General features: G+C 40.0%; 1 protein-coding gene across 3 annotated transcripts; it reads right to left on the reverse strand.

Moving 5' to 3' along the window:
• Window positions 1–19,235: 19,235 nt before the first annotated feature.
• LOC147435475 (protein TIFY 10A-like) lies at window positions 19,236–55,684 on the reverse strand. Of its 3 annotated transcripts, XM_086488537.1 has the most exons (10): window positions 55,562–55,609; window positions 55,331–55,418; window positions 55,003–55,026; window positions 54,887–54,955; window positions 32,648–32,732; window positions 32,454–32,550; window positions 32,003–32,051; window positions 31,767–31,859; window positions 31,635–31,692; window positions 19,236–19,959 (listed from the first exon to the last, which is right to left on the reverse strand). In XM_086488537.1, exons 1-10 carry the CDS (start codon window positions 55,592–55,594, stop codon window positions 19,695–19,697), a joined length of 861 nt encoding a protein of 286 aa, XP_086344663.1. In that variant the 5' UTR covers window positions 55,595–55,609; the 3' UTR covers window positions 19,236–19,694. The 3 variants fall into 3 exon arrangements, with proteins under 3 accessions (XP_086344663.1, XP_086344662.1, XP_086344661.1); XM_086488536.1 differs by lacking the exon at window positions 55,331–55,418 and having other exon boundaries at window positions 54,887–55,026; window positions 55,562–55,684; XM_086488535.1 differs by lacking the exon at window positions 55,562–55,609 and having other exon boundaries at window positions 54,887–55,032; window positions 55,331–55,523.
• Window positions 55,685–72,089: the final 16,405 nt, after the last annotated feature.

Below are 72,089 nucleotides of genomic sequence, written 5' to 3' on the forward strand. Positions count from 1 at the left end.
CAAGCATCTCTCAAAATTACTGTAGCTTCTTTTCTCCAAGGGCCTTTGTGAAGATAGCTCCAACCTACTCATCTATCCTCACATGCATGAGGTCTATGTCATCAGCCAAGACCCTCTCCCTAATGAAGTGATAGTGCACCTCAATGTACTTTGTCCTCGCATGGAACACTAGGTTTCATGCCAATTATATGTTGCTCAGGTTGTCAGAATAAATGATAATCAATATTTGTAAATGTATCCCCAGATCTCCAAGTAGCATCTACAACCATGCTACCTCACATGTTGCCACTACAAAACCCTTGTACTATGCCTCTATACTCAATAAAGTAACTGTGGGATATTTTTCGATGGTCTAGCAACACTCGCAAGTGAAAACATAAACCCATCGGTAGATCGCCGATCACAAACGCTACCATCCCAATCTGTATTTATGTAACCATAGAGCAGCAACTCTGTGCTAGCCTCATAGAAGAATGCATAATCTAAGATAGCACTCACATAGTGCAATCTGTGTGACACTGCATCCACATGTGGCTTCATGGGAAGCTACATAAATTGACTCTCCAAGCCAACTACAAAACTCAAATCTGGTCATGAGATGGTCAAGGAGATCAAGCTACCCACAATCTTCTGATTCATCGTAACATCCTCAAGCACTTGACCCTCATTATCCCTCAACCTCAAATTTTGTCTAAGGGAATAACAATAGGCTTACAATCAGTCATATCATATTTGGATAGCATATCCAAAGCATATTGCCTCTGTGACAACCACATGCCCTCTTTTGTGCATACAATTTCAATGCCCAAAAAATATGTAGCTCCCCCAAATCCTTCATGTCAAAATCCTACTTCAATAATTCCTTTACATGCTCTACTTTAGCCTCATTATCATCTCCAACAATAAAATCATCCACATAAATGCAAATGATGACAATATCAATGTCGTTCTCCCACATATAATGAGTGATCCGCATCAACCATATGAAAACCAATGGATACCAAGCATGTTGTAATTCTTTCATGACATGATCTTAATGCTTTCTTTAGTCCATAAGAATATTTCTTAATTTTACATCCATAACCAAGATGACTCACATCCCTCATCCTTCTTGGGAAATTTTCCAGGATGAGTTGGCTAGCACTTGCATTGTCAAAATTTGACCATGGTAAGAGGGTCTCTTGATTATTTGATGAAGTGCCTTTGCCAAATACTTTAAACGCTCCAATCTTCTAGCTATCTTTGTATCGTTGCATGCTGAAAAGTGTCACTAATGTAAAGTTACCATTGTAACTTGTACCATTGCCCCCTTCCAGCTCTAGTGCCCATCCACGAGCACTAATGAAAAGTGTTTGTGGTTTTCTTGAAGATGGTGGGGTAGATACCAAGAGAAGCACATAAATATGTAGAAGTAAAAGCACATTCATTATCAAAATCAATTCACAAGTGGTCGCAAATAATGTCACTTATGTAAGAGATCTGGATAAGGAAGCAATAAGAATAGTAACATATGGCCTATACTTTAAGTGAATTGTTCATCAAGCCACACAGTGGTTCTATTGACACAATGTGAAAAACTAACAATAATTGCTTGAAAATTACATTGAGCAATCTGAGGTCGTAATACAGTATTCAAAAGTCCGTGTTGAAATGATGAAAATGGGTTCTCCATGAATCGGGAAGGGTTCATAGTAATCAAGTGTGAAAAAGCTTTTTATAACCAATACCAATACTTGCCACCTTTTTGCACTCAAAATTAATTCTACCTTTAGACTAAAATTATGTTGAGCTTTGTTGGTTGTTTGTTGAAGATTGCTTGATTTATATCTCCCTCTGGCTTATGTCTCTAGGCCAATAGATTTAGTCATGGATGGGTATAGTGGTTGACATGGCCCTAGATGAGCCGGATAACCATTCATTAAAGATCCATAAGAAAACTCTGAGGTATGGCTTGGTAGGAACAATACACATTTTGGTTTGCTCTCAAGTATGCTCTTGAAGGTGTGATATTTCCAAGTCTTTCCACATGTACCATTCTTCCAGGTTGAGGTGGAAACCCTAGTGGTGGGTGATTAGGCATGATTTAAGAATCACTTTAAGCTTGCTTGTGATGGATCCCACCCTAATTGTTATTCATTTATCACTCAATCTTTGTGATAACTTCTTGGATTACTACTTTTTTCCACTCTAAGTTGTAGGAGTGCTTTGTTACTTTATGGGGATTTTCTTGAATCTAAAGGACTTGTAATGGTCCCTTGTGCCCTATCAAATAAATTTTGGGTGTTGAAGCAGATGAAGGAAAAAAATTGTTGAAATAAATACCAATTTATGTCAGAAAAGGGCCTAAAGATAGAGACTTCAGACCACCAAAGTTTTGATACTTTTCTTATCCTAGTACGGTCCAATAAGTATCTAAATGATGTGGTGACTTTCCTAGATTGTGAGGAGTCTACAGATAACACTTAGTAGGAAGATCTACAAGAAGTCCAAAAACTACAAGTTTTGGAGTTTCAACTAAGTGTCCCTACAAGCTAATCACACTCCGGATTATGTATACATTAATTTGAATCCAAATTTAAACACTCAAAATAGGGTCAAAATGTCTCTTGTTCTTGATAGTTCCATAAATTGAAGAATAGCTTACAATTCTAATGTCCAATTGAGCTCAAATTCAACAATCACTATTTGACTTCAAGGCACACTGTATGTGGAGCCCCTAAAATTCCCGATTCTTGGGCTCTCTACAATTGCAAAATCTAATCTCACCAATTTGAGTTCCCTGAATCTCCTTGCCCATTTGTGGTGGTTTTCACTCCATTTGAACACCTTTTTTTGTATCTATCTCCAACTTTTAGGGAGGCAAGGAGTCTTGAAGGTATGGTTCCATTTGGACTTGAAATTCTAGCTTAAGCTTCAATTTCCATTGTCAAAAGTTTCACTTTGACCTTAACATGAAGTCTTTTTTAGTGATTCAAATGATCCAAAATTTCACCCAAAAAGTCTATGGTGATTTTTGCATACAAGATGTAAAGTCAAATCACCCCACTATGTTGAGCACCAAAAGTTGCAATTTTTGGGTTCTTCTATTACAATGGATCGGTGTATTCTTTGAGGTTAGCGAGGCCACAAATCACCAACATTTCCATTCTCAAAACAATGATTAGTAAAAACAGTTAAAGTCTAAAAAAATTGACCGAGAAGCCTCTTCTTAGGTGTTTTGAGTGAGTTTGAGCTGAAAATGAGATGAAACTTAACAAACTACTCTACATATACCCTATAGCTCCAAGATCGCAATTCCTTGAGCTCTTCACCCTAAACCCTTTTATGGTGAAGCCATAACTTCCAAGAATTTTGTACTCAAAAATTCTCCAACCACCTCTAGATGATGTATGTATACAGAATATGGCTTCAGATAATGCATTATGTAAAGCCAAAAATGGCACTTTTTGAGGCAGCGCAAAAATCTACGGGTATGAGTCCCAAATGGAGCACAATGAAAGGATAATGTTAATGGATATACAGTCAATCCTTACTTTGATGTAAAAATGAGCAAATGTGCATCAATTCTATGTGATTTCAGGATCCCAATGGTCCACAATGTTGCAAATGGTGTCTATATACATGGAGGGATGGCCATTTTGAAGTTCTAGCCAACTCAAGGATATAGATGCTTGAATCTATGAATCAACATGTTCACATGAGATTTGGAACAAGGTTTCAGTTGAAAAGATCTTTGTTATTGAATCAAGTAAAACCCAGGTGAGTTATGTTGAGTATTTGGTTAGTACATGTCCATCCATGACTTTTTCTCGCATGTGCGACAGAGCACCTGTGAATCTCATGACCATCTCTCTTGCCTGTCTATGAAAATTTTGATCATTTTAATCATTATTGTGTGCATGATTTTTCAAGATAAAGATCCACCAAATGCAATTTAAACCTTGAATGATGGATCCATTGGCCTTACACATGGGGTAACAACACCATGCTTTTGGGGACGCAAAAAGTATCCTTCATGCAATTCAAATCAAGGGGGTTTGGTTCAAGGTTTTGTGTAAGGTTTCCACCTTTCTAGCTCTGCAGGGAAATGAACTCAAAGCTTTATGAGAAAACATTGCACGTACAACAGTTAAAACATTATCTCGAAAGTAGTTAAAATTGGTATTTTAAAAATCTTAAGCACAACATACTTATAGCTAGGAACTCTCAGAATTGAATTCGCTCAAAAAATGACACCGCTATCCTCTCTAAAAGATTCACTGTCACTTTATGTTGTAAAAATAATTGAATGGTTTTTAGTAATCATTAAAGCTAAAGTCTTTACCTTAACCTCCTAGATATTTATTAGATATTTACCAAATATTTACAAAAAATCATAAGATTCATCCAAAAATGGTAAATTTGACCAACCAAAATGGGCGGGTTCTTGGAGAGGCCATCACTGACCTGCCAGGGACACATTTAGTAGTAGGTAGCACTATTTGGATGATGAGGGCTACTTGAGCTACAAGTAACTGCCATTTTCAGCCTGTGAGTGCCAAAAAAAGCTATAAATAGGATCCTTGGCTTTTCATTTTCGCTCAGACTCGAAACCCTGGCCCTGGCCAGAAATCTCTCTTGCAAGACAGATACTTCACAAAAATCACTAAAAGAGAGAAATTTGAGTGATTAAGCGAGGTAATTATGCTAATCTCAGTTAATTAGCAATCTATATCTAATTTTTTTAATTAATCTATTAATTAAAGAAGATTAGATTATTCTCTACTATTCAATAATCTATTAATTATCTATTGATTACTTAATCTTAATGAAGATTAATAATCTACTGAATTACTAATCCTAATTAGGACTAGTTTGATTAATTTTGACCTTAATTAATGGGAAAACTATTAATTAAGCTTAATTAACTCTAAGATAATTATCAAAGGCTTAATTATACTATTAGCAAGCTAAGAAATTATATCATAATTTTTTTATTAATGTTTGAAATTCATTAGACAAAAATTACATGTTTTTAATTATAAAATCAATGGAAAATTTAGTAAAACAACTTAACAAAATCACGACATAATTATGATAATTAGTAAACATCGTTAATAAGTCATGAAAATTATCTCACTAACAAAAAATCAATCTAGCTATTTAATTCAGTTGAAATTGATAAATTTTAGCTATTAATTAAAGATGGAAATTAGCACATCAACTTAGATAGCTATAAGATAATTATCAAAGTTAGTAAATATCATTAGTAAGCTCTACTAATTATATCCTTAACAAAAAATTAATCTAACTATTTAATTAAGTCAAAAGTGACTAAATTTAGCTATAAATTAATAAGGAAAATTAGCTAATCAAGTAAGATAATTATAAGATAAATATCAAAGTTATTAAACATCATTAATAAGTCAACACAAATAATTTTTAGTTTTAAATTAAAGAGAAATTAGCTAATCAGGTTAGATAATTATAGGATAATTATCAAAGTTAATAAATGGCATATAAAAGGCTGTGATAATTAGCTTATGATCAAAAATTAATCTAACTATTTAATTAAGCTAAAATTGACTAATTTTAATTGTAAATAAATGGGGGAAATTAGTTAATCAAGTAATTATAAAATAATCATCAGAGTTGGTATACATCATTAGTAAGAAGTGATAATTAACCTATGACTAAAAAGCTAATCTAGCTACTTAATTAAGCCAAAAGAGTCTAATTTTTGTTGTAAATTAAAGGGGAAAACTAGGTAATCAAGAGAGATAATTATAAGATAATTATCAAAGTTAGTAAATATCATTTGTAAGCCATAATAACTAGCCTATGACCAGAAACTAAATCTAGATATTTATTAAGCAAAAACAAAATAATTTTAGCTTTAAATTAAAGAGAGAATCAACTAATCAAGTTAGATAATTATAAGATAATTATCAAAATTATTAAAAATTATTAGTAAGTCGTGATAATTAGCTTGTGACCAAAAAGGTAGCTTAGCTAATTAAAATGAAAATTTAGATACCTAACTTGAAAAATTACAACAAAATTATCAAAGTTAGAAAATATTATCATCTAGTCGTGATAGTTATATCATAATTAGCTAATTATCTTAAGTAATTATAATAGATCAAAACCTCTATTTTAAGCTAAAAGTTAATTAGAATAAATAGAAATTATTGTTAAAAGCTTCTAGGAAAACTACTAGAAGTATAATCCATTGATAAGAAGCTAAGGAAATTCAATCTTTAGGATATAATGAATCTAATAAATATCAAGCCAAAAATCAATAATTTTCAAACATATTAAAGATGAGAAAATTAGAAAAAAAGATACATAAATTCATAAGAAAATTAAGGAAGCTTAAAAAACCCTTAAGGAAGCTAAGATAACATTATCTTACCTATATAACCAAATAAGAAATTACTAAGTCAAGAAATTACCATCTAGGACTACAAATTTAACCTTAGTTGGGATAAATAGACAAATTAGATCAAATTCAAAGGTAAATTCAAGTTTTGGATAATTTACCTAATAATAGACGTCCTTTTTTATAAAGATAGAAGTCATGGCACCGAAAAGGACATGAGCCAACCCTGAATCTGATCATGAGGGCAGTATTCCCAAGAGGGCTAGAGTGTCGTACGACGACGAGGCCGAGCCTAGTAGTAGTAGTAAGCCTACTAATGAAAGCATTCAGGCCTCAGCACTGCAGAAAATACTTGACCAATCCCAGGTGGGTCTTCGTTATAATTTAAGTTTTGAATAATTCAAGTTCTTCTTTAAGTAATAACATTGCATACGTAAAAAAGCGGGTAAGGAATTAGGAAAGGTAAATTGGCTTTAAAATGGAAGACATCTTCTAAGAAACCAACATGCATTTGTTTGTAAATTAGGAATGAATTGTTTGGGTTAAGACCGGTTGAATTAGGTAAGATATGATCAATCATCCTCTCAAGACAGCTTGTCTCAAGACACCTCCAACCCCTTGGTATATTTTTTATGACAAATAATGGCTTTCCAGCCACGGATAAGTCAGTTACCCCCATAAACAATGATTTTCTACTCTGTGTCATGTCTTGATGTTTCTACATAAGTTAGGATATCATTTTTTATCCTAGGGGAGCCGCCTGGTTGTATGGGCAACTTGTTTGGCGTATGGACGCCTCGAACTTTGGGTGATGGGTTTCCACCCTGGATTATGAATAAAGAATGGGTGTCAATTTTCACCCCTAGGTGGTCTTGAGACAAGAAGAGTACTGGTCATGGTTATTATGGTCAGTGTTTTTGATTGAAAATACTGTGTCTTAAGTTTAAAGATATTTGTTTGCTAAAAGAATGCTTTTTAATGCTATCTTTAATACTTGATTGAAGGAACCACTGTGACGGAAAGTTAAAAGAATCCATTATTTTAAATGTTAAAATAATGTATAGTAATTAGAAAACAAAAGAATCATGTGTGCGTGCGGGTGGTAAGTTGAGATTAAGGTTGTCAATCATGCACGGGTGGACCTGATTAGTTAGGTAACTATTCATCCCCGTGCACTAAAAACATTAGCAGGTTTCTTCATTGGAAGAGGAGTTCACAAGCGGCTGTGCCCTCACTCATGTGGGGGAAAAAAACTGTTGGATGAGAATACCTTAGCCCAACTACGGAAGTTATAGGGCTGAAAGAGTTTTGGACTCAGTAGGATTTTTGTCCCGTTTTTGCTTGCGAGATAGGACTACGTCTTTTTCTAGGGCTAAAGTACCAAGACATTGCCAATGGTAAAGGTCTATTCCCTAGATTTTTCTTGTTTAGAGACTGATTTTTAATAGGCCTAGAGACCCGTCAAGGACCACATCTCGACATTGGTGTCAGAGGGTTGGGGACCTCTCACTTGGAACTAGAGCATGTGTTGTTTTAAGGTCTTGGACCTAGGGGAAAACATTAAGGTATTAGGAAAATTGGGTTTTGACCAAAGGAATTAAAGATGTATGTTATTGAACTGAGAGAGAGAAAGAGAAAGAGAAAAAAATTGTCCCCATCTTTGCAGAAAGAATTCCATCAGGCCTTTAGAGCTAGATACCAAAGCGTGATTAGATGCTATGGACGATTATTTTAAAGCTGCAAGAACTGCTCAAGAAAAACAAACAATACTGGGTATGTTCTGTCTCAGCGGAGATGCCAGACTTTGGTGGAAGCAACACTGCAAAGATAATCCCATGAGTAGTCCGTCTTGGGAGAAAATGAAGCAGGCAATCTAAGAACGCTATCTCCCTCTTGAACATCAGGCTATTAAGATAAATGAATTATTTGGTCTATGTCAAATAGGTCTTTCACTAGAGGAGTACTACACCAAGTTTGTGAGCCAAGGAAACTTTAAACCAAGGATATCAACAACGTGGAGTAGCTACAGCAGTGAACTTGGAGCAGACCTTCCCAAACATTAGGTGCTATAGATGCAATCAAATGGGACACTATAAAAATAATTGTCCAAAAGAGAAAAACCCTTGAACTACTGCTAAATCCATTCCTCAAAATCAAGGAGACAATCAAAGAGGAGGTATAAATGGAGGACGAGGTAGAGGAAGAGGACGAGGTAGAGGAATAGCAAAAGGAGCCAGAGCTTATGCAATCATGGGAGAACCAACCTTAATGAAAGAGGAAGATGAAGGAGCCACTCGCTTGGCCACAGTTAGCAATCCTAGAACTCAGCAAGAATATGTAGTTTTGTAAACCATTATAAAATGATAATGTAAAACTTTGAGTTACTTATATATTATAATAATATACATTATTTTCTTTTCCAAATTATTTAAGGAATATAAAGCTAAACTAGCATTCAATCAGGAAATTAAGGGTAGATTTAGCAAATGAGAAAGAGGTTTTTGTCAGGAAGGTAGAATTTGAATCTTAGAAATAAGATGGTTATCTAAAAAACCAACTCACATTATTTGTGCACAAGATATCCTTCCTTGAAAAATGACATATATATGGAGGTATTAATGCACGAGACTAGTAGGAAGCCAAAAGAACCCTTGGTATGATACCTCTTCAAACCCTTTACATAATGTTGGTCAACCAGGTTAGAGCACAAAGGGGGCACCTCTAGTGCAATGGTGGAAGCTTGTGACGAACGCAGATTGCTCATAATGGCAAGAACACGCTGAGCGCGTTCAAATTGTCAAAGCTAGAATACATAATACTTGTCAAATGTTGATTGCTCTGAATGGTCAGTTAGACCGAGCACGTTCATGTTGGTATATGGATCTTTATGGAATAACCAGAGTTTTGAGAGAATTCAACGGTTTGTAAAGGATTGTAAGATGGGCTCACTGAGAGTTTCTTGGGAAAAATTGAGTAGCAAGTAATTAGTAATACTAAAGTAAGAAATTGTGGAATCTCCAACCAGACTGTATCCTTGAAACTAGAGAGAGAACTCTTAGAAATAGAGTAATCAAGAACACTTGGTAAAGTGGAAAGATTATCCCACCGAGGATGCCACTTGGGAAGATGAAACCTATCTTCTTAAAGACTTTCCCAATTTCGATTGAGATGAGGGCATCACAAATTCTTAAGTTGGGATGATTGTAAGGTTTCCATCTTTCTAGCTGTAGGAAAATAAACTCAAAGCTTGACGAGAAAACATTGAACGTACAAATAGGTAAAACATTATCTTCAAAGCAATTAAAATTGGTATTTTAAAATCTTAAGCACAGCAAACCTATAGCTAGGAACTCTCAGAACTGACTTTGGGTAAAAACTGACACCATTATCCTCTCTGAAAGATTCACTGCTAGTTTAAATTGTAAAAATAATTGGATGGTTTTTAATAATCATTAAAGCTAAAGATTTTACCTTCACCTCCTAGATATTTATTAGATATTTACCAAATATTTACAAAAAAGCAAAAAGTTCACCTAAAAATGGTAAAATTGACCAACCAAGTTGGGCAGGTGCTTGGGGAGGCCATTACTGACCTGCCATGGAGACACATAGCACTAGGTAGCACTATCTAGAGGCTGAGAAATGCTTCAGTTGTAAGCAACTATCATTTTCAGCCTGTGAGAGCATGTGAGTGCCAGAAAAAGCTAACGATAGGACCCTAGGCTTCTCGTTTTCACTCAAACTCGGAGTCCTGGTCAAAAATCACCAAGAGAGCAAAATCTAAGTGATTAAGCGAGGTAATTATGCTAATCTCAGTTAATAAGTATTTTTTTTTAGTTTTTTAATTAATATATTAATTAAAGAAGATTAGATTATTCATTATGCAGTGATTATTTCTTTATTACTTAATCTTGTTGAAGATTAATAATCTACTTAATTACTAGTCATAATTGTGATAAAAAATGATTAATTTTGGCCTTAATCAATAGAAATTATATTAATTAAGCTTAGTTAACCCTAAGATAACTATCAAAGCTTAATTATACTATTAGAAAGGTAGGAAAATTATATCATAATTTTTTATTAATTTTTGTTATTAATCAGATAAAAATTAGCTGTTTTTAGCTATAAAATCAATGCAAAACTTAGTAAAACAACTTTAAAAATCATAAGATAATTATTAAAGTTATTAAACATCAGTATTAAGCCATGATAATTATCTCATTAACAAAAATAATAATCTAGCTATTTAATTAAGCTAAAAATAGCTAATTTTAGCTATTAATTAAGATGAAAATTAGTTAATCAACTTAGATAACTATAAGATAATTATCAAAGTTAGTAAACATCATAGTAAGCCGTGATAATTATATTATTAATAGAAATTGATCTAGATATTTAATTAAGCTAAAATTAACTAACTTTAATTGTAAATTAAAGGGAGAAATTAGGCTAATCAAATTAGATAATTAGAAGATAAATATCAAAGTTATTAAAAATCCCTAATAAGTTGTGATAATTATCTTATTACCAAAAAGTTAATCTAGCTATTTAATTAAGTCAACACAAACTAATTTTAGCTATAAATTAAAGAAAGAAATTAGCTAATCAATTTAGATAATTCTAAGATAATTATCAAAGTTAGTAAATAGCATAAGTAAGCCATGATAATTAGCTTATGAGACCAGAAAGGTAGTCTAGCTATTTAATTAAGCTAAAATTGACTAATTATAGTTGTAAATAGAATGAGAGAATAGCTAATCTAGTTACATAATCATAAGATAATTATCAGAGCTATTAGAAATCACTAGTAAGTAGTGATTATAACTATAATAAATCAAATTTCAAATTTTAAGTAACTATAATAAATCAAAAATCAAATTTTAAGCTAAAAGTTAATTAAGATAAATAGAAATTAAAAAATTATTGGAATTATAATCCATTGATAGAAAGCTAAGGACTCTCAATCTTTAAGAGATAATGAATCTAATAAATTTTAAGCAAAAAATAAGCAGATTTCAAGTTTAATAAAGATGGGAAAATTAGAAAAAAGATGCATAAATTTAATTAAAAATTAGGAAGCTTAGGAAACCCTTAAAGAAGCTAGGATAAAATTATCTGACCTATATAAGCAAATAAGAAATTAGTAGTTCAAGAAAATACCATCTAGGACTACAAATTTAACCTTAGTTGGGATAAAAAGAGGAACTAGATTGAGTTAAAAGGTAAAGTCAAGTTTTTGAATGATTTACCTAATAAATAACGTCCTTTTTTATAAGGATAGAAGTCATGGCACCAAAAAAGACTAGACAAAATCCTCAATCCGATGATGAGGGCAGTATTCACGAGAGGGCTAGAGTGTCGCAAGATGACGAGGCAAGGCTTAATAGTAAGCCTACTGACGAAAGCATTCAGGCCTCAACACTGTAGCAAATGTCCGACTAGTCCCAGGTGGTTCTTTATAATTTAATTTTTGAATAATTCAAGTTCTTCTTTAAGCAATAACATTGCATACGTAAAAGAGCGGGTAAAGAATTAGGAATGGTGAAATTGGCTTAAAAATGGAAGACATTTTCTAAGAAACCAACATGCATTTGTTTGTAAATCAGGAATGAATTGTTTGGGTTAAGACTAATTGAATTAGGAAAGATATGATTGATCATCGTTAAGACAGCTTGTCTCAAGACCCCTCCGACTCCTTGGTATATCTTTTATGAAATATGATGGCTTTCCAACCACAGATAAGTCGGTTACCCCCATGAACCATGAGTTTCTACTCTGTGTCATGTCTTGATGTTTCTACATAAGTTAGGATATCATTTTTTATCCTAGGGGAGACGCTCGGTTGTATGGGAAACTTGTTTGGTGTATGGGCGCCCCGAACTTTGGGTGATGGGTTTCCACCCTGAATTATGATTGAGGAATGGGTGCCATTTTTCACCCTTAGGTGGCCTTGAGACAAGAAGAGTACTGGTCATGGTTATTATGGTCAATGTTTTTGATTGATAGTACCAAGTCTTAAGTTTAAAGATTTTTGTTTGCTAAAAGAATGCTTTTTAATGCTCTCTTTAATACTTGATTCAAGGAATCACTGTGACAAAAAGTTCAAAGAATCCATTATTTTAAATGTTAAAACAATGTGATAGTAGTTAGAAAACAAAAGAATCATGTGTGAGTGCGGGTGGTAAGTGGGGATTGACTAAGGTTGTCAATCATGGACGGGTGGATCTGATTAGTCAGGTAACTATCCATCCCGCACACTAAAAATGTTAGAAGACTTCTTCATTGGAAGAGGAGTCCACCAACGGCTGTGTCCTCACTCATGTAGGGGGGAAAAAGCATTGGATGAGGATACATTAGCCCAACTACGGAAGTTATAGGGCCGAAAGAGTTGTGGACTATTAGTATTTTTATCATGTTTCTACTTGCAAGACAGGACTAGGTCTTTTTCTAGGGCTATAGTCCCAAGCCATTGCCAGGTTTATTCCCTAGATTTTTCTTGTTTAGAGACTCTAATTTTTAATAGACCTAGAGACATTTCAAGGACCCCATCTTGACTTTGGTGTGATCGAAGGGCTGGGGACCTCTCATTTTGTGTGGTTTTGTAGTACGTGCCCACATGGAGGATTCATGGCATGGGTATGGGAGCACACAGTCTAGAACCGAGGGCTTGGATGGTTGCACAAGGAACACAATGATCGCCAAAAGAAGAAAAAATGTTGCTAGAAAAATGGATTTGTCTTCATCAAGGAACAACAGTTGAAAATTTAAGTTGACAAAGGAATTTCAAACTAGGGTTGATTGAGGAAGCACCCTTGCAGGAGAATTGCTAAAAGAGGTGATTATTGTGTGAAATGAAACACATGTTCTGTGTGTGAGTACAGAGGGATCCATGAGAAAGGGAGTCATATGGTCACAATCTCTAACTTTCCACGATGCACCTACGATGACTTCCAAGATACTTTGACCAAAATTGAACTCTTTTAGGTTCTTGGAGGGGTCGTGCAAATGTACCTCTAGAGCCACATCTATCTAGGGGTTGGGATTTGGAGATAGACACCAATAATGACATTTGGGTTAGTATTTAGTTATGTTGGATGCTTCCTTCCCAAGAAATTATAGGTTGCATTTTTTAACCTTTTGCTTGCCTCGTATTCCATGCATTAATTTACTACGTATTTAAAATATATCTAACTAAATTTTATTAATGAGTTTTAAATGTTAATGTGAAAGGGTTAAATTGGTCGACTCATTCACATGACCACTCAAATTTCAATGTCTTTGTATTCATGTCACCATTCTTTTTGTATTTTCTCGCTTGATTTTGTGCTTGCTCAAAAAGACTTGTTCGAAGATTGGGATTCCTCCATGTATATATATGTATATATATATATATATATGTGTATGTATATATATATCTATGTATATGAATGTACAAATATGTATATGTACAGATATATATATGTTTGTATATGTACATACATACACACATATATATATATATATATATATATATATATATATATATATATATATATATATATACAAAGTGAAGAGCTTGAAACAGGGTTGCCTATGCTTAAAGTTATTGATATGCAAAAAAAATTGTGAAGCACTCCAATTGGGAAAGCAATCAAAAGGTACTTTTCCACATTATAAGCATGTATGCAGCAATGTGTTGGAATTGAATATAGAGACTCTCTATATATGTACATATATGTATGTATACACACACACACACACACACACACACAAAGCAAAGCAAAGAGCTTGTAACAAGGTTGCTTATGCTTAAAGTAATTGATATTCAAAAAAAATGTGAAGCACTCCAAATGGAAAAGCAAGAAAAAGATACTTTGATACATTATAAGTATGTATGCAGCAATGTGTTGGAATTGAATATAGAGACTCTACTCAAGAGACTCTACAAGAAGATTGAAGTTACAACATAGCTGTACTGATTTCGTTCTTGAATAGGATTAGACTTGGTTTCATATTTGCATGTATATCTTTGCTTTTGAAGGGAAAATTGAGCTTTGATATTGGATGCATAATAAGGATTTGAGTATCAAGCATTAGAGGGCATGTTTACAACCCTTGGCTTATGCAAAGAAAAGCTAAATTTTTTATGCTCATAGTTTGAAGATTTCAAGGAACTGTTTGTGAAAAGGAGCAAAAGTTTTATGTTTCTACAAATGCTCTTAAAAGGTTTGATGTTCAAATTTTTATTGTAAATAGTAAATTTAACCATGATATGGAGGGTCAACTATGTAATGTTCAAAGTGAATTTTTTTAAAAACTAACAAAAGTAAAATTGTAAAAATGAACAGATATAAAGTTTTTAAAGGGCAAGTGTTGAAGCACTTTTTATTGGGCTTATGTGTGTGCAAGCCTGAAGAGGGAGAGTGTAAAGAGATACAGGAGGAGAGGTCTTGAGCTCTAGCAAGTACACACATACACAAAGAGAGTACACAAGGAAGGAGGCTGAAATCTTCTTCCTCATATTCACCACATGTACAAAATGATAAGTAAGGTCTACAAACACAAAAGAGAGTACAACATAAATAGAAGTATGTACAACAATGAATGTCAAACCAATAGTGAGTGAGTTGGCAAGATAAGTGTGCCATCACGTTGAGTAGGTAGACCAATCATTGAAGTGCAGCCATAGTATCACTAGCAAAGATCGTCGTATACCAGCTGCTAGTGAGATAAACTTAGGCAAGAAGTCAACTTGGCAAACCATGTGTTGAGCTTAACATTTCAGCACTCCCCCTCAAGCTCAACACCATCTCTCGTACTCCAAGCATCTCTCAAAATTACTGTAGCTTCTTTTCTCCAAGGGCCTTTGTGAAGATAGCTCCAACCTACTCATCTATCCTCACATGCATGAGGTCTATGTCATCAGCCAAGACCCTCTCCCTAATGAAGTGATAGTGCACCTCAATGTACTTTGTCCTCGCATGGAACACTAGGTTTCATGCCAATTATATGTTGCTCAGGTTGTCAGAATAAATGATAATCAATATTTGTAAATGTATCCCCAGATCTCCAAGTAGCATCTACAACCATGCTACCTCACATGTTGCCACTACAAAACCCTTGTACTATGCCTCTATACTCAATAAAGTAACTGTGGGATATTTTTCGATGGTCTAGCAACACTCGCAAGTGAAAACATAAACCCATCGGTAGATCGCCGATCACAAACGCTACCATCCCAATCTGTATTTATGTAACCATAGAGCAGCAACTCTGTGCTAGCCTCATAGAAGAATGCATAATCTAAGATAGCACTCACATAGTGCAATCTGTGTGACACTGCATCCACATGTGGCTTCATGGGAAGCTACATAAATTGACTCTCCAAGCCAACTACAAAACTCAAATCTGGTCATGAGATGGTCAAGGAGATCAAGCTACCCACAATCTTCTGATTCATCGTAACATCCTCAAGCACTTGACCCTCATTATCCCTCAACCTCAAATTTTGTCTAAGGGAATAACAATAGGCTTACAATCAGTCATATCATATTTGGATAGCATATCCAAAGCATATTGCCTCTGTGACAACCACATGCCCTCTTTTGTGCATACAATTTCAATGCCCAAAAAATATGTAGCTCCCCCAAATCCTTCATGTCAAAATCCTACTTCAATAATTCCTTTACATGCTCTACTTTAGCCTCATTATCATCTCCAACAATAAAATCATCCACATAAATGCAAATGATGACAATATCAATGTCGTTCTCCCACATATAATGAGTGATCCGCATCAACCATATGAAAACCAATGGATACCAAGCATGTTGTAATTCTTTCATGACATGATCTTAATGCTTTCTTTAGTCCATAAGAATATTTCTTAATTTTACATCCATAACCAAGATGACTCACATCCCTCATCCTTCTTGGGAAATTTTCCAGGATGAGTTGGCTAGCACTTGCATTGTCAAAATTTGACCATGGTAAGAGGGTCTCTTGATTATTTGATGAAGTGCCTTTGCCAAATACTTTAAACGCTCCAATCTTCTAGCTATCTTTGTATCGTTGCATGCTGAAAAGTGTCACTAATGTAAAGTTACCATTGTAACTTGTACCATTGCCCCCTTCCAGCTCTAGTGCCCATCCACGAGCACTAATGAAAAGTGTTTGTGGTTTTCTTGAAGATGGGGGGGTAGATACCAAGAGAAGCACATAAATATGTAGAAGTAAAAGCACATTCATTATCAAAATCAATTCACAAGTGGTCGCAAAATAATGTCACTTATGTAAGAGATCTGGATAAGGAAGCAATAAGAATAGTAACATATGGCCTATACTTTAAGTGAATTGTTCATCAAGCCACACAGTGGTTCTATTGACACAATGTGAAAAACTAACAATAATTGCTTGAAAATTACATTGAGCAATCTGAGGTCGTAATACAGTATTCAAAAGTCCGTGTTGAAATGATGAAAATGGGTTCTCCATGAATCGGGAAGGGTTCATAGTAATCAAGTGTGAAAAAGCTTTTTATAACCAATACCAATACTTGCCACCTTTTTGCACTCAAAATTAATTCTACCTTTAGACTAAAATTATGTTGAGCTTTGTTGGTTGTTTGTTGAAGATTGCTTGATTTATATCTCCCTCTGGCTTATGTCTCTAGGCCAATAGATTTAGTCATGGATGGGTATAGTGGTTGACATGGCCCTAGATGAGCCGGATAACCATTCATTAAAGATCCATAAGACAAACTCTGAGGTATGGCTTGGTAGGAACAATACACATTTTGGTTTGCTCTCAAGTATGCTCTTGAAGGTGTGATATTTCCAAGTCTTTCCACATGTACCATTCTTCCAGGTTGAGGTGGAAACCCTAGTGGTGGGTGATTAGGCATGATTTAAGAATCACTTTAAGCTTGCTTGTGATGGATCCCACCCTAATTGTTATTCATTTATCACTCAATCTTTGTGATAACTTCTTGGATTACTACTTTTTTCCACTCTAAGTTGTAGGAGTGCTTTGTTACTTTATGGGGATTTTCTTGAATCTAAAGGACTTGTAATGGTCCCTTGTGCCCTATCAAATAAATTTTGGGTGTTGAAGCAGATGAAGGAAAAAAATTGTTGAAATAAATACCAATTTATGTCAGAAAAGGGCCTAAAGATAGAGACTTCAGACCACCAAAGTTTTGATACTTTTCTTATCCTAGTACGGTCCAATAAGTATCTAAATGATGTGGTGACTTTCCTAGATTGTGAGGAGTCTACAGATAACACTTAGTAGGAAGATCTACAAGAAGTCCAAAAACTACAAGTTTTGGAGTTTCAACTAAGTGTCCCTACAAGCTAATCACACTCCGGATTATGTATACATTAATTTGAATCCAAATTTAAACACTCAAAATAGGGTCAAAATGTCTCTTGTTCTTGATAGTTCCATAAATTGAAGAATAGCTTACAATTCTAATGTCCAATTGAGCTCAAATTCAACAATCACTATTTGACTTCAAGGCACACTGTATGTGGAGCCCCTAAAATTCCCGATTCTTGGGCTCTCTACAATTGCAAAATCTAATCTCACCAATTTGAGTTCCCTGAATCTCCTTGCCCATTTGTGGTGGTTTTCACTCCATTTGAACACCTTTTTTTGTATCTATCTCCAACTTTTAGGGAGGCAAGGAGTCTTGAAGGTATGGTTCCATTTGGACTTGAAATTCTAGCTTAAGCTTCAATTTCCATTGTCAAAAGTTTCACTTTGACCTTAACATGAAGTCTTTTTTAGTGATTCAAATGATCCAAAATTTCACCCAAAAAGTCTATGGTGATTTTTGCATACAAGATGTAAAGTCAAATCACCCCACTATGTTGAGCACCAAAAGTTGCAATTTTTGGGTTCTTCTATTACAATGGATCGGTGTATTCTTTGAGGTTAGTGAGGCCACAAATCACCAACATTTCCATTCTCAAAACAATAATTAGTAAAAACAGTTAGTCTAAAAAACTTGACCGAGAAGCCTCTTCTTAGGTGTTTTGAGTGAGTTTGAGCTAAAAATTAGATGAAACTTAACAAACTACTCTACATACCCTATAGCTCCAAGATCGCAATTCCTTGAGCTCTTCACCCTAAACCCTTTTATGGTGAAGCCATAACTTCCAAGAATTTTGTACTCAAAAATTCTCCAACCACCTCTAGATGATGTATGTATACAAAATATGGCTTCAGATAATGCATTATGTAGAGCCAAAAATGGCACTTTTTGAGGCAGCTAGATTTTAAAATCTACGGGTATGAGTCCCAAATGAAGCACAATGAAAGCATAATGTTAATGGATGTACAGTCAATCCTTACTTTGATGTCTTTGATGTAAAAATGAGCAAATGTGCATCAATTCTATGTGATTTCAAGATCCCAATTTCCACAATGTTGCAAATGGTGTCTATATACGGGATGTATGTGAAAAATGCCCCAAATTTGCTCTCCTAGTTTTTAATTCCCTCACAATTTGAAATTCCAATGGTCAAACAAGGACCAGCACATACATAAAGAGCTTTCTAACACAACTAACCTTCAATGCAAATGGAGATATCTCAATTATCTCACAAGGCCGTGCACAAGAGTTGAGTTGTTCCTCACCCGGATTCGAACTTCAACCATCGAGCAAGACCCACACACATCAATTGTCACAAGCCAAGAAGCCAAACATTTATATACTATTGTGTGTGGGGTGTGTGTGTGTGTGTGTGTGTGTGTGTGTGTGTTTTGGGGGTTTGGGGGGGGGGGGGGGGATATATGGGTAATGGCTTTTCTCCCTACCCCTTGTAGCACATTAGAGTAGAGACTTCTCTAGACAATGTTCTTCACATCAATGCTCTTGCTAGTGATAGCTTTCGGACACAGCATATATTGGCAAATGTTACTCTTTTTCAAAGCTCAAACTGCACTCTACGATGGTAAAAATTATCAAGCAATGCCCACATGCACGCACATGTGCACCCACCCCCGCACACAACCATGATGCAAAGATAACAAAGACAATATATGCATGGACATACATATGGTATATACACACACCTACATACATAGTATATACAAAGGTTTTTTTTGTGTGCATAGACATGCACCTACATACATCGTGCATATATAGGTTTATAGAGCTTATGTACAAATGGGTAGGTATTCTCACTAATTGCATCATGAGAGCGGATAGTGTGATTATGTCCTGTCATCAGAGTGATAGTTTTTGCATTGACACTTAGGCTTCTCCAAGGATGGGTGCTTTATAGAGGTGTAATAAGATGAGAAAAATCGTAAAGTCAGCTATCAATCCAATGTTGATGATATCTCACAAATGCTGAACAATAAGCATAACACCAACCCATGGCTTAAGTAGAACTTCCACCCTCTGATACCTGCTTCGAATTTTCGTAACCGAAGGCCCATTCCTCATCGTCGGCGTGAGCACCTTTCCGTGAATAAGCTCTCCATGAAATCCAAACGTATACATACTAGGAGCAGCCCAAAGCCCATTATATGGCATTTGAGTGCTTGCTTTTGAGCAGCCTACACGCCGGCCTTCTTTTCCTTGATATGGTCCCTTCAATCTTACTCTGTTTGTGCACAAATTGACAAAAACAGCTAGCTCTCTCTCTCTCAGATATTCTACAATGATCAAAGATCTCAAGGACACAGCCTCAAAACAATATGAGTTTTAAGATATGTAAAAATTAATACCATTTAAATAAACGAGTCTAGATTCCAATCAATTCAAGATATTTGTAATATTTCTACAAGCATACAACAAGATTACAAATTTTTAGACAGTTCTTCATGTTAAGTGATTTTTCAAAAGTCAAATGAGACAAGTCTCAACATTTGTTCTATAGGATGTAGAAGGCTCTTACTGACTTCTAAAAAGTCGATATGATTATATGAGGATGTGTTGGTCAAATACACCTACAGTTTTGTCATGTAAATATTTCATGTATGGAACAATCCATACGTACCGATCCGCGTACCCTAGAGAGTGTGCCCGATGCGTAATGAAGCAAGGGTGGAGTGCCTTTTAACTGTAGGCAACAGTAATTGCATCACATTTGAACATGACATGAATTTTTGAGCATGCATGCATTCCAACTGAAGCAATATGGACGGGAAATTGAAGGGCATTGTGCTTAACTTTTGACCTGTTTTAGAAAGCCCATTGGTGAAGTGTGCATTCTCAATTCGGTGTGATTGGATACCAAATAGCTCAATTAGTGCTAACATGTGGAATTTTTGGGCATTGCCATGGTGATTCGTGCCCATTTGATTGATGTGGTGTCATCATCAGAGATTTGGCATTAGTACCGTATGTTTATCGTCATTCCTTTTATCAATCATGCGCATCATATATTGGGTGAAGCATTGCTGCATTAGAATGCTGTTAGTGGGTGCTTGAGAGAGATTGTGCATAATTTTGTGGTGACATTAACTAATGTGATGATTTTTACTCAATTTTTGTGTATGAATGCCCAATTGCATGATTATGTATGAAATTGAACTTGCTTGCAAATGGAATTATGGTTCGTAATCGTCCAAGCACGCCCGTGCATTATAACTTAATTGATAACAAGAATGGCTAATTGTTTGCTCCAGTTGCTCACTATCAACGGGCCCCCTCCTTTTGCACATCATAGTGTTTTAAATTGCATTAACTTTAGTTGCACGGTAGAGCTATACATCAACGCAATGTTTTGGCCCATGCACAACACAATATTGATTTGGCTCACCGTCACCCAAGAGGACTCCAACGGGGGGGGGGGGGGGGGGGGGGGGGGGGGGATTTCTAAATGCGAGACTATGATCTATATAAGGGCACTCTTTTTTTGGGTGAGAATTGCTATTTTTTGTGCATCTTAAAATTCTTGTGTTTTTCTTTTAAACGCAAAAGGGTGAGTCCAATACAGAGAAACGAGAACAAACAATACATATATAAGCCCCTAAGTTTGTGTTAGTAAATAATAATGAATTTTACCTATACTTCTCTATTTTTGGCATAAAAAGCATGAAAATAGACCAAATAGTTGCGAGTTGATTTCATGTTGTCTTGTAAATGTTTTGTATAGTTTTGTGAAAAAAAAAATCTAATTTTTGTAATAAAAGAGCAAACCTAAGAAATAAATGGCCAAAAACACCATATCAAAAATCCGAGCAACATAGTCGTATCAAAAATCCCCTTCTATGTCCTTATAGTTTTTCTCAACTAAGTTCAGTTGTCGATAGCTAGCATACGCAATGGGGAATCACTTGAAAATGCTCTGAGAAAAGGCTTAGGCAAAAATAAGTTGAAGATGCTTACTTGACTTAAACTTCAAACAAATACTCGATTTTAACCAAACACAAGGATATAACATCACAAAGACTTAACCCTAAAATTTAGACTCCACACAACACATCACAACTAGATGGAGTGGCATGACCATATCGAATCCGAAGAGTTTGGACTACAATTGATTGGCACCGACAATAGAAAGGTAGACCAAATCTGGCTACAGCCACCAAAACAACGTGTCGTGATTTGTGTGGCACTAGCGTAGCAATTTTCTCATATAAAAGCAATTGAAAAAGCTATGCAATGGTGAAGTTCCTTATCCACAAAGCCTCACAATCCAAGGACATGGCAAGCCTTGCAATTACCTAAAATCCTCGTTCACAAAACAGCTTCTTGCAGGATAGGGTAACAGTCACTGAAACTATCAATCAATAATTTCGGGATGTCCATCGTCCAGTTTCTTTCATTTGAGAATCTAACCTGGACGATCGTGCGATATACCATGGGATTACCTTCTCCACTCCAAGAGTATTGTCTTTCAAAGCAAGTAGACACCAGCAAGAGCTTATGAAGACTTTGAAACATCCCAATATCCTATGGCTAAAGATAATCCTCGACAACAACGACCCACTTTTAGAGATACCTAGAGTCCACCTCAACGACTTCAACTCACTCAGAGGCAGCGAGACACTCTTCAAAAAGAAGGCAAGTGTTTTCAATGTTTTCACGCATGATTGAGGACATACTTTTTACACTTGTCCTCATAAAGTAGAAAAGCGAGTCCCAAAGCAACCTCCCGCCAAGAAGGAAAACACAACGGAGGGATTGGTTGTACATTTGTGCACTCACCATGCCAGATGCATCCAAAGAATTATGCCGTGCTTGTGGAAAGATCAAGGCACAAAATCCGTGTTGTAACGAGACGGCACTACATGCCAAAGGAAAAGAACACACTGACCAGACTTCGAATGCTTCAAAACAACTGAAGTGAAACAGACACTTCACACAAGACACGAAGTAGCGTCGTTCCGTCCCAGAGTGCACTTGCCGTCGTTCCGTCCCCAGAGTGCGGAGTGCTTGGCCTCATAAACTATGGCGTCCCTTTCAGTATTTCTTTGTATTGCTTCAACAGGTTTAAACACGGTACAACACTCGAGAGGCTTCTACTCTGCATCCCCACTCGGAAAGAAAGAATGCAGAGAGAGAGTGAGAGATTAGTACATATTTAAAGGCCCTTGGCCACCATCCAAAAAAGAATTTACATGAAAAGCCATCAACTCCAGAAGCACTCGTTCAAAAGCATACACAACAAAACCAGCCAGTGCAATTTGCGAGTAGGTCCGTACAACTGCCACATTAGCATGTCAATGTTAGTCGTGTCAACGTAAAATGCGATTGTCCCGTCTTACAGCTACCACGGCCAAAAATGTTCACGGCTATTCAATTTCGTGCATACAATGTATCTAACTCAAGGTGTAGCATCCGTATGTACGTACGGTACCATTCGTATGGTGGCAAGGGCATGGGGATAAATTTGGGCAAATTTCAACGTGCAGTGTGTGGCGGATCAATAACGCGAGATCTTTGGGCCTTTTGTGTGGTCTGAGAGAAAATTGAAGTGTGTACCAAGGTTTACTTCACCTTACGATATCCAGAGACTTGACCGGCATTGGGTACTGATCAGATTGGTGTGCATGTGAAAAAATACCAAAGCCTTTGAGGAGTAGCTCATTGAGGAGTATTTTTCGAGTTGTTTGCACATACTTGGTTTTATGATTTATCATTGAGCTTGAGTCAAATGAATTTTATGTCCAATAGGTTCATTTTTAGCATTGTAATGAAAATTTGTTTATGAGGCTATGGTTTTTCAATAAAATATGGTTTTTTTTCAAATGGTAAGTACCTATTACGTACCTGAAAGGTGGTTCAGTATGGTAGCACGTTCCGTACATATCTAAAACATGTCGTACACTACGTACCTTTCCACCTTGATCTAACTACAAAGGTGTAAGGCGTGCAATCGAGGGCAAGTATCTTGAGATTACATGGGTTTCATGTGTTGCCTGCCCACACTTTGAATTTTCTTCTCGAGGACTTTGGGAAAGTTCCTCATATAAGTTTATCGACATTAGACACTTGAATTCGACTCACCCAAAACAAACCATAACATATATATGAGCCACTCATCATTGATAACTCACGACTCTATAGGGTACTCTCCTTGGTAGCACCCCTACATGCATAGTAACCCCGTACAAGGAGCGGTTAATAACTCACACAAAGTGATATCGATATCACTTTGTGTGAGTTGTTTATTTTTAGGCCCGCCCCGTCGGCCGATGTCCCATAAGTTGTTGGGGGATAGGATTTTAATCCTTCTGCTTCAGCTAGGGTTTAGGCCCCTAGACCGAGATCTGCATATTGGCTATGGTTAAAGCTAGGAGTCCCTAGTCCTAACCCTCTGGGTCTTCAATGGCTTGACATCTCAACAGTTTGTGACATCCCCCCTTCTTGAAACAAGAGTATCGCGTCCGCGATTATATATACAAAACAACTCAAGTTAGATAATAAAAAATATTTAAGGATCATTCTCACAATCATTCAAGTTTCTCATTCCATGTCAGAGCTCTTTATATTTTGGCGTAACAAAATTAGCCAATCTCACCCAGACCGCGTTGATCTGTTAACGGTGTCTCAATGCAATAAAGTTACATACCCAAGTAATCTCACCCAATTAGGACAATTAGGGCTATGGCACATCACGATGCAACACAAATGCTTACATATGCATGTATAAGACACAGAAACATCTATTCGCCGATGAACACTCCCCCCACAAATAACCATCTAAGTCTGGGCCATAAGCTATTCAACGACTCCCTCATCACTCCTCAAACAACCTAAAAAGGTCCGCGCCATGAGATAGAGGCTTTCTACGACCAAACGCTCCCCAAACCACAGCCCGCGTCGCTTGGAGGTTCCAAGAGTAAAATACTTCTCAGACTGTACCCTTTTTTTTTTCAATTCTCCTCCCACAAATAACCAACAAGGTTTGGGCGATGAGTAAAGCATCATTGTTCAATCATTGAATACTCATCTCGTGAAGTCCAAGCCATGAGATACTCAGACATTAGCAAGCATCAATTCTTCTCTTCAGTACTCATGATTATCTAACAGTTTTCCAAGAGTATTGAAACCAGTATTAAAACCAGAATCAAGTAATCTCAAATCGGCACCAATACAGGTCCAAAACAGATAGAATCCATTTCAAACAATATTTTCAAACAAAGTTCAAAAAGTATCTATATACAAAGCAATTATAAAATTCATTTAGGGTTTCCTTCCGATAGTCGAACTTTAAGGACAATTGGCTTGTCTTTCTACATCAAAGTGATGGTACGATTCCGGACCTGGACCGTCGCATCATTCTTGTCGTGCCAAGGCATGCCCAAGAGAACGTCGCAATTGCCTAATTTCATGATGTGAAAGTCTGCCTTTCCACGGTACCCTTGGATCATGACCAAAAGAGCACCAATGAGAGGTACAATTTTGTGAGTTTTCCTAGTGGCTAGCTCAGCTTCAAGTTCTCCAGCTTGTGGATTGTAGTCAAAGTCCATCTAGATCAAAGAAAATAAGTGCTTTAAAGACGTTGATTTTTCCATGGGCTCAACATAATTCATTGAAACTTTCAAGACTTACTCCATAAATGTCAGAAACAAGTCCAATTCCAATTCTGGCTCGCTTAGCCGGAGGTGGTCCTAAGGATTTGTCGGCTATCTGAGCAGGGGTAGGCTCTGCAGATCTATCTGTTCTTTGGGAATTTTATAAAAGTTATGTCCTCATTGAAAACATCCAAAACATCTGCCTTCTTGTAATAGAGTTTCTCATTGTCGTAGCGTCAAACGAGGCCTTTGTGATCGACTTTCACGAAAATCCAGAGAATTTGTTCATTGTGGCCGAGGATTTTGATTGTCTGTCATGAGATCTTTTGAAGTAAACTCTAGCTTGTATCTAACCGCAGCATGGTCCATAAGTTCTTGCATTGTTAATACTTGTTTAGGGAGACGATATTCTTGCAAGGGTGATGGCAATCCAATTGCATATGGCTCGCATTGGTCCTCCAAGGGAATCAGCTTGAAGAAAGACACCGGAAGGTAAACATCAACTTCCATGGTTTCCCTAGCAAGCAGTTTCAAGTTTCCTTGTTCATACAAAGTCTAGACTTCGAACAGGGAGGTCATGTTCATGCAAAATTAGTCTTGCAAGCGTGTCAAGTCCTTGGAGCTTGCGGTTGGGCAGCGATTCAACCCCACCACTACATACAAACTGTTGTAGAAATTGCAAGGCTTTCTTCCTATTTTTCACTCCAAAAAAAAAGTGAAAATTTTATTGTGGTTCCACCCATCCTTGAAATCTTTTGGTTGGTTTGGTGCAAACCCCGGATGTGGATAGTAGGGATATCCATATGGACTCCAACCATCAAACCCACGAGGTGGTGGTGGTGGTGGGGGAGGTGGTGGGAACGGCGGTGGCAAAGGCCATTGCATCGGATCAAGGTCAAACAGCTATACTTAGTTCCTAAAAACTCCCCCAATTGGAACAAAAGGCAGAGTAGGTTGTCAATTGGAGACTTGTACTTTTTGGCGCCGGAGGAAGCGATACTGCTTGAGGCATTAAAGAAGACAACATGTAATTCAGGAACCACTTAAAACTTTGGAGCACCGAGAAATTCTACTGACAATGCCACGAAAGTAGGAGAAATTGAAAGTACTCTATAGAATCCAGAAATGCCATCTTGCCCTGTCTGTTCTTGGAAAGACTGGTATGCTTTCAAAAAAAGCACACGACTGGAGCTTTGATACCACTGTAACAAGACAACACCACGTTCCAACGGAAAAGAACAGACTTTACACACTTCAAAACAATTAAACTGAAAGAGAGACACTTCACACGAGACAAGAAGTGGCATAGTTCCATCCCCAAAGTGCACTTGCCCCAAGCTATGGCACCCCTTTCGGTATTTCTTTATATTGTTGCAGAACAGCACAACACACGAAACTGTGCTCTGCATCTCCCGCCGATAGAATGCCAAAGAGTGAGAGCTTAGTGCATATTTAAAGACCCTTGGCCATCCAAAAGAGATTTACGTGAAAAGCATCAACTCCAACAGCATTTGGTCCCAAAACAATACGCCAAAAACAACTAGCACGATTTGCCGAGGTCCGTACAATAGCCACGTCAGCATGTTAGCATAAAACACGATCGTCCGTACAGCTGCCACGTCAGCATCATTGTCAAAGGTGCAACAAAAAAGGGTGAAGCGGGTGATGATCTCACCTGCAACTACGAGCAAACCTCCTCTCACGATGGGCCAGCTAATGGATCTCAGATCTATAGTGATAGATCTCCGTATACACAAGCTCCTAGCGCAAACCAACCACCCTACGGGCACTGCAACCACCTGCAGGCAATCACGCGTCGAGTAGGGTGTCTACACGGCAAGGAGAGGGTGTCTGCATGGCAAGGAGAGGGAGCACTAGAGAGAGGAAGAGAGATCACATGCTAAAAACGCGAGATCGATGGCGATGAAAAATGCTAGAGAGGGAGTGCGCCCAAAACGTTGGAACTCTGCACTATACATCATGCCAAAAAGTATAAAAGGAGGGGGGGGGGGGGGGGGGGGGGTTTGCATTTATAGGGAATTGCTAGAATCGCCCTACCTACTCAGAAACCCTATGATCCTGATAAATGGCTTTAAAAATGCTAATAAATCAAATATGTAAACTCACTAAAAGCGACTTGGTACACATATTCAATAGCGAAACTACAGAACACCGGAGACTAGGACCCCGAGTTATTTAGGTCTTGCCTCATGCTAGCCTACCGAGTGAGAAACATCATGGAGTGCATCAACAAGAAAAGGTGTGTCTACCTTAAATAGAGCCGGGCACAACCAAAAAACAATCCTTACTCCCTAATCTGCTCCTAGGAGATAATGGAGCCACCACCGGACAACTCTTAACATCCCCTCTCAACTCCTAGACAGGAAACAAGTCCAAGGGAGTTGGCATGAGAGGATAATGTTGCATGTGGAAGAGGTTTGGTCAAGATATCAGCAATGTTATCTGACGTCAGAATATACTCTAGTCGAATAGAGTCATCCTTGGTCGTCTCACAAACAAAATGGTATTGTATCTCTAAATGCTAAGTCCGCACATGAAACACCAGATTCCTCGTACTAACCATACAAGTCTAATTGTCAAGAGTACATCTACCTTTGTGGAAAATAAGGCAATTGTCAACTGTTTCTTGTTGCTCTCCATGAAACTACTCTTGAGCCAAAAGAAAAGGTCTAACCTTTAGTCGACCATCGTCCATCTGGATCTCCACCCCAATCTAAATCACTCCATCCTCGCAGAATGCTCTTGGAGTCTATACCTCCAACCGCATAGTGAATGCCTAATGACTTGATTGCCTCTGAATATTGCAAAGTAACACGAGCCTGCTCCAAATGTGACTTGGCGAGTCTCTGCATGAAAGAACTGAGAAGTCCCAATGCAAACTAGCATCAAACTTCGTGTTGAGTACCCAAATAAGAGAACCGACCAGTTTTCGATGCTTTGTAGCATCTGCTACATCTAAGGGGTCATATTGTGACAACTCTTGATTGGGATCCATAGGAGTTGCGATAGGTTTACACTCAATCATACCAAATGCTTCCAACAACTCTTGGATCTAGCGCTCCTGAGAGAGAAGATGCCCCCCTCTGTCTGCCACATCTCCGATCCAAGAAAGTAGTAAAGCAGGCCAAGATCTGTCATCTCAAACTCCTTAGCAAAGGTCTCCATAGTACTGCGGATGTGCTCAACATGGCTGCATGTAATCACAAGATCGTCCACATAGAGGATAACAAGAGTCACCAATCCTTCCTCAATGTAAATATATAAATCTAGGTCTGCAGAAGAACAACGAAAGGAGTGATGTAGGAAGAAAGAGTCTATCTTCTAGTACCATGCTCGAGGGGCTTGCTTCAAGTCATAGAGAGCCTTTAACAACCTACAAACCATGTCTCTAAAATCTGCATCCTCGAACCCCAGAGGTTGCTCCACATACACCTCCTCCTCTAAGTCGCCGTTGAGAAAAGTCGAAACTACATCCATCTAAAAACCGGCCACCCAGAAAAGGCAGCTAAGGCAAAAACAGTTTGAATGGTGGCCATCCTCACAATCGATGCGAAGGTCTCGTCATAGTCCACACCTTGTCTCTGAGAGAAGCCCTTGGTAACGAGTTGTGCATTGTGTCCAAAGAACCATCAAATTTGCACTTGGTCTTGTAGACCCATTTGACACCAATCACTTTCCGCTTGGCAAGCCGTGGAGGCAACTCCCAAGTGTTGTTCTTCTTGATGGAATTAAGTTCTTCCTGCATGGCCAACTTCCACTTCGGTAGTGAAAGTGTCTCCTTTACAAATCAGGGTTCGTCATGGAAGACTTGGGAGCGGCAGCCCCCTCTAAAGAAAGAAACTCTTCGAAGACGACATCACGACTAAGAACGACATCCTTCTTGATCGGATCAGTCGATATTCTTCGTAAAGAGTATTGTAGTTGACAAAAAACATTCTCCTAGACTTGGGGTCAAAACATCCCCCATTTGCTCCTTCGGTACATGGACATATGCATCGCTCCCAAATATCCGAGAGACATCGGGCTTTCTATCAGAGTAAGACTCGAACGGGGGCTTGCCTGGAATTGAAGAGGTTGGAGATAGGTTTATGGTATGAACTACCATCACAACTGCCTCGGCACATAGAGACTTTGGCAGGTTTCGATGCTCAAGCATAGACTGTGGCAAGTGCCAAGCAGGGAATTGCTCAGTGCTCATTGCTCTCCAGTGACCATAAGTATAGCCAGTGTCGAAAATTGGAATGTGTGGGCATTTTAGGTGGGCAAGTAGCTCTCTTCCTTATCAGTGCTCAGCCATATTGGCACATGTGCCCATCATGTCGGAAAACTATTGGCGGTACATCACCAAAGTGGCGAACCAGGTGGTTCAAAGAGATGTAAATGTAGTTATTGTGGGTCGGTGAAATCTCGCAATGTTACTTGTGTGACAGACCATCTTGGGCACGTGCTTGGCAAGGATATGTCACTATGTGATAATGTTCCGGCTGATGTAAAAGAAAGCCTTGCAGCATGGAGAGGCAGTCACTTAGATTTGATCGACCCCGAAAGATGAAGAAATTGAGACAACTCAGAATCAAGGAGGTAGGCTCAAAAAGAAGTAGAGTCAGCCGCGGCGAGTGCACATGTCATCTACTTTTGGCAGTGGTCTAGGTCATAGTTACTGGGGAACGCATTCCCTAGGCCCTGGAACGCCGGAACGCCATTCCCTCCCCCCCCCCTACAATGCTGGAACGTCCTGGAACATTTTGCCGTTCCGGGTGACCACTTGATATCGGAACGGCCAACTCTCAAAATGGGGAGAAATGGGCAGTTTTTTGCAAATTTGTAGTGTACATTAGGTGTTTTTTAAAGTGTGCAAGGACTCAAAATGCACCCCCTCACAGCCATTCCCTTCTCAAGCAAATCCACATGCCCTCAAGGTCTAAGGCTTAAGCCTTGAGCTCTCTCGACTCTCGAGTCTCAAGCTCTCTCTCTCTCTCTCTCTCTCTCTCTCTCTCTCTCTCTCTCTCTCTCTCTCTCTCTCTCTCTCTCTCTCTCTCTCTCTCTCTCTCTCTCTCTCTCATCATCATCCATGGCCTAGGGGTCTTCAAATCGAGTTTTTTGTGAGTATTAGAGTCAAAGGACTCTAATACTACTCGTATTCAAATTTCGAACATGTAGAGCTAAAAATTGCATTGTTCGGGTGTTTTTTTTTTATGCCTCCCGTTCTGCGCCGTTCCCGTTCCAAACCCCTGGCCGTTCCCCCGTTCCGCGGGGTCTCCGTTGCCGTTCCCGTTCCGCGTTCCGCGTAACTATGGTCTAGGTGCAAACAAAACTCCTTTGCCATCTATTAATGTGCGGAAAGGGGTCACTACAAGCTGCCAGCTCGAAATTCAAAAGCACGCTTTGTTAGTAGCCTCTAGAGAGGTTACCTGTTTGTTCATAAGATGTGCTACCCCATTCACTGTGGCAACTACAAAACAATGGAAGAAGACAATAAGGGTTGTGAGCCGCATAGGATGTGAAAGGGAAGGTCCTTCATCAGAGACCTTGCGTACACGGAAGCTTAGAAGGAGAAGGCATGCATAGAGGTGCAGCTTGAATTCCTAAAGGACACGTGGAAGAAGTATGGGATCCAAGTTGACCCAAGAACGAACACAAAGGCGAAAGGTAGCAAATATACAACAAAGCATTAGTAACAAAAAGAGACTTGGAGGACCCAGGGTGAAGGGCCCAACATGGAAATGAAGTCCCATAGCCTGTAGGACTCAGGTGAAAGCCGTTACTAGTGACAAAGACCTGCATGGCCCGGGTGAAGGCCAGGATTTCTAAGGAGGTTGCCAGTACGCGCAGGGTTCAATGAAAGCCCCAGAAAATTGGGTTCCAGAGAAGGGGCAGAATTGGTTGAATCAAGAAGTGGGGGGGCCAGGCGAAATGGGGAGGCTTGGGCAGCCACCGTGGATGTGGCTAAGCCACTGTTTCCAATGTGAGCATGTAAAAATTTGGCAAACAGGGCTTGAAGACAAAGGATCATTGCTCCTGCATAGCATGCCCCCACATGACCGGATGTATGGCTGCGACAGCGCACGGTGTGATCCTGGCTATTACAGTACACTTTTGTAAAATAGCCATTTCATTTTTAATAACCACCAATCAAACAATTTCCCTGCATTCAACACTGTACTTTCCTGTCTGCACAAAGCTGTAAGTTTGATGTACTTCCTCTAATACCTTAGAATCAATTTCATAATTAAATTATGAATAGTTGAAATCATCTTTCCAATATAAATGTAAGGCAGTAAAGGTGCACCTGTCCTTGCGTCTCTCCAAAAATCGAGCTAACGATTCCTTTCTTGCAAGTGGCAAGGCTGAAAAAAAGAAAGTATTGGGGTAGGTTCTAAAAGAGAGCAATGATCGCACAAAAGAACAACGTAAGCCACACCTTTTGGCACAACGGCTTGGCACGGCACCAGGTAGTCTACTAATTCCTGTGCGGCCTGTCGATCCTCTGGCGCCTGTAAGCTTTCTGAACTTGCTGCAGCAGAAGGATTTCCCACGCTTTAGACCACATCTTTTGTAATGGATTTTTTACTTCTACACTACAGGTCAAAGATGGTTGCATAAAGGCTGTGTCAGGGCCCTTCAATGAGGGGCCTGTGATACCAACTGTGTCCATACCTTGCAGTGATGAATTATTACCTCCAGCCAGGGACATTATCAATAAGGCCTGAATCAGAATAATCAAAAGGCTAAGCTCACAAAACTGTGTAAAAAAGAGTGACTTCTAGAAATCCAAAACTCGAATAAGATGGACCAACTAAAACAAAGTTAGCAGAATATGTTAGGCTTCTCTCTCAATATTTATCTTTTCCTATTTTCAAGCTTGAAACTGCTTTCTAACTAATATAAAAACAAGGGCCTAGTTTATCTCATGTCTACAAACAACACTTGTTTACAAGCACCAAGTAAGCAGCTCCTACACTAGTAGCCATGAAGTAATCAAAAGTAGAACCCCATCCACATTGAGTTCAAAGTGGCTAGCCAAAGGAAAACATCAACAACAAATACCGAGAAAGATCACACATAATTAGACATAGCAAGATTCCAAAAATATAGCCAACGCCAACACCTTATCTGCTGTCACGTTCTCAAAAACTTTCACAGTCCCAGCATAAAATAGTGTCAGTTGACTAGATACGCTTTCAGGACTGATAGCTGGATCAGACCTGTCAAGAAAAGGCAGGCCAAACAAATCAAGCTGTCATATATATTGCTCTTGATAAGTGAGACAGCAATAACAGCATTTTCAAATTATATACACACCCTACAGAACTTGTGCCATTGCTTGTTTCCAAGACAGGCAAAGCTCTCAGGTACTCCACATAACTAGCTGGCTGATTTTCCTTCCCTGTTACACAAATACTAAATTAAAAAGAGCTGCACAAATTAACAACACAAAATGAGCAGTCAAAAGAGGTGTCCTCTGAGTCTTCAAATGCATGTAAGAGACATCATTGGTTCTATCCAGGCCAAATGCCTCTCTGAAACTTGTACATGAGGGAGATACGAAATGCTGTTCTGCTCAGATGTCTATTTAAGCGGAGTTACACGAGTGTATTTACCCCTTTTCACACCAACAGAAGGCTGCATAGTTTGACCTCGACAGAACAAAGTAATATAAGGTCTTCCCACAGGAATAAGTCAAGTTAGACCTGCACAAGTTGGTGCTCTCTGGTGCAAGCTATTGCCTCAAGGATAACTTGTTGGATACCGTCATCCAACAACATGAAGTCAGGCCACAAGGCCAAATTATGTGCTCTCCATTTACCCTCTCAGCCTAAACATATCCTTTTTAAAAATAACTATCTACACTTGACATAAATAAGTATATATACTTGGGGAGAAGCGAAACCATGTATTATGTGAATGATAGCACCGTAGGTACTACAAGATCAACATGAACTAGCTCAACATTATGACATCGGACATCCATTTGTTTGCATTACGCTGACAAGGCTTGTGAAGCTTGGGCACATGTTGTGAACCATATCCATTAAAACAAGGTGTTGTAGAGTAGAAATACAAACAAGACATAGGTGTGATAAAGTATTGTTAGTAAGAAGTGAAAGACTCACTATGATAACCAGGAGCCACAATTCATAGAGATCTTCTATCAATAACCTCTATCACTTCCTTATAAAATAGACTCTAAGACCTATTAAGGTGGCACAGAAGTTTAATTGGTTAGAGGCAGAGGCACATTTAGCAATATGATCCTCCTTGGCCACAGCCTCCAGTTCTTGTAGAGCTAAGGAGGTGATGACCACGAGAGAATCTTCAGCAGGAGAGGAGAAGAAGAATGAGAGAGGTAATCTGCATTGGCATACCTTCTCCTGTGGTCTTCTTGTCAGGGTGGGTATACACCTTCCAAATGCTGCTCACCCTACTTACAGGCTTCTCATCGCAAGTGCACTGGCTGTTAGTTGTGGGTCAGCCACCCGTACACCAGCTCAACGCGGATCTCAAGGACATTTAGGGTTTGTCCCAACAATTCGCCTATTCAGGCTTGTTTTGGCCATTTTATACTCTTTTTTAAATGAGAGTTTTATTTTTTGGTCATGAGATATGTCATCACCAAATGGTGGCATTCTAGGTTGCACAGCATGGTTAGTTGTGGGTCAGCCACCCACACACCAGCTTGACGCGGATCTCAAGGACATTTAGGGTTTGTCCCAACAATTCGCCTATTCAGGCTTGTCTTGGCCATTTTATACTCTTTTTCAAATGAGGGTTTTATTTTTTGGTCATGAGATATGTCATCACCAGATGGTGGCATTCTAGGTTGCACAGCATGGTTGTAAGGCCACAATCGACATGCAAATGAACATGGTCACCATGAAACATGTTTTGGCACAGGTAAAACCTTAAAACTCCTTAAACGTCTCAGATGATGTTCAAATGTTCCATGAGCTGAAACCTCTCTAAAGTGTGTCACAAAGTTGAGCCTTTTTTAGCAATGAATTTCTCTTGAGTTTCATATGTAGACGTTTTGGTCCGACATTTCATTTCCTTTTTCCCACGGGATGGAACATTTTGTACCAAAACTCTGCGTTTTGGAATGAAACATTTTGGGGCTAAAACGATTTGCGGTGATGCTCGATTAAAGTGTGTGGTCGCACAAGAATACTTGTGATTCTTGGAATATTAAATAAAGAAATACCGCGATGGGCGCTCGACTTGAGGGCCAGTACTCTTTGTAGAGAAATTACACCTTTCTCGTGTCGTCTTCACATTTGCAAGGGTTATTTATGTTATAAAGTATGCCAAACTCTTGCTGCTTCACCTTGGTCTTGGGCATCATACTTGTATGGCTAGTTTGTCTCCCAGACTAGCCACCCATCTTCTGAGTTATGTCCTATTGCCCAATCTGGGCTCTTTTATTTTTAAAACACCCTCATTTATTTTTGTTGGGTTGCTGGATTATTTGCCATAGCCCCTATATATGTAGGTGTCACCAACGTGTGACTACTATCTATCCTTTTTGTTGATTTCTTTCTTATTATCTATTTACTTTCACTTTTTGGAAACGCCCCTCGGGAAATCTAACTGCCCTGCATTGCATAGCTAGTGTGGAACTGTCCAGAGGGAGTCCAGGCCTGAGGACAAGAGAGCACTAAGGTTGGACAAGGACTATGGTTAGCCAAGTGGGGTCATTGACTAGCCAAAGTGGAATCCTTTGCTACAGAGGCTACATTTCAGTTCTAGATGTGGCCGCAGTGTACAAAGAGGGTCGGATGACCTAGAAAGATACAATGGCAGCATCTCCTAAAATTTAGGGAACTACTATTTTGGGACCTGAAAATGTGTTGACGTCGTTACCTCCGGAATGACAAAGGGAACATTTTCTTACTCTGCCGTGAAGTCAATTGGGCAGCCGGTTGGGAGATTTTTAGGCGGCAACCCCGAAACGGGAAAATGCTTGTAAATGTGCCAAGTGGCACCTTCTGGTGCACTTGCCTCATGCAACAAGAGTTGGCGCTGAATTTAGGAGGGGGAGAGCCTCATTTTCAGTTTTGCCACAGGTTAAGAGCTATGGAGTGCTTGCTTTCCCTCTTATGCACAATGCGGTGCCAGGAGTGATGCCCTGCACGCTACGCATTGCCCTCTCTCTCCCCTATGGCAGTATGTTATGCCCCACTAGTGGGCTTTTCATTTGACCAATGTACAGTTGTGTGGGTTCATGTGCGATTGCCGAGGCAAGAGCCTCTTGCACAGGTACTAGATTAGCTAGCGGCTAATCCCCCGCAGGTACAGGTGATTCGAAGAGGTTTCACGCCCGAAATCTCGTCCGATTCAAAGGGCAAGTAGCCCTACAGGTGCGGGAGCTCGAGGACTTGCTACGGATGCGACCGGCATGCGAAACGGAGCCCGAAACAGTAAATTACAGCCTGCTGTGTATTTTTGCAGGTTTAGGGTTTTGGCCCTAAACGGACCCTAATACCCCCAGGAGGTTCGGGGACGCGAGGGGACCGCTGTACAGGTGACCTGGCACATTTTCGGGGCTGAAAACAGAGAATTCAACGTGCTGCAGATTCTCGCCAGGTTTTGCAAAGTGCCCGTATGCGTCGGGAAAGTCAGTCAATGCGTGGGAATACTGACTGTGAAGGGTTCTAGTACAGTTATGCTGCCGAAATCGGGCTCGAACAGTGGAAATTCAGCCGAGTTTGTGAGGGGCAGCTTGTAGGGATCCACAGCGTTTATTCCCTCTTTTGAACAATAAAGAAATACCGAAAGGGGCGCCTAAGTTAGGGGCCAATCTGGTGTCGGTCTACTCATACAGGTGCAATCTAGCAGCCTGTATCCCTTTCCCCCGTGTTATGTCTTGAAAGTGCAGGTATAATAGACGACTAATAATGGGTGAAAGCTAAATCAAGGTTTGAAGTAAAGTCTACCGCCCTTTTTGGATTGAACAGGCCGGTTTCATGGTTCCATCGACGGGACTAAATCACTTTTTCCCATAGAAGTGAGCCTTGGTCAGATTGGGCTTGAAGACACAGGGAATCATAGACCAGACACAGGAAATAGCAATTACGGCTGACAGACCAGATGATGTGACTGAAGAGGTTTCCTCTTCACAGGGTCAACAGACACATGAAGTGGGTGAGTCCTCGAGACCACCACAGACGGATGATGATATATTCAGGACCCAGTTAGCTACTGCTGTGGCTATGTTCACACAAGTAATGCAGAACCCGAGGTTTTTAGCCTTTCTGCAACCTCCTGTTCCGTCTCATCAAGTTGGGTCACTGGATCATATTCAGAAGCCTGTTAAGGCTCAAGCACAGGTGATTCATACTGCATGCCTAACCCCATGTACAATGTCATGGGTATGCAACCAGGGTTTCAAAGCACTCAAGGCCAATTTGGGATGCCACGAGCAAATTTTGGCATGGCTGGAATTACAAATCAGCAGCCAAATATGGCGTTTCCAGGTCAACTTAATTACCGTCAGGGAACACAAATGAACCCTAACAGTGTTCCCATATTTCAGTCACTTCCATATGACAATTTGACGCCGCTGGGGAGGCCAACTCCGTACAAAGAAGGTGGCAAAGGTGTGTCATTCACGACCTTTATAGGGTTTGATGACAGGAAGAAGGCTCTCTCATTCCTCCAACAGTTTGACAAGGCCTATGCAGAGGGAAACTTTACAGAGGCTTCAAAGGTCCGCAAGGCAGCCACTTTCTTGACAGGGAATGCGGAACAATGGTGGACAACTTTATTGCTTCAAGGGCAAGCTCCGTCCACATGGATTTATTTCAAGCAGATTTTTGCAGCAGCATGGTTATCTGATGATTTCGAAGCAGATGTCATGACAGAATGGCACCAGCTTAATGCTGGTACTTGCAAGAATCTGGATGATTACAATCGGAAGTTTTGGAAAGCTCTACTTACAGTAACTTCCTATAGGTTTATGCCATTGACAGAACAGATTGAAAAATACTGTTGTGGCCTACCTAAAGGATTGAGAAAGTACTGTACGAAGACAAAAGTCACTACTTTGACGCAGCTCATCGAGGTAGCAAACACTGGCAATGGTTTGCTCAAGGGAGAAGATTGTGAATTTAACACTGGCGTCAAGGCAGGATCAGGCAAGAAAAATTCAGCCAAGAAGCACGTTCCCAATGAGGCTCCTAAAGGGACTCAGGAGTCAGCCAACGTAGGGAAAGATAAAGCTACGGCTGAATCAGAAAAGGGACCAGCAAAGAAATGGAAAAGACGTTTTCCTCGCAAGTCAGAAGAGCAAAAGAAGGTCCTGAGGACAGAGAACAAATGCTTTATATGTGAGCAGCCTGGCCACATTGCTTACAATTGTCCTACAAACAAAAGGCCAGCTGATTCTGATGACAAGGAAGACAAGAAAGGAAAGAAGCCCATGGTTGGTCTAGTGCCAGATCTGGTGGGCGACAAGCCAAATTCAGATGCAAGTGAGCTTTGCAGAGCATGGGGAAAGGTCAAGGATCAAACAGTGCTTATCTTCTTTGATCCAGGTGCCCAAGCCAACTTCATTTCCCCAGAATTGGCTTCAAAGTTGGGAATCGAACCTGAAGAGATGGGGTATACAGCAGAGGCAGGTTTGGCATGTGCTGGCCATACAGAGGCTGTGACACCCATCATTGGAAAGTTGCGTCTACATATCCAGTCCTATGTAGATGCTGAAGAATTTTACATCATGCCACTGGACGGATGTGATGTGTTGTTAGGTATTCCTTGGTTGTTTCGTGTACAGGGAATCATGGATGCCTACAACAAAAAGATCACTGTACAGAGCAGGGGAAAGACTCACATTCTGGAGGTAAAGCTTAAAGGGGAGTCTATTCCCACTGTATCAGCTTCTGCTATTACTTCTGTAATGAAAAAGCATCTTTCTACATACTTGGTTTTTGCACGTGAAGTGTCAGATTGTGATGAATCAAATTTATCTATGCTAGATAAAGAACGGTCAATGTTTTTACAACAATATAGTGACTGTTTTTCCGATTCATTACCGTCTCAATTACCGCCAGAGAGACCCGAGGACCATGCGATAGATTTGGTGCCAGGCAGTAGCCCACCAAATAAGCCTCCGTACAGGGTTAGTGCGGCTCAACAGAAAGAGATAATGGGCCAAGTACATGAGTTGTTAGAAAAGGGGCTGATTCAGCCCAGTTCATCTCCATTCTGTTCTCCAGTGTTGTTGGTTCATGGCATATGTGCATAGACTACCGTGCACTGAACAAGAATACCGTCAAGAATAGGTTCCCTATACCTAGAATTGATGATATTATGAACAAATTAGAAGGAGCAGCTATGTTTAGCAGGATAGATCTAGAGAGTGGGTACCATCAGATCCGCATTAGATCAGAGGATGTGCACAAGACTGCTTTTAGAACGACGTTTGGCCTTTACGAATTTTTAGTGATGTCCTTTGGTCTCACAAATGCTCCTGCTACGTTCAATAGGATGATGGACACAATTTTCCGTCTACACCAGCAGTTTGTTGGTACATTCTTTGATGACATGATAGTCTACTCAAAGAATGAAGAGGAGCATAGGCATCACTTGGCCATTGTGTTCGAAGAGCTACGCAGTCATAGGTTGCTCATCAATGCAAAGAAAAGTGAATTTTTTCTGGAAGAGATTCACTTTCTGGGACACATTGTCTCAAAGGATGGTGTCAAAATGGATCCTGCAAAAGTTGAAGCGATCAAGTCATGGCCAAATTTGAAGACGGTGCACGATGTCCGAAGTTTCTTGGGACTATGCTCCTATTACAGAAGGTTTATCCGAAATTTCGCTGAGATTGCTTCACCTTTACATGCTCTTCAAAAGAAGACAGTCACCTTTAGATGGACACAGAAAGAGATTTCAGCTTTTAATCTCTTAAAGGAAAAGATGACTTCAGATCCAGTCATTGTGTTGCCAGATCTTAGGAAGTCATTTGTGGTCCAGTGTGATGCCTGTGGTAGTAGCATTGGTGCAGTGCTAATGCAAGATGGCAGGGTAGTAGCCTATGAGAGCAGAATTTTGCAAGGGCCAGAGATGACCATGCAGGTCTATGAGAAAGAGTTATTGGCTGTGATTCATGCGCTCTTAAGTTGGAAACACTACCTGCTAGGTGCAGATTTCGTTGTCCAAACGGACCATCAGACCTTGCGATACTTCTTGACACAAACAAAGTTATCTGAGAAGCATATGCGATGGGCAAATATCTTGTCCATGTTCCATTTTCAGATTGTGCGTGTGGAAGGCAAGAAGAACGTTGTGGCTGATGCCTTGTCAAGGAAGCCACAAATTTCAGCTGTGTCAATTCCTTATCATCATGAACTTGATGATATGAGGGAACAACATGCAAATGATGAAGATTTTGCAAGGGTCTTCGAGCAGCTAATGGATGGACAACGTCATGAACACTATCTTCTTAAAGACGGGTTCATGATGATGCATGGCAGATTGTGTGTCACAAAGCCATTGTGACGCAAAGTTATGGAAGAGAGTCATGTCCCACTGTATGCAGGGCATCGTGGTATCGATGCTACAGTTAAAGCGGTTGAGACATTCTTCTATTGGCCTACATTGAGAAGAGATGTGGATGCCTTTGTGAGAGAATGCCTAATTTGCCAGAAGGTCAAGTTTGACAGGCAAAAGGCACCAGGGTTATTGCAACCACTACCTATTCCAGATAAACCATGGGAAAGTATTGCTATGGATTTTATCTTTGATCTTCCGAGAACGCAGACAGGAAACGATGGTAGTTGGACAATTATTTGCAGATTTAGCAAACAGGCTCATTTTATTCCTATCAGGAAGAAGATAAAACCAATCAGATGGCACGCTTGTTTATGAGCAATATTTTCAAGTATCATGGCATGCCACAGTCGATTGTTAGCGACCGTGATCCACGCATGACAAGTTTGTTCTGGAGAGGCTTGTTTCAGAATATGGGCACCACGCTCAAATTCTCTTCGTCATTTCATCCTCAAACAGATGGGCAGTCAGAAGAGGCAAATTCTACTGTCCTAGATCTACTGAAGTGTTATGTGTCAGAGCATAAAGGAAAGTGGGAGCAGTATTTGCCATTGGTGGAGTATGCATACAATAATACAGTGCATTCATCAACTGGCAAGGCACCTTTTGAGATAGTTGAAGGTGGCAAGAAAGTTCCTCCCATACTGCATACAAAGGACAAGATATTTGAAGCAGATAAGTATGTTCAGGACATGGATGAAATGTACAAGAAGGTCAAAGTGGCCTTAGAAAAGACTCAGGCAAAGCAAAAGAAAGCAGCTGATCGTCACCGTCGTGAACTAGTATATTCACTTGGTGATTGGGTGCTTTTACGCTTTGAAAAGGCAAGGTTAAAGAAGATGAAGGGCAAAGAAAGATTGTTTCCAAAGCTCAGCATGCGTTACTATGGGCCTTTTCAAGTGTGCGACATAATCAGTGATGTTGCATATAGGTTGAAATTGCCTGACAGTTGGAAGATTCACAATGCGTTTCATGTGAGTCTTCTCAGACCCTATGTGGGTGATGTGCCAGAAGATATGCCAGCTGAAGATCAGCCAGAAGTCGAGGAACTTGACGAGATCTTGGTCCCTGAACAGATTTTGGCACACAAAGAAAGGAAAGTGAAAGGCAAGGTTGCTAGGCATTACTTGGTAAAGTTCAGAAACTATCCACCAATGGATGCTAAGTGGATGGAAGAAGGTGAACTTGCAGAGTCACCAATTGTGTTATCACTTTACCTTGAAGCCTTCGATTTGCAACCTACCTTGACCCCTTGAGTTTCAGAGCTACATGGATTGTCAGTGTGACAATGGCTTTTGAAACAAATGATGTACTTGGTATTTAAAGTGAGCTCAAATGAAATACCTGTTACATGAATGTTAGAGTTGTACAGATTGTCAGTTTGGCAATTGCTCTTATGGAATGTCCAAAAGTTTGGTTAGTGCTATAGAAGTGATTATTTCTTGTCAGTTTGTCAAGGATACAGTAATTGCTTCTATTAAAGAGTACATGTGTAACTGCATTCTTAAACTGTCGGTTTGGGTATGCTTGAAAGTGTTACGGGATCCAACATGTACTATAAGACAGTGGCAAAATGTGCGGCTACCATTTTGTCATTGGAAAGTTAGTGACTCAAAGCAATGGCAGAGTGCGAAGCTACCACTATGTCATTGGGACAGGGTTCACACGCAGGCAATACATGAGTCGAAGAGATGTTGAATACACCAGCGTTGACAATGAGCATGTATGTGTCGTACCTGTGTCGATAGGTGTTGAATACATCAGTCTTGACCGTGAGCATGTACGACATAGATGCAAACGAGGACGTTTGAGATTTCAAGAGGGGTGTATGTCACCAACATGTGACTACTATCTATCCTTTTTGTTGATTTCTTTCTTATTATCTATTTACTTTCACTTTTTGGAAACACCCCTCGAGAAATCTAACTGCCCTGCATTGCATAGCTAGTGTGGAACTGTCCAGAGGGAGTCCAGGCCTGAGGACAAGAGAGCACTAAGGTTGGACAAGGACTATGGTTAGCCAAGTGGGGTCATTGACTAGCCAAAGTGGAATCCTTTGCTACAGAGGCTACATTTCAGTTCTAGATGTGGCCGCAGTGTACAAAGAGGGTCGGATGACCTAGAAAGATACAATGGCAGCATCTCCTAAAATTTAGGGAACTACTATTTTGGGACCTGAAAATGTGGTGACGTCATTACCTCCGGAATGACAAAGGGAACATTTTCTTACTCTGCCGTGAAGTCAACTGGGCAACCAGTTGGGAGATTTTTAGGCGGCAACCCCGAAACGGGAAAATGCTTGTAAATGTGCCAAGTGGCACCTTCTGGTGCACTTGCCTCATGCAACAAGAGTTGGCGCTGAATTTAGGAGGGGGAGAGCCTCATTTTCAGTTTTGCCACAGGTTAAGAGCTATGGAGTGCTTGCTTTCCCTCTTATGCACAGTGCGGTGCCAGGAGTGATGCCCTGCACGCTACGCATTGCCCTCTCTCTCCCCTATGGCAGTATGTTATGCCCCACTAGAGGGCTTTTCATTTGACCAGTGTACAGTTGTGTGGGTTCATGTGCGATTGCCGAGGCAAGAGCCTCTTGCACAGGTACTAGATTAGCTAGCGGCTAATCCCCCGCAGGTACAGGTGATTCGAAGAGGTTTCACGCCCGAAATCTCGTCCGATTCAAAGGGCAAGTAGCCCTACAGGTGCGGGAGCTCGAGGACTTGCTACGGATGCGACCGGCATGCGAAACGGAGCCCGAAACAGTAAATTACAGCCTGCTGTGTATTTTTGCAGGTTTAGGGTTTTGGCCCTAAACGGACCCTAATACCCCCAGGAGGTTCGGGGACGCGAGGGGACCGCTGTACAGGTGATCTCGCGCATTTTCGGGGCTGAAAACAGAGAATTCAGCGTGCTGCAGATTCTCGCCAGGTTTTGCAAAGTGCCCGTATGCGTCGGGAAAGTCAGTCAATGCGTGGGAATACTGACTGTGAAGGGTTCTAGTACAGTTATGCTGCCGAAATCGGGCTCGAACAGTGGAAATTCAGCCGAGTTTGTGAGGGGCAGCTTGTAGGGATCCACAGCGTTTATTCCCTCTTTTGAACAATAAAGAAATACCGAAAGGGGCGCCTAAGTTAGGGGCCAATCTGGTGTCGGTCTACTCATACAGGTGCAATCTAGCAGCATGTATCCCTTTCCCCCGTGTTGTGTCTTGAAAGTACAGGTATAATAGACGACTAATAATGGGTGAAAGCTAAATCAAGGTTTGAAGTAAAGTCTACCGCCCTTTTTGGATTGAACAGGCCGGTTTCAGTAGGGCACGTGGGAGGCTAGGGGATTTGGTATGTCATCTTTGTATTGCACAGTCATGGTGGTTATGAGGGATTGATCATCCACCACTCTCTCTCTCTCTCTCTCTCTCTCTCTCTCTCTCTCACACACACACACACGCGCACGCGCACACTCACATGGTATCAAGGTTCTTTAAACTTGGACCGGGCTCCTCTTCCATGACGACAGGTTTTCTCCCTCGGCTACCCTTCAACGTTTTTTGGCAGAAACCCAAGCTGTTGAGCCTAGCACTATCCTTTTCAGGCCTTTCCATCGCAAGATAGCCCCCAATACTTCTAGCCTTTTCTATTAGTATGTCACAAATTGCTAACGTGGCAACCATTCAAGATCGAGGTGGTTAGGATCTTAGCCAACTTGCACACGACGGCCGAGGGGCCTAAACCCTCAAGTTGAAGACAAAAAGGGTTAGGATTTTAATTTCCTAACCCTGAGCAACTTGCAGATCTTGGCCGAGTGGCCTAAAACCCCAAAGAAGAAGACATCCAAATATTGCATAGACATGCTAACGTGACAGCTATCGTAAAATCCAGAAACGTGGTGACAGCACCCTTGTACGAACAGACCTAGATTTTCTATTGACAGTTGTACAGATTTCCATAAATTGTGCTAACTGTTCTTGTGCGCCAGATTTTAGTTTATGAGCTTTTGGAGGGATAGCTTTTCATCCTTGTTGCTTTTGGAGAGGCCACGGGTCTTGAAAATATGTTGTATGGACACTCTCTCTTGCGTTCTACGTCATGAAGAGGAGAGCAGAGCAGAGCAGAGTCCCATGTCTTGTAACAATATAAAGATACCAAAAGGGGCGCCAAGGTTTTGGGACCAGTGAAATCTAAAAGTGGAACTCCGCCACTCTCTCTCTCTCTCTCTCTCTCTCTCTCTCTCTCTCTCAGTGCTGAAAGTCTATTCCAGTCTGTTCTTTTCAGATGGCACGTGGTGCATTCCCATTCCAGTGGTATCAGAGCTTTAGACGTCTTTTCTTTGAAAGCATATCGATCCCTCAAGAACAGATGAGCAAGATGGTGCTTCTAAATTCTACAGGGTACCTACAGTTTCTCCTCGACGAACTTCACGACATACTCTTAGCGAAATCTCTCGATTCTGCACAGCCTTCAACAATTTCCGAAGTACATGTTGCCACCTCTCTTGCCTCATGATGTTCCTCCTCCGGCACCAAAAAGCACAAAGGCCTCCTCTCGACAACCTACAAAGGCCACCTCTCTTGCCTCATGATGTTCCTCCTCCGGCACCAAAAAGCACAAAGGCCTCCTCTCGACAACCTACAAAGTCCTCTATTGCGATGAGGGGAGTTTTCAAATATATGGTGCAACCATTTGATTCTACCCGATGCAACCGCCTTTGCCACCATCGTTGTAAGGTGCAACGGAATGAATGTTGTTCTTTCTCAAGATGAGTGCTCCGTAATGTGCTCAAGGTTCCTTTTGTTCTTATGGAAGGGAGAGCCTTCCGTTCTTAATAAGAGAGTGCAATGATCACAAACAAGTGAATGGACACTGTGCGTGCAAGTGTATGAGACTGAGAGATAGAAAGAGAAGAGAATACGACACCAGAGACGTAAAACCCTCCTCCGAAGGCCCCACTCTCGTCGGCGAGAGTGGTCTACGATTGATTGCACAAACTGGTACAAAGTGGATGCATGTGACCGATGCAAGTCTAGGCTAGGTCGATGTCGACGACGGGGATGACGAGACTGATCTAAGGGCTGAAAATTGATGCAAAGTTACTGCTGTCCAAAAACGCTACTGGCTGAAATCTGATGCCGATCTACTGCTGTCCCCAAAAATGCTAATGGCTGAAAATCACTGGAACCAAAAACGCTGATGTGGGCTGGTCTCTGCTGGCTGAAACCTATTGGTTTTTAGGTTGTCAAAGGCTGAAATTCTGCTAATGCTATATCTGCTGAAAACGCCATGCAAAAGGGGGCGATTTGGGGTTTCTGGAAACGCTAGGGCTGAGGTTGTCTTGCGATGAAGCTATGATGAAAAACTCTAGGGCTGAGGTTGTCTGGCGATGAAGCTATGCTGATGAAAAACGCTAGGTGAAGGTGAGGTTCTTGCTTGGAGGGAAAATGCCACCAAGGGGGATCTTGCTGAGAGAGAGAGGGGGAACTGCTGCCTGCGGCATGTGTTCTCCTTCTCTTCTGCCAAATAGTGCTAGCCTTGTTTTGCTTATATATTATCTTACCCAATTTGCCCTACTCAGTTCCCAACAAAAGTCACTTAAAATAATAAGTGAAAAATGTCAAAAATAGGGAAAATAGGTTAAATGCACTGGAAAATTCCCCTGAAGGATTTTGATGGATTCTTATGGGAATGCTTATGATCATGCTGTGTGCAACCAAAGGATATGCATCTACACTAAGTGCCTGGGCATGCACGGTCTGGGAACAGACTCACAAAAGTGCCAGAACACTTCTAAATCTAGACTGACTGGACTGACTAAACCCTTGTCGTGTTGTAGCTTCTCCACGGACACATAGGGTTGGATGTGTCACGTGACATCTCCTCCTTTACAAAGTGAGGTATTGGTACCGAACTGTATGGCGTCGAAGGAGATCGCCAATAGCATCCGGAATCCTCGAAGGGACTCTTCGCCGGCCCACTCTGATGTGTGGGTCGTGCGGTACTTGAACTTCATAAAGGTCTGCAACGCTTGCTTCTTTGGGCCGCGCCAAAAGCGCACAAAGTCTTCCGTGGCTCCTTCGATGCTTCAACTTCGTCGAGAGTCATGCTTCTTTCTTCTTCAAGAATCTCCATAGCTGAAAATTCCTGAAACCATTTCCAACACAAAACCATGAACATACCTATTCCATGTAAAGTGAGTGGAAAAAATCTTGTCTTCCTCAAAGACTGTGCATGCAATGTAGATGAACAAGAGACGGAGTACTAAACCGTCACCACACACACGCAAACAATGAGATCGAATCTTGTCATTTTGATCCAAATCAATCAACTCTGGCAATTCACAACGGAAATGCCCATGCTTGATGCTCATACTTCCATGTGCTTGTTCTACAAATGTCATGCCAAGGAAGAGACACGGAATGTGACTTCCTTGAATGCATACTTTTCAGCTTTTCATGAACAATCCGCATACATTCGTGCTCATTCATGAGTGAAACGTGCTCAACGTACAATATGTCATGCCTAGTAAAAGGGATCACATAAAGACACTGACGAAAATACAGGAAACGATCACGAATGAAACACTCGAACAATGCATGCTGACTAATCATGCGAACACATAGTACTTCCTGTGAGAGTTCTTTGGACCTATGCTCGAGAGCCAAGATCGATCCTTCGTGATTGATCGAATCTGCAACGAGGTTAGCTTCGCTAGAAAAAGCATCAACTAACTCATCCTCCTTGTAAACAATCACGTCATCTTCATGCAAATCATCATGCTTGTTAAAAATCACATCTTGATCATGCAAATCATCATGCTCATCATTATCATTCAAATCATCATGCAAATCCTGTGTGTCATGCTTTGGAGAAGAAGAGACTGAGAGAGTCTCCTTCTCCTGAATCTGTTCAATCTTTGCCTGCACATTAGCAATGAGAGGGAGAATGAACAACTTGCAATGGGAGAGTCACTTTTGGTATTGAAAGTGAACGTATTTTTCGCCCAATCAATGAGAGGGTTATGCTCACGAAACCATCGAATGCCCAAAATCATATCACATCCTGAGAGAGGAGAGACAAAAAAATTTCTATGAAAGCAGCTTGTTGAACTGTAAAGAACACATCAAGGCACTCTTTCGTGATGAGAGAGTCCATACCGGGAGCAAAGCCAGAGACCTCGAGAGGAGATTTTTGACTAACCTCTAGGCGGGCTCTCTCAACAAGAGAGGGACTGATTACATCATGCATACTGTCTAGGTCAAACAATATGACAAAACGCTGCCCCGTCATATGACCATAACATTTAATGAGAGACTCATCAATGGGAGGGTCAAGAGAAACTTGGGGCACACTCGTGTTATCATTGATTGCATTGACAGAGGAAGTGGGTTCTGTGGAGTCTTTAGGTTCATTAGAGTCAAGCTTAGGACATGTTCTTTTTATGTGACCCTTAATGTGACAATGGAAACAACGACCTTCCTTAGAATAAGTGCTTTGCTCTTCCGACGTGATGTATCCTCCTAAAATTCCTTGTGCTATCTTTTCATCTTGAGTGAGCTTAGGTTTAGCAATTGTGTTAGCCTTACCCTTAGGCTCATTGGAAGAGTTCTTTTTTGAGACTATTGGAAGATTGGTTAGAAGAGTTACCGTTCTTACCATTCTTACCGTTCTTACGGTTCTGAGAAGTCTGCGAGGTACTTGTGGAAGTCTTGTTCTCCTTGGGCTTTCCCTTGTTGTGCTTCATCTCCTGTGCGAGAGCAATCGCTACCGCCTTGTTGAGATCAATTGGATCGAGCACCTCGACATCGTACTTGATATAATCATCCAATCCATACAAGAATTCCTCTTTGCGCTCCTCATCCGATTTGCGTAATTGAGTGCCGAGTTGCAAAATATGATTAGAGAGAGACATAACCGGCATACCATTTTGCTTGAGAGCGCGCCAATCGTCCTTCAATCGTGCGAGATACTGAGGTGGCATAAACCGCGCCTTGAGCTTGTCTTGGAAATCAGCCCAATTGAAGGAAAAGGGCGTGAATTCATCGGCTTCCTCTAGGTGCGCGGCTAACTTTGCCTCTTGCCATGCGTGCTACCAATTGATGGTATCACCGGCAAGGTACGTAGCTGCCGTCAAAACCTTGCTATTTCCTGTCTTCTTAGTTGTCGCAAAATAAGCATTAAATTGATGCAACCAAGAATGAATAACCGTAGCATCCATCTTACCATCATACTTACTGAAAGTCAACTTCTCTATGACGGGGTTGTTGGAGTCCGCATCCCGGCTTGCGCCACTTGAGGAACTACCAACATCTTTGGCTGGTTCAGACTTCGAAGCGAGAACATGTCGTACCAACTCTTGCATGCGTTGTTCACTCTGTACCGCACGCTCGGCCTGTCGTTCCTCGATTGCCAAGCGCGCTTGATCACGCTCACGTCAAAGGTGTCTTGTTTGAGTTGGCGTTCACGCTCCAAGGCGTCCTGTCGTTCTGCTTTTCTTTCTAGTTGTGCCATCGCAACGCGATTCGTTTCTTGTTGTTGTGCCATCATCGACTTGACCATCGCCTCCATAGGGTTTGGTACAACTCGTGGCGTAGATGGGAAAGGGGGAGGGTCGGGAAAACCTCTTGGTGGGGAAAACTCTTCTTCGCCACTCCCATGCTCACCACCTGTATGCGAAGTATCCATTCCGCTTCGGGTGATGACCATGCACTATGATCTGTGGTTCTTAAGTTCACGAGGAATTTGGGTTCTTACGGGTCTTGAGGGTCTTCTTTTGCTTGCAATCTGTGCTAGAGAAGGATCTTCTCTTCACCCGAGTTCTGCTCTTTTCTACAGGTGCATCCCTTGGCGGCCTTGCGCTCACACCAAGGTTGCTTTTTTCCACCTCACGTCGATTGGCCGACCGCTAAGTGCACAGTCCGCTCTCAATGAGTGAAAAGAGGCACAAGGGGAGGCTGGACAAGCCCTTCTTTCCTGGGATTCCTGTCACTCTTCAAAAACACGATTAGGAATTGACACGCCCAAGCGAACTTAGGTTCGTGCGACCGCAACAAGCAAAAAAATTCTTGTGATTCTTGTGGTTCTTTCCTTGAGTGATACAGAACACTGCCAAAGCTCTGATACCAATGTAAGGTGCAGCGGAATGAATGTTGTTCTTTCTCAAGATGAGTGCTCCGTAATGTGCTTAAGGTTCCTTTTGTTCTTATGGAAGGGAGAGCCTTCCGTTCTTAATGAGAGAGTGCAATGATCACAAACAAGTGAATGGACACTGTGCGTGCAAGTGTAATGAGACTGAGAGATAGAGAGGGAAGAGAATACGACATCAGATACGTAAAACCCTCCTCCGAAGGCCCCACTCTCGTTGGCGAGAGTGGTCTACGATTGATTGCACAAACTGGTACAAAGTGGATGCATGTGACTGATGCAAGTCTAGGCTAGGTCGATGTCACAACGGGGATGACGAGACCGATCTAAGGGCTGAAAACTGATGCAAACTTACTACTGTCCAAAAACGCTACTGGCTGATATCTGATGCCGATCTGCTGCTGTCCCCAAAAACGCTAATGGCTGAAAATCACTGGAACCAAAAACCAGGGTGGTCTCGTACGGTCACGTACGTTTTGTCCATGTACGAAGACGTACGGTACTCATCGAACTAGAAAATTTTATGTCGTACGACATGGTTACGTATGTTCAAAAATAAAAACACGCAATTCTTAACCCTAGATTTTACACTTGGGACAATTAGAGAATTGATTATCACATTGGACAAGAAGGCAACTTGCAAGTCCGCTCTTCGTCGAGTTTCTTGGTGCGCATGTCCGCATAGGATGGTCCCGTCCACCCCTCATGGACCGACAGCCGCAATAGCTTTCACGATCCTCTTCCACCCTGTTTACGACACCACCCTGAAAAGTCCGTCTGAGATCAACGTTTTTTAAGCCGGTCAAACGGACTTTGAAAAAAAAAAAAAAAGCCCGAACGGAACGGACGGGACGTCCAGACGGGACGACACCGGACGAGACAGGACGGGACGAGCCGTACGACGGACGAGAACCACCCTGCCAAAAACGCTGATGTGGGTTGGTCTCTGCTGGCTGAAATTTGCTGGTTTTTAGGTTGTCAAAGGCTGAAATTCTGCTAATGCTTTATCTGCTGAAAACGCCATGCAAAAGGGAGCGATTTGGGGTTTCTGGAAACGCTAGGGAGGTTGTCTTGCGATGAAGCTATGATGAAAAACGCTAGGGCTGAGGTTGTCTGGCGATGAAGCTATGCTGATGAAAAATGCTAGGTGAAGGTGAGGTTCTTGCTTGGAGGGAAAACGCCACCAAGGGGAACTTGCTGAGAGAGAGGGGGAACCTGCTGCCTGCAGCATGTGTTCTCCTTCTCTTCTGCCAAATAGTGCTAGCCTTGTTTTGCTTATATATTATCTTACACAATTTGCCCTGCTCAGTTTCCAACAAAAGTCACTTAAAATAATAAGTGAAAAATGTCAAAAATAGGGAAAATAGGTTAAATGCACTGGAAAATTCCCCTGAAGGATTCTGATGGATTCTGATGGGAATGCTTATGATCATGCTGTGTACAACCAGAGGATATGCATTTACACTAAGTGCCTGGGCATGCACGATCTGCGAACAGACTCACAAAAGTGCCAGAACACTTCTAAATCTAGACTGACTGGACTGACTAAACCCTTGTCGTGTTGTAGCTTGTCCACAGACACATAGGGTTGGATGTGTCACGTGACAATCGTTGCCACCACCTTTCCCACCACCACCTAGCACCCACCGAGAATTTCATCCATCCACAGTTCCTCAAGCAGATGGACGTTGAGCATGATCCGTTTACTGGAGAACTTGAGGTTGAGTTAGCCATAGGGCAGACTCATAAGATAGTACCACTCAATGGTGCTCTTCCGGTTACCATCCAAGGGTACCATGGCAAGGCAGATTTTCACATTATGAAGTTAGGGCATTGCGATGCTCTTATGAGCATGCCATGGCACGACAAGAATGATGCAACCATCTACATCAAGAACCGAATTATCACTTTGAAGCAAAATGGATAGCCAATCCTCCTTCCACTTCGACTAGCGGAAAAAAACCCAGAATGATTTTAATATTGTTTTGTAGTTAGATACTTTTAACTTCTATTGAGAATATTGATTCTAATTTGTTTAAAATATAATTTATCTATTTTAAACTTGTCCTGGTGCCGATTGAGTTCGGTTTCGATGTTGGTTTCGATGCTATTTCGGAAAGCCTTTGAATGCTGCAGACTATGGTCTGGGGATCACTCAATTGTATTTGACCTATGAATAACTCATGGCCCAGACTTTAGTCATAGAGGGAGTTGGAAACCTCTAAACAATGCATGTTGCGGTTTCGGGAGCTTTTAGTTGTAAATGGAAACCTTTGAGCAACGCAAGCTGCGGTCCAGGGATATGGCCTTTGAATTTCTCATGGCCCGAACTTCGGTTCACGGGAGAGGGTATTCATGGGGGAGTTTATGTCTTTATATCTTGTGAGTGCATCTATAATCATCTGTGCATCGAGACACTCCTTTAAAGATCAGCAAAGTCAGGGTGTGATGGCCAACTTTGCTACGCCAGAATATCAAGAGCTTCGATATGGAATGAGATTATTGAATGACCCTTGGATCGACCCTCAAAATGAAGCTCCAATTTTTGAGCTAATTTGATTGAGTGTTGTAGGTCTAACCACGGATGATTACTCTTCTTTCAAGAGGGGAAGAGAGGGGTATGTCAGAAATTGTGGATGTGGCAACCACTGAAGATCGAGGGGGTTAGAATTTTTACCAACTTGCAGAAGACGACCAAGGGGCCTAAAAACTCAAGCTGAAAACAGAGGGTTAGGATTTTACCAACTTGCATATCTTGGCCGAGGGGCCTAAAACCCCAAAGAAGACAACATTTAAATATTGCGTAGACATATCTCGAAATGACCCTCGGATTTTTGAACTAATTTGATTTGAGTTTTGTAGGTCTAATCGCGGACAATTACTCTTCTTTCAAAAGGGGGGTATGTCACAAACTGTTGATGTAGCAACCACTGAAGATCAAGGGGTTAGGATTTTAATCGACTTCCAAAAGACAGCCAAGGGACCTAAAACTTCAAGTTGGAAACAAAGAGAATTAGGATTTTACCAACTTGAATATCTTGGCCAAGGGGCCTAAAACCTCAAAGAACAAGACATTCAAATATTGCGTAGACATGTTAACGTGGCAGCTATCCTAAAATCCAAGAACCCGCTAACGTCACCCCTGCACGAAAAAACCCGGAATTTCTATTGGCAATTGTACGGATTTCCATGATTTGTGCTAACTGTCTTTGTGTACCAAATTTTAGCCTACGAGCTTTTGAAGGGATAGCTTTTGCTCTTGGGGAGACCAAGGGCCTTTAAATATGTTGCATGGACACTCTTTTCGGAATTCTACCTCGCGAAGAAGCAGAACAGAGTCCAAGATCGTGCAACCTACTGAAGCAATATAAAGAAATACCGAATAAATGTGGGCTGTGTCCACGAGAAAGCGGCCACTCAATGGCTTTGCACTTCGAACTTGAACTAAGTTACAAAGGGATTGGAAACCCTATTAGAAACCCTTAATGGTCGTCCCGCCTGATTCTCTCTCTACCTTGCCCTTCTTGCTTCTTCTTGCTTCTCCTTGCTTCACTCTATTTTCATGTGTAGAGGAGGCCTCCTTTTACAAATGGAAAAGAGCCTCTATGCGCTACCCCTCTCTCATGAGAGGCAGCCGTCCATGTGTAGATGCGCCCACGTGTAGCCACCCATGTGTAGACGAGTCCACATAAAACTTGGCCACTGGCCACTGCCAAGGTTTGGGGCCAGTACATCTGGGAGTGGAACTCCACCTGCCTCTGTGTGTGTGTGTGTGTGTGTGTGTGTGTGTGAGTGTGTGTGTGTGAGAGATTAGTCATTTGGAAGTGTTAAAAATCTCTTCTAGTCTGTTCTTTTCAATTGGCACGTGGTGCCCTCCCGTTACATGATCCAATGTTTTTGGGCCAGAAGCGTTTTTTGGAACACTTCCTGCGTTGTGCAAGGAAGGGCAGCGCTAGAGCTTGGATCTTTGGAGCTTGCCTCCTTCCTCAATAAGGCATCCGATGCCTTGATCAAGCAGAGTCTAGAATTTTTTGCATTGTTTTGCAAGTGTTATGATCCTGTTTTGCAAGTATTCACATCACAGCTTGCCTCTTCAGCCTCTCGCAGTTGAATTGTTGGGAGAACAGCAAGCTATTGGCGTGCGCTTTGCGGGCTACCTTTTAACAAGACACCATCTGATCGTGATCCATGTGATCTAAGGGTGACTACCTATAACAAACTGCTGACGTGTCAAAGCCTAAAGAATGGAGCCAACTTACAGATGTGGCCGAGGGGCCTAAAGGTCACAAAGTGATGACGTGGCTACCCGAGAGCAAAAACCCTAACCCTAATTTTTGCCAAAAACCCTAACTGCTGAAACACTAATTTTGGAAACCCTAACCCTAAAACCTGCAAACCCTAATTCTGGAAACCCTAACCCTAAAACCTGCAAACCCTAATTTTGCTACCAAAAACCCTGAAACTGCAGAAACCCTAACCCTAACCCTAAGGGCAGCAAGGAGATTTTCGCGTCCTAGGTGATGACGTGGCAGGCTGTACAGATTTCCGTGATGTACGATGGCAGCTTTTGGCATTGCTTTTTGGACCATAAGCTTTTGAGTTTTAAAAGCTTTTTATTGTAACTGCTTTTCAGGCCAAGGGCCTTTAAATATGAGGCTAGGGCTCATTCTCTTGCATGCTTCCTGGAGAAGGTGCAGAGTCTGGAGTACCCGCTTGTACTGTGTTGATGCAATATAAAGAAATACCGAAAGGGGCGCCAAGGTTTGGGGCCAATACTCTCTGGAGCGGAATTCCGCCACTCCGTGTCGTGTCGTCTCTCTCTCTCTCAGTTCAATTGTTAATGAAGTGCTAAAAGTCTATTCAGTCTGTTCTTTTCTATTGGCACGTGGTGCCCGTCTTGTGACACTACCGCAGCATACAATAGCTTCGATTTCGGCTTGATCACCTACAAGCATTAGTTCCTTGGGAGATCCATTCATTCCAATCCTTGCTTGGCGGTTGCATCCTCCAAAGAGGGTTATGACTCGTTGATTCCTTTGGACACACCTGTGCAAATATCAGAGGACACACGAGATATGACCGTGACATCGACATATGGGATCATGATGTTCCAACAGACGACGACACCATTTTGGGTGTGCAGACTAACAGCTTGACCTAAGTAAGGCAGATCCCTTGCCTACATAGGAGCATTGTCGTGGATGAGCTTGACCAAGTTCATTGCCTCGATCTACAAACTAGAGTGTGACTTCGTTGCTTTGGACTCCTTTAAGGAGTTTACTTACGAGATGTTGGAGATCAGGTATGGTACCACTACATCCAAAGTTGCCAGAAGATTAGCTTGGATGGCACGGCAATTGCTCTTCTACCCTCCAAATATGGTGACTTGTTACCTTCATAGTTGTTTACAGCCACCCTTGGTAACCTCACGGTAAACTTATCCCCAAGCCTAGGCAAAGATTCTCTCCCAAGTCATGCTGATTGAGAATCACACCAGTGACCAAGGTGTAGTTTGGCAGAATTGTTGATGTGGTAAGTGCTTTGGTTGAGGCCGGAGGATTGGAGGAAGAAGACAAAGGCAGGACAGTTTTGAATAGTTTGATCCAGCAACCCCTCTTCACTAAAGGACTAACCACTTGTAAATGCCAATGCCTTATAGGCCAGTTCTCTTAGGTCTCTACAGTCTGTTAGTATAATCTTCCTTTTTCCTCTCTCTCTCTCTCTCTCTCTCTCTCTCTCTCTCTCTCTCAGAGCTCTGCATACGTTCTGACTTGTTGGAGCCTCAATATATCACACTATGGTACATAAAATATGATCAGCATTAATTACGCAGACACAAAGAATGTTCAATGAAGTGGACATTTACCTGGTCCTTGTATGCAACGTGTCTCACTATCACGGTCCTTCACGACAATTGCATCATCGTTAAAAAAGCCTGAATTTATCTCCAAATCATCAACCCTGCTCAAGTTTGCTGCAAACTGGAGGTGTGCCATGGATAAACTCCTGTAACTAACAAAAATGAGAATTGGATATCCAAAGAAACACAGAAATCACAAACTACACACGTGTTGCCAAGAAAAGCAAATTTAATGAACTTTCTCAAGGCTTTGAGCATGCATGATTCATGCAGAGCAACAACAGAAATGGCCAGATTTTTGAAAGAACCACAGTAAAGGAAGAAAAAGGTTTGCTTGTCTTCTGCACAAACCTAAATGAAAATGGCGCAAGCAAGCGAAAGGAGGGAAAAAAAATACTATGCCATCGCAGAGCAAGAACAAAGCTGGATGAGATAGAGTATATGTAATACCTTTATGGAGAAGCAAATGCAGAGGACGGCAAAATTCGAGCAGGAGAAAGAGGCAGCAGCCTGGCAGCTGCATATAAAGGGCTAGACTCTGCTAGAGAGAACGTTGAGTAAACTCACAGACAAAAAGGACCCAAATCGGAAAGAACTCATTTCGAACATCACACCAAACACAAGGCAGCTACTGTTGTGGAGTCTGGACCCAGCAGAGAGGAAAAGCATTTTTAGGGTTACCTGCTGCCGCCAGTCGACAAGCCCGTAGCGCATCGATGGTGGGCAGTCCACCCATCGACAATGACCTCCTAAAGCCGGTGTTGTCGCGCCGAGGACTACCCACGCCGGCCCACTGCCAGGTATTTTAGCATCACATGTTGAATTGAACAATCAAGAAGGCCAGATGGCAGATGCTACATTTTGCTCACAAGTTCACAACCGAAATATATTCTCTTCAAACAAACACCGCGTGCTCTTTTTTCTTTCGACACAATTTTGCCTTGGCCTTTTTAATTCGTGATTTTTTTATTTGAACACCAATGACAATTCTTCAAGTGCTTCACATCCTTTCGGCACACTTTAGGCCATTCATGATGCTCTCACACAGAAAAATTTATACAATCGGTCATCTCCTTAGTCCTTACAACGGCGAATCTGGGCATGCCACATGCGGATGTTGCAGGGTAGGGCTTAAAACCAATTAGACGACTCCTTACATGCCTTTTTGCAGATGGCCATGCAGATCGAAAACCTAGTTGAGGGTGTTTGCCCGCCCATCTGACAAAGCTCCCAAGCCCAACTTCTCGTTTTTTTTCAACAAATCATATGTGCACTATCTTCCCCCCCACCCCCTCCCCCAAACTCACAATTGTGAGTGAATTATATAAATCAACCCAAAAATTTACAATGTCTTGCCATGCTCATGTTAAGCCATGACATCATCCAGGGACCATAATTACATCGGCAACGATCCCAACCATCTCGCCCCCTTATCCTTGATACAAAAGGTCCATTATCATGTTCTTCTGCACTATCTTAAAATTTTCAAGGAAAGAGAGGGCTTCCATGTGTCACTCATTGGTTCACTCCATAGAAAACCTTACAAAACAGCTAACTTAAATGCAAAAGGGAGAGTAAGATTGTAAGAAATAACAATCATCTTTTCAGTTTTTGTCAAAATGTAATTTTGTCAAAATGTAACGTCAAAAATCTTTTGTCAAAATGTAAAGTCAAAAAAAATTCCTTTTTGGCTTTTTAAAAGAAACCCTTAGTGTTGGGTTCATTGTTTTGAGTGCATACTTACCTTTCATTTCACCTGACATGTCTTTACTTTTCTTGCATTCTATTGTTTTAGAATGCTAAAGTGAAACTTCACCATGCATAATTTTAGTAAATTTTACATACACACACACACATATGTTTTTGGCTTTCTAAAAGAAACCCTTAGTGTTGTGTTGGGTTAGGGAGACTCCTTTCATTTCACATCTTGACATGATGGAGACTTACCTTTCATTTCACATCCTGACATGTCTTTACTTGTCTTGAATTTTATTGTTTTAGAATGCTAAAGTGAAGCTTCACCTTGCATAAATTTTAGTAAATTTTACACACACACATGAATTTTATTGTTTTAGAATGCTAAAGTGAAGCTTCACCTTGCATAAATTTTAGTAAATTTTACACACACACACATGTTTTTGGCTTTCTAAAAGAAACCCTTAGTGTACACAATGGAGACTTACCTTTCATTTCACATCCTGACATGTCTTTACTTTTCTTGAATTTTATTGTTTTAGAATGCTAAAGTGAAGCTTCACCTTGCATAAATTTTAGTAAATTTTATACACACACATGTTTTTGGCTTTCTAAAAGAAACCCTTAGTGTTGTGTTGGGTTAAGGAGACTCCTTTTATTTCACATCCTATATGTCTTTACATTTGTTGAATTCTATTGTTTTAGAATTCTAAAGTGAAGCTTCACCTTACATAAATTTTAGTAAATTTTACACACACACATACATGTTTTTTTTGCATTCTATTGTTTTAGAATGCTAAAGTAAAGCTTCACTTTGCATAATTCTAATAAATTCTATACACACATATATATTAATTAGTTCTTTTTATTTCACCTTTTATTTCACAACTTCACATTGCTTTACATTTCTTGCGTTTTATAGCTTGATTCCGGTCAGTGTTAACGTTCGAGAAAGTCTCTTTTATTAAACGACTGCTGATCAAGTTTCTTCTTCACAAATAAGAAAATCAAAAATACTAGCAGAAATTTTGAGATTTGCAAAATTTTTGGACGACTTTCTCACATATTTCATCGTTTTTTCTTCCGTTTACCATGGTTTGCAGTTAGGTAGTCTCGATTTTCAATCGGCTCAAGACTAAGCTGAGGCAATCCTTTCCCAAACAATGATACCAATTTAATTCAACCTAACAATTTTATCACTTTCTTATTGTTTTTGAAAGTCGTCGTGACCCTTTCACTTGTTTTGCATTCTATTGTTTTAGAATGCTAAAGTGAAGCTTCACTTTGCATAATTCTAATAAATACTACACACACACATATATTAATTAGTTCTTTTTATTTCACCTTTCATTTTACAACTTCACATGGATTTACATTTCTTACATTTTATAGCTTGATTCCAGTCAGTGTTAACATTCGAGAAAGTCTCTTTTATTAAGCGGCTGCTGATCGAGTTTCTTCCTCACAAAGAAGAAAATCAAAAATAATAGTAGAAATTTTGAGATTTGTAAAATTTTTAGACGACTTTCTTACATATTTCATCGATTTTTCTTCCGTTTACCATGGTTTGCAGCTAGCTAGTCTCGATTTTCAATCGGCTCAATAATAAGCTGAGGCAATCCTTTCCCAAACACTGATATCAGTTTAATTCAACCTAACAATTTTATCACTTTCTTATTATTTTTGAAAGCCGTCATGACCCTTTCACTTGTTTTAAAATGCTAAAATGAAGCTTCACCTTGCATAATTCTAATAAATTCTACACACATATATTAAATAGTTCTTTTTATTTCACCTTTTATTTCACAACTTCACATGGCTTTCTATTTCTTGCATTCTATAGCTTGATTCTAGTTAACGTTCGAGAAAGTCTCTTTTATTAAGCAGCTACTGGTCGAGTTTCCTCCTCACAAAGAAGAAACTGGAAACACTAGCAATTTTTTTGAGATTTGCAAAATTTTTGACTAGTATCTCACATATTTCATCGGTTTTTCTTCCGTTTACCATGGTTTGTAGCTAGCTAGTCTCAATTTTCAATCGGCACAGGACTAAGCTGAGGCAATCCTTTCCTAAACAATGATACCAGTTTTTTAATTCAACCTAACAATTTTATCACTTTCTTATTGTTTTTGCAAGCCCTCGTGACTCTTTCACTTGTTTTAGTAGTAAAAAGTCTTTTAGTAATAGAAAGACTTTCTACTCTATATAGAATAGTAAAGAGATTTATTTAGTGAAGATTTTATTATTTAATGAGAATTTAATTTTGTAATATATATTTAGCTTTATCTTTTCAAGACTTTCTTTGCAAAACCAATATTGATATTTTTTATTAGAAATTAAAAGTTTGTATTTCTTTAAAGAGATTGAAAAAAATAAAAAAGCTCGTGTGGTATCAACTTGGGGTTGTTTCGCTTTGAGAAAATGCATGCAAATGAAAAAGTCGTAATCCATGTTATTGACCATGAGAGAGAGAGAGAGAGGGGGGGGGGGGGGGGGGGGGGGGGGGGGGGGAGTACATTGTGTGTGTGCATACACGTGCACGTGTACACGAGAGAGAGAGAGAGAGAGAGAGAGAGAGAGAGAGAGAGAGAGAGAGAGATTCTACTATCGAGCTCATAGGACTCCGTCTCACCAAGGGCACCCTTCAAGCCCTTCAAATTTCCAATAAATTATGATTTTCTTGGAGTTACAATGTATTTTTAAAAGGGTAGCTAACACTTTTCACCCATAGAGAATAAATAAGATGCCCAACAAAAATTAGCCCTCACATTGGTACCCCAAATAGGGAGAGAGATTTCCAAGTTTATATACCTTTTACCTGTTCTTAGATATTTTGTTCTTTTTATTTTTAAGAGTTAAATGGTGAGCCATGCTTAAAAGTCAATAAATTCTCTAAATTTTGACAGGCAAAGTGCCTATCAAACACACACGCACAGAGGAAATTTTTTTAGCGCCCACGAATGATGCACCAAGGAAAAGGAAGAAGAGAGAAAGAGAGAACAAAATGTTTAAGGGTGAAGGAACAATTTAAAAAGATGTTAAAGTTACACAAGTCTTTAACACTTGAATATCTATGGGAAGGAGGGGGGGAGAGAGAGAGAGGGGGGGGGGGGGGGGGAGAAGAAGAAGAGGAATAATAAATTTTTTAATCCCATAGGAACAATCCCAAAAGATATATCTGTCGACAACTTGGGTGTGAATAAAGTTATTTTTGTTTCATCTTCTGATTCTCTCTCTCTCTCTCTCTCTCTCTCTCTCTCTCTCTCTCTCTCTAAGGTCTTTGACTTGCTCACATTGGTATCCCAAATAGGGAGAGAGATTGCCCAATTGACATACCTTTTACCCATTCTTTGATATTTTGTCCTTTTCATTTTTAAGAGTTAAACGGTGGGCCATGCTTAAAAGTCAATAAATTCTGTAAATTTTGATAGGCAAAGGTGCTTATCAAAAATCAACCACACACACACATTAGAGGAAATTTTTTTAGCGTCCCATGAATAATGCACCTAGGAGAAGGGAGAAGGGAGAAGAGAGAACAAAATGTTTAAGAGTGAAGGAACAATCTAAAAAGATGTTAAAGCTACACAAGTCTTTAACACTTGAATATCTATGGGGGGGGAGAGAGAGAGAGAGAGAGAGAGAGAGAGGGGGGGGGGGGGGGGGGGGGGGGGGTTGCAAAAGAGGAATAATAAATTTTTTAATCCCATAGAAACAATCCCAAAAGATATATCCGTCGACAACTTGGGTGTGAATAAAGTTATTTTTGTTTCATCTTCTAATTCTCTCTCTCTCTCTCTCTCTCTCTCTCTCTCTCACACACACACACACACACACACACACACAAACACACGTCTTGAAAAAAGAAGAATTTAAAATGTTGCAGGAGCGATCCAATGAGATCTCAAAGATCTATCCGATGGTCTCAAGTCCAAGACCTTAGAGAGAGAGAGAGAGAGAGAGAGAGAGAGAGAGAGAGACCAATCATAGTCATCTATACTTTTCTTTAAAGAGATTGAGAAGAGGAGTTTGCTCATCCTTTTCACGCGTTGACTTGGGGTCATCACTTCAACCGCAGCGCCAATTTGTCAACTACTATACCACGATGACAAGTCGTATGTGTATGCACACATGAGCTCCATGCAAATTGCTACGTGTGTGTGTGTGTGTGTATTAATACACACACACACACACACACACACACACACATATATATATATATATATATATATATATATATATTATGTATGTTGTGTGTGTATGTATGTATGTATGTATGTGTACTCGAGTAGGGTATGATACTCATACTCTCAAATTTTCAAGGAACTTAATGTGTACACAAAAAGAGGTGGTCATGCGGTGCCTCCATGTACAATCTCACATTTAAGAGAGCAACAACTAAGCCAAATGGTTGGTATGGTGTAGATTATGCGGCGCAAGGAAATAGGCTCAAGCATGTAAATGGTTGAATACAATCTGCTCTCTCAAAGAGGAACGTGCTTTTGTAATTAGAGGATAGAGGGAGAGAAAGATCAATGACATGCAATATTTTAGGTCACAGCCTCAATTATGCGGTGCCTCGATGTCCAATCTCACATTTAAGAGAGCAACAACTAAGCCAAATGGTTGGTATGGTGTAGATTATGCGGCGCAAGGAAATAGGCTCAAGCATGTAAATGGTTGAATACAATCTGCTCTCTCAAAGAGGAACGTGCTTTTGTAATTAGAGGATAGAGGGAGAGAAAGATCAATGACATGCAATATTTTAGGTCACAACCTCAATTTTACACCATGTCCTTCAGTTTAGCATAATGGTCAAAACTCCTACAAAAATAAACAATTGAGCAACCTTATTTTGCTTTCATTTCTATCACATTTTAAGGTGCAAATGATGTGAAAGTGTACATGAACAAATAGTGTGCACCTTATCATACTAAGCTACTTATGCATTGTTGTGATTAGGTGATGATGTAAACCATCACCATGCTTGTGAACATAGATAGAGATGCAAGCGAAGCATCTAGAGAGCAGCATAGATGGAAGGGCAAATCACATTATTAATATTAAAATAAAATCAACTCATCTCTTTGAAACTTGAAGCTTTCCTGGTACATTGGAATTCTTATCTTTTCATAACTCTACTTTTAGACATGAAAATTTTATAATTACATAGTGTAACAATTATGGGCCTTCATCTTTAAAAACTCGCTCGCTTACCCAGTTTGTACTTCACAACTTGGTTGCAGCTTTTTCAACCCTAGGTAGAACAAGGGAAAGATTTTCTTCTTGTTATATAGGAGGTTATGATGTACACTTCTACCATGTCTTGCTCATAAGAAAGACGCAAGGATAGAAGCAAGTAAGAGAGTGGAGTAGAGACATAGAATCCAATTGTGTTCCTATTGTTGAAACTAATTCTAGAACCCACTCCATTTTCAAAAACTTTATCGTTACATTGATTTTAGTTGGCTTTCATCTCTCCTCACCATGCTAACTAATTACCTAATGTGTATAATCAACGTTGGTAGCATTGCTAGACCAAGATACACAAGAAGGAGGACTCTCTCTCTCTCTCTCTCTCTCTCTCTCTCTCTCTCTCTCTCTCACACACACACACACACACACACACAACAGAAGTAGAGCACTCCTAAGTTTGTTGAACAAGAGCTAGCACCTCATGAAAAACAATGTCAATGAGAAGCTCCCAAGCTTGGTATCAAAGAATGCTTTGCAACATCCGACATATATTTATGTTTGTTAGAATCTTCAAGAGGTTGTGTAATTGCATCACTTTTAGAAATGCAATATAATATACATGTCGGAAGAGAGTATTGATAATGTTTTACTTGGAAGAGAAGATAGCCCTACAAGAATAGAAGCGATGTTTCTTTGGCCGCAGCAATGCGCGGGTCACATACTAATATGTTACTAATGCAAGTATGCCAAGATTTTCATAGCTACAAAAAGACTTGCATGTTTGCATATAGGAAAAATAACTAGTACATGTGTAACCATGCATGAGGCAAAGTTATTTCAAAAAGTAGCTGATAACTATGCATCATGTGGCCATTGCTTTAACTGCATTCTTGTCTACCTTTACAAAATTACAAGGCAAAGGCTTGGAAATTTTGGGCCCTAGGGTTGCCCCCCTTTACAAGGACGTGGCCACCCCCAAAATTAACGTTACTTTTATCCAATTGTGGGACATCGAACGATGAATGATGAGCTGCTTACGTGAGCTTCTCATCGAACCTAGCCTCACAATCTGCACTCGATCCTTGCTGGCAGCATTGGCACATTATACCCCACCGACATGGCTTGCCTCTCAAGCACGATTTTGTTCCACAAAAAATCTCCATCGTTGTTGTGTCGCCTTCAGATCTCCAAACAACACTGATCCTTTTACTGCATGTGCGCCTTGCAATGAGCTTATGATTGCATTCCTCCAAGCCGAAAACAATGCAACACAAATGTTACACCTCCTCGCAGTGCTTAAGTGGCCTTATCTTGGCCCCTTTACCCTAGTAGAGTGGAAGCTAGAATTTTGAGTGTCTGATTAAGTTTTTCTGAGTAGTAGCTATTGTGTCGGATAGATATATGAGCTATCTTGGGAATGTTCCTACGAGATTAAATGATCCGCTTCTCATGTGTGTGCCATGTCGTCACTATAGCACTTCTCCTTTTGCTTTACATATCACTCAAGGTATCTCAAGCACATTAGCCTTCGATTCTTGGTGTTGTGCTTGAGCTCCGCATCTTGCACAAGTATAATAGGCACCCATTCATTACCGACCAGCTGTGAGTTGTTGAAAACGTTATGATTTATTTCAATCCAAATATGTCAACATATTCAGCTCTTATAATCATCCAAAGTGTTGTGGCCATAAAGTCCCCCAAAAAATATGCTTCCAAATAAGTTATGAGCATTTAATAAGTTATACTATTTTAGACAATTTTTTATTTCTTTTTTTAATATGCATGAAATGAACAAATGTGCCATGTCCTCCCGTGAGCATTTGCATCTAGAAAGATGGTTGCTAGTGTATAGGCTAACCAAAAGCACTAGAGATGGAGTTCAAATATTTTGTAATGAAATTATGTATGTTGAGGTGGATGGTGGAAGGGGATTTCAAAGAAAAATTTTGTATTAAAATCTATGTAAATTTTTCCATTGCGCTCGATTGTAATTTGGCACACTTTTATCTAATACATAAAAAAGGGAGCTGCAGTAATCTCTTGATAATGCAATTGGCTCTAGTTTCATATGGAGTCTAATGTTCTCTTTCTTGACTAGTCTTGAATGTTTCATCTTCTTTAATGATAGTCTTATTACCCCTCTAGCGCTTAATAATCCAATGTATACATATAAGATCTTATGAGACAAGTCCACATGTGCTGCACACTTTCCTCCTTTAGCTTCATTAGGACTAATTGTAATGGGTCATGTAACAGTGACTTCATCAAACAATTATAGAAAATTTTAGTAGCTTTTCTGCCATATCTAACAAAGGTGCAAACACGTTACATATATATATGCGCATGTGTGTGTGTGTGTGTGTGTGTGTGTGTGTGTGTTTTAATGTGCAATGAAAGGGGGATGCCAAGCGGCAAGGGTTGAGCACTTTAAATATTGTTTCGCCCCTTCGTGCAATTTTGACTCTCTCTCTCTCTCTCTCTCTCTCTCTCTCTCTCTCTCTCTCTCTCTCTCGTTTCAACTCTTCGTAGTGAGTGTGTACAAGTACACAGACACGCACAAGTATTTTCTTTCTCATTGGTTTCATGCAACCTCAAGGGTATACCAATGTAGTCAACTTAATGTACAAATGGACAATACTTAAACGCATTGGTCCATTTGTATGCTGTATTTGATGAACTTGACAAACTTCCAAATGCACTTATTGTGGGGTGTGCCAAACATGCAAAAATCAAAGGAGCTCTAGGTTATGTTCATATGATGGGGAAAGTGAGCTCTCTCCTCAGATCCACCCATCTATGATCCGATCTTGAAGGCATATGGCAAAGATGGATCAACGTATTTAGGATGAGATTATTAACAAAATACATGCATCAATCTTTACGAGGCTTTGGTTAGCATGTATGTCATATGTGGTGTAGTCTTGGAATGTGTTGGTTTCACAATATACCTTATAGGGGTTCGCGTTAAGCTCTTTTTCTTGACTCTAGATTGAGGTTTCCTCAATACTAAATCACTTGCACTTGCATCTTGCACAGGAAAGGAAACATGAGGCCTCTTTTTCATGACTACAAAATGGGGGTTTACATCATCGGGAATCACCTATGCTCGCATTTAAAGGCGTGTGGCATTATGAAAGAGGTTCGCATGAACAACAACTCAATGATGAGATTGTTAGTCACATTGGCTCTTGGAATTATAAGTTTTGTTTGGGATCTTGGAGGCATTTGGCACCATGTAAGGGGTCCACACAACAACTGAGCATATGTGCAGTGAGATTATTGGTTAAAAAATTTCTAAAATGATGGTCAATGTTGTAATACTTTGGTAGATACATGTTTTTCAAATTTGGTGTGTATTTGAAAACACATAAAAATAAAAAAATTGATGGGCTAATTTAGCTTTCCTGTTTGAGTTGTATTCTTTTGGAATGAATCTATTGCATAACTACCCAAAAGAGTAGGGCCAAGAAGTTGAGATCACTCTGACAGCTATTCCAGAGTTAGAATCAAATTATCAAATAAGTTCCGATTCTCAAATGACCAAATGAGGACTTCTGATAGCTAGATGACAATTTTAGATGACTTGACATCAGACTAGATGAACAAAGGAACTGAACTGAAATGATAGACATTAGATCACAGACATGGAATGAGACAACTAGCACAAAGCCCAACATTGAAAATTCTTAAGCTCACTAAGCTTTACAAGATACAAGATCAAGAACATGGGTGTAGCGACCCCAAGATAGGATTAGTGGGACCTATTTATGGGTGTTGGGACTGGGCTTTGATTGATCAAGACAGTCATACAATGTCGGGTAACCGGTGGTAACTTTGTCGAGTAACTCAAACAATTTCTTGGTAAATACTCAGAGATAACCCATCGTCCAAGGCATCTCTAAGGACTAGTTCCCACCTTCTACAATGAATGCGGAACAAAGGTTGCTCTCCGTCTACAAATATCTATGCAAGGCATGTGGAAATATGCAAGGCTCGATCTATCAAAAGCAATGAGGTTGAGTTGAGGGCTCTTAGAAGAGACGTTGTGCTTGGGAGCTTGGAGGCATATGGCATTGCACAAAGAAGTTTTTATGAGTGAATATATGCATGGTGAGATTATTAGTCAAGCATTTTTGAAAAACAAATCTTTGCAATGCATTGCTCGATGTGTATGTCATATGATGGTTTACTTTTGAAATCACAGAGAGTCTTTGATGAGATTTTTGATTATGTTATGGTGCCATAGAATGCTATGGTGCCATAGAATGCGTTGATTGCAATATTGACCAACAAGGGTAGGGGCAAGAAGCATTAGGTTGTGGGAAAGTCTTAGCATATATCTTTTTATGAGGAAATTGACTCATTGGGTTTCCATTTAGCCTCATTGTAGAAGTTTATAGCTTTCATCAAACATGCCTTATGATTTGAAAATATTGGACTTAAAAATTGACTCATTGGGTTTCTGCTGGGGATAGTAGCACCCAATGGTGAAGGAACACTTGGAGTCCCATTGTAGAACTTTATAGTTTTCCTCAAATACACCTTGTTATTAAAAAATATTGGGTTTAAGATCTTTAATTTGGCACAATCCAAAATTTCTTGTATAATTAGGTTTTAGTTTTTTTAAATTTTTACTTTTTCATGTTATATTTTTACACATGTATAGATAATGTGTTTATAGATATATGTGTATGTGTATACATATATAGAAAGAGAAATGGCTAGAATATTGAATCGGCTAGCTCTACTATTCTATCATATTAGACTACAATCTTTGCAAATAGTAGAGTCAATCTATGACACTACATTAAACGTACCATAGCTAGCAGCCTTAGTGTATTTTTAGCGGGCATTAAAAAGTGCTCTGAGAGTGTCCCATAGGTGGTACCAAAGGGTTCATTACTCTAACTAATCATCTTTTTGGCTTTCTAAATGAAACCCTTAGTGTTGTGTTGGGTTAGGGAGACTTTCATTGTTTTCAATGCATGATAGAAACTTTACCTTTCATTTCACATCCTGACATGTCTTTGACATGTCTTTAATTTTCTTGCATCCTATTGTTTTAGAATGATATCTTTACTTTTCTTGCATTCTATTGTTTAAGAATGCTGAAGTAAAGCTTCACCTTACATAATTTTAGTAAATTTTATATACACACACATATGTTTTTTTTTTGCATTCTATTGTTTTAGAATGCTAAAATGAAGCTTCACCTTGCATAATTCTAATAAATTTTATACACACATACATATATTAATTAGTTCTTTTTATTTCACCTTTCATTTCACAACTTCACATGGCTTTACATTTTTCGCATTCTATAGCTTGATTCTAGTCAGCGTTAACGTTCGAGAAAGACTCTTTTATCAAGCGACTGCTGCTGGTCGAGTTTCCTCCTCACAAAGAAGAAAATCGAAAATAGTAGCAAAATTTTTGAGATTTGAAGAATTTTGGACGACTTTCTCACATATTTCATCAATTTTTCTTTCGTTTACCATGGTTTGCAGCTAGCTAGTCTCGACTTTCAATCGGCTCAAGACTGAGCTAAGGCAATCCTTTCTCAAGCACTGATACCAATTTAATTCAATCTAACAATTTTATCACTTTCTTATTGTTTTTGAAAGCTGTCGTGACCCTTTCACTTGTTAGCTATACTCAAAGATGGTAAGCATTAGAGCCCCAATAGGGGCCTAGTGTCCTAGATGTGGGTGGATGGTGGGTGTTTCCTACACATATCAAGCAATCTTTTGTGTGTACGCACTCTAAATAGGAATCAATTATTTTCCTCGTAACTATTTTGGTTTTGACCATACCAAGTGTCCTGACATGGTTACCAATTGTACTAACTTTATGGCATCCGCCTTCCACTTAAGCAAAGTACTAACCTACTCTTTTGGCTGGGGACGATTGGCACCTTCTACTTCTTGGTTGCACCATGGAATCTCTTGTGTTATCCCATTTGGGTTGGTAATTCTAGTTTATGGATTTTAATTTATGTCACCCCTTTGCGTTTACTAAGAGTTGTATAAGTTTGAGTCCTGCTTGCACACATACGAACAATGTGAGGAATTTTTACCAACAATACTTACCAACAACTTCTCTAGTGGAAGCAATATGTGACCTCACCTTGATTTTCAAAGTGACGTATAAATTGCTACAAGTGTTTGGGACTAGAACTTGAAAATTGTAATGTATCCTAAATCTTACAAAAGAATGTATCCTAAATTTCTTTTTAAAGTGAGTTGATTACTAGCTTGTTAAGAGATTTTTGAGTGATAATTCTGTTTGATAACAGAATCATCACTCAAAAATCTCTTAATAAGCTAGTAATCAACTCACTCAATAGCTTGGAGGTCTTGCTTGTCCACAAAGTGATGAAGGAGCTTGACAATTTAGTGATGCCAATATGTGATTCAGAGTTTGACTAGAATGTCTGGAAATGGCCCAGAAGCAATCTCTTATGGAAACCCCATCCTAAAAGCATATATCAGGCAATGATGCATAAGAAGAATTGGTCTAGCCCCCTTAACGAGCTGTGGAAAAAGCAATGGTCGGAGAAAAGGTGGGAGCAAGTAATGGAGAACATATGGAAGCCAAAGGTTCCACATCACATGAAGGTCTTTCTATGGAAGGTAATTTGGGGTGCTCTACCGACGGGAGTGAAGATTCAGGAGAGAGGGATTGGATCAGATCGATGCTTGGGGTGCAAGATGGCTAGTGAAGATCTGGCCCACCTATTCATGGACTGCCCAACTATCAAAGGCCTCGCAGGGAAAATATGCAAGTGGGTCGAAAGAACATGGAAAATTAGTTTCTTTAAGACTGACCTGTTCCTTGGAGGCAAGAATACAGAAAGTCCTGCCCTCCTCGTCAGCACTCAAATTGTCAGATACTTCTTCTTACATAATGTATGGCAGACAAGGAACCATCGTGTGTTTGAAAGAGGTTTGGAGGTGGAAAGCTTCGCAGAAATTACTCAAGAAAGCAAAGTGCTAATATGGACACTCGGGAGCAAGCAACACTTGGAGGATTGGTTTAGGACTACTTGTGCCTTGCTGTCAGCAGATGGACGGGGGAAATCTTGGCCATCAATAGATAAAAGATTTCATAAGGACAAGTTTTTTTTTTTTTCCACCTTGTGCATCGAGGAGGAGGCGTCGAGGTGATGGGGGTGGCTACCCTGATAACCGATGTAATTATAGTCCTTGGATGATGTCATGGCTCAACAAGAGCATGACAAGACCTTGTAATTTTTTGGGTTGTTCAATATAATTCACTCACAATTATGAGTTTTGCTATTAAAAAAAAGAGATTTTTGAGTGATATACTATTGGGATAATAAACTAAGGCACGCTTCCCTCTAAGATCCTTATTATCTTTTGTCAACTTGTTTAATGAAAAGGTAAGTTGATAGCCTTGCCCTTTTGCCTTCAAAAGACATTGTTTGTCACATGGTAGAAACATCTCTTCGTTATTTAAAGCCTTCATTGTAGGGATATGCTCTCCACCTTTATGGTTTTCTAAGGATCCCAAATGTCCCATGCACGGGGAAAAACAATCTTCACTTTAAAGCTTGAGGTTTTTTGGAAAGTGATTTTTTTTTTGTTTTTAGCAAAACTCACAATTGTGAGTGAATTATATTGAACAACCCAAAAAATTACAAGGTCTTGTCATGCTATGTTGAGCCATGACATCTTTTGGAAAGTGAATCTTATGAACATGAGAACCATGCATACTCCTTGTCTAACTTCCTTCTCATAATACGAATCTTTTGAGATTCCCACCTCCTCCCTTCGTTGAGCCTCAACACTTTAGCCTATAGGATGCTGCCACGCCCTACCTCCTCAAAGCTGCACGTCCATTGCATCCCTTCCCCTGCAAGGTGCTCCCACCTACCTAGCATCATATATCCTTTGGCTCCACAAACTGCCCGATTCGAGAGAGTGAGAGAGAGAGAGAGAGAGAGAGAGAGAGAGAGAGAGAGAGAGTCAATCTATCTCTTGCTTTCATTAGGAGGATTGTTCAAGATTCCTCTCCACATTTAGCTCTCAGCAGCATCGTCTCGTGCACCCATCTCCATCTCCATTTGTGTGCTCCTCTCAGTAGCACTCTTCCGCACCTATCTTCGTTTCCTTCTTGTCACACTATGCCCATTGGCAACCTTGCTTGAACCTTGTTTCACACCCACCTGCAGGTGTCTTTCCCTTGAAGTTGAGGCCTATCTGCAACACTGTGCTTCACACCCTTTTGCAGCCCCCTTTTCGTGCGTGTTGTCCTCCATGCCTACCTATGATGGTTATGGTCATTGACTCCAATGCCACAGAGAGAGGTAGCGCACATGCATTTGTTATGGCTTTGCCTCTACCCGTTGCATCCACCTCTACCTACTCCTATATTGCGCTCCACCTCCGGCTCGGCCTCAAATGCCCCTACCCAACCTGACACGCAAAGGCGTTGCCCTACCTTGGCTCACCCTGCAAAAAATGGCTTCCCCTCTTTTGTTGCTTGCAATAAAATTATGCAACATGCCAAAAATCTCTCTCTCTCTCTCTCTCTCTCTCTCTCTCTCTCTCCATGCTACATTCTCCTCTTTTTCCCTCGATGGATGGGAGACTCTATTAAACCAAGAGGATCTCTCTGGATTCGCATGAAAAAGAAATGGGTACCACCCTACTCAAAGATCTCTCTATTTTTTCAAAGACTCTGTCAATATTTGTTCTAAGACATGTGAGTGTTCTAAGATGTGTGAGACTATGTAGCTTCTATCTAATCCAAGCATGGAAGCTTTCCGGTCCTTCTCAAATTTTCCCAATGAAATTACATACAAGGCATGCTTTTGGTGAGCATCCATTCATATTATTGTATGAGCTATAATTTGTAAGCATTTATTAGGAGTGCCGCAACGTTAACACTAGTTTGGTACCAAAAAAGACACTTTAGTGTCCTTTTTTCATGAATTTAAATGAAATGGTTCATGAATTTAAATGAAATGGTACATGAATTTAAATAAAATAAAATAAAATAAAATAAGGATACTCTAGTGTTTTTTTTATAAATTTAAATTAATGGTACATGAAATATACAAAACATCTCAAGAAATGCTTTTGCAAACTTATGAAATGTTACCCAAAGTACTCATAAAAATTATAATCCTTCACTTTTGTACACTACCTCAATAGTAACTCCACTCATGAAAAGCACCTACGCAAAATAGCAATTGATGTTTCACTAAAACTTGTACCCTAGTCTTAGAAAAAATGAGCAGGATACATGCAATAATTCATGGTAACTACTTATATATGTGCTTGACATTTTTGCAACTCTCACGTGAAAACAATTATTTGCGACTAAATTAAATATAGAAAGCTATGTGGGTCAAATATGCAACATTTGTGAATTCAATTAATAACCACATAAAACATTTAGTTCATCTAAATTTGCATTGTCTTATGCTACAAATATAGTACATCTACCACTCCATTACTTAAGGTGATACTATTTAATGGTTATGCGAGTCACATTTGGTGATTGTCCCAAAATTTGCGCATGTTGATTTTTTTTGTTATTTATTGAAAATTAGTTTTAAAATAAAGTCTAATTTTGGATTTGTTTATTCATCTCATTTATTTTGTGTACAAATACCTCATATGTACACAATTGGGCAATCACAAGACACAATAGTGTGTCGAGATACTTGGGTGTCCAATTACACAATTAGTGTGTTAAAATCTTTTTCTAGATGAAGAAACTCATCTATCAATCCATTACAACAATCTCATGTGTGCCATGGAAACAAGGTAGAAAAAGTCATAGAGATATGTATGAGATTATGATGAGACAGTGTTTGGACCCCTAGTGAATGCCTCTTCAACTAAATAGTGGCAAAATAGTTTGCATCATTCATGTTTCCATGTGGACCCTAGTTAATGTCACTCTTTAAAAATAATTAATAAAAAATTGGCATCATTAGCTTTGCCATGTGACACTTTTGTTGGCGTGCAAAAAAACAGGTTTAGAGAAGAGTATGCTCGTACTTTCATTAGCATCATACATATGGAGGGTTAGGATCATATATTTGAGAGTGATGTATCTATCCTCTAAAGTTTGAGCCATTAGTAATTAAATGTCTCATGACGTGGACTCATGGAGTGGCACAAATTCAATAGAACTTCTAGAAAAGACGCACTGCACGTTAAAGGTGGTCATCGGTGCCAGTCCTTCACTTTGTGACTTTGTAAGATCAAGGATGTAGTTGGCTCATGTTATTCTCTTTGTTAATGCCTTTTGCCCTCTTAATCTGACCAGATCATTGTCATCTTCT

Source organism: Adiantum capillus-veneris, chromosome 18 (assembly GCF_014529385.1).
Source record: "Adiantum capillus-veneris isolate H3 chromosome 18, ASM1452938v2, whole genome shotgun sequence".
NCBI classification, from domain to species: Eukaryota; Viridiplantae; Streptophyta; class Polypodiopsida; order Polypodiales; family Pteridaceae; genus Adiantum; species Adiantum capillus-veneris.

What these genes read in the sequence shown, in the direction of transcription:
- LOC147435475 (XM_086488537.1), bottom strand. Translation starts at nt 55,594, where the DNA reads ATGCGCTACGGGCTTGTCGACTGGCGGCAGCAG. An exon ending in CCAAGCCGTTGTGCCAAAAG is followed by an intron (nt 31,693 to 31,766) that starts GTGTGGCTTACG and finishes TCTTTTTTTCAG; the next exon opens with CCTTGCCACTTGCAAGAAAG. An exon ending in TTGGAGAGACGCAAGGACAG is followed by an intron (nt 19,960 to 31,634) that starts GTGCACCTTTAC and finishes GTGCACAAACAG; the next exon opens with AGTAAGATTGAAGGGACCAT.